This window comes from Halictus rubicundus, chromosome 15 (genome assembly GCF_050948215.1).
Source record: "Halictus rubicundus isolate RS-2024b chromosome 15, iyHalRubi1_principal, whole genome shotgun sequence".
NCBI lineage: Eukaryota > Metazoa > Arthropoda > Insecta > Hymenoptera > Halictidae > Halictus > Halictus rubicundus.
The window spans coordinates 756,144-825,343 of record NC_135163.1 but is presented as its reverse complement, the minus strand read 5'-3'; the positions used below and the strand labels follow the sequence as shown (position 1 = coordinate 825,343).

Here is a 69,200-nt window from a genome sequence, read left to right as displayed (position 1 = left end):
TATAAATTATTCAAACTCTGTATCATATTAGATAGGAAACTGCCAATTGTCATTTGGGTATGATCATATCATCGATTTATATTGTTAATTAATTAATTATTATTATTATGGTTAGAATTATGATTCTGAAATTATGGCTTACACGACGAAGAAACCAAAATAAATGTACAGAATTATAGTATGCGCAGTAAGTATTATTATTACGATTCTTCTTCTGTTTAGTTTCTTCCGTGATGGACGGCGGGTTCGTCGGCAACTCCGTCAGATACTATATATTATTTGTAAGCGATGTTTGTTAATTTTACAGTCTCGACAATAACGTAGCTACCACGAAAATGGATTCCGTCGGCGAATAAAAGCATGAGAACTCTCATTCGTGTTTTCATTCTTCGATCGTTACGTCGCACAATAGTGCCAAATGGCCAAAAAGCGACAAAAAATCCGTAAAAACAAAACTATCCAACGCATTTGTTTGAAGATTTGTGGGAAGATTGCCACAGGTACAACGCTTTTTTGGCAGAAATAATTTTTTAAAAAAGCTGTTAAACATTAAGTAATATGGGCTAATCGATTTCCCTCTGTTTTCTGCCCATTTTTTATTTATAGAAGCATACAACAAATCCTTTAATAGATTTTGGTCTGGCTCTGATCGTTTTGGCAAGCTATACAATTAAACTAACTTTATGTAAAGAATCTCGACACCCTTCGACATCCCTTGACTGCAATTTAAATTTAAATAACAAGTTTCAGAATTTCCAAGAATGAATCGTACGGAAGTTACGGTGTATCTGACGTTTTAGGTGAATTTTTTTAGGAATACATATTTATCTTTAAAAAAGAAAGTAAAATTGATTTTTTTATAAAAAAAAATTATTTTTGTATAGCCTAATAGTACAAATTTTTTACGGAGATATACGCATGGTAAATAACCTTTTCTTCTCTCCTGGGAATTCATCAGTTTTCAGTGCGATAGTTATGTAATTACTCCGTCTATAATTGAATACTTAGGGGTCTACAAATCATATGGGTTATTGTAAATGGTTTCAACTATTAACTGGCAAAAAAAAAGTTGTTTAACATTAAGTAATATGGACTAACCTGAAGCCCCTTTGCGTTACGCTCAGTTTTTATTTATGGAGGAATACAAAAAATCCTTTGAATAGCTTCGATCTGGAACTAATCGTTTTGGCAAGTTATAATATTGATCTAGCTTTGTGGAAAATTTTAAGAGATACTTCGAGATGCTTTCGCCGCAATTTAAGATTAAATATCAACTTTCGGAATTTCCAAGAATGAATTGCGCGGATGTCACGATTATTTGATGTTTCAGGTGAAATTTGTTAGGGATATTTCTAAATAATAAAGAAAAATGTGAAGTGCATCTGATTTATTAATTTTTTATGTATAAAAAAATATTTAATAACAATTTTTTTATCTTACATAAATTATTTTTATAGCGTTCATTGCAGCACTACCAAAAAATACCTTTTGCATTTTTGCGACAATGGTCCAGTGAACGAAATCTTTGTTATTGAATATTTTTTTATACGTATGGATGTCACATTTTTTTATTATCTGATTTGTATCCCTTAAAAATTTCACCTGAAACATCAAATAATCGTGACATCCGCGCGATTCATTCTCGGAAATTCCGAAAGTTGATATTTAAACTTAAATTGCGACGAAACATCTCGAAGCATGCACGAAAACATAAGCACCATTCTTACCATTTTTAAAAATTCACTTGCGTAGTATGTGTAACGTTAGATTTAACCTATTTTTATCTCTAACTCTGATGGACTAATATTCTCAATCAGTTTATTTACGTTTAGAACATAAAAATTAAGAATTTACAACATCATTTTAGTGCCCGTTAGCTATTATATCATAGAATTTGCTTTTTTTGTGAAAATATTTTCATTCTTCGGGTGATTACGTCGATAACATTTTCGAAATATAAAATGCAAAATATGTGATTAAAGAAATTTGTGTTTATAATCTTTGTAGAAGTCTTATGCGTGCTACCGGATTATGCAATGCAAATAGGCAATGCGGTGACCATTCTTTTCTGAGCTCAACATACACAAACATACTACATATACGATGTAGTAAGTTGCTTAATATATCAGCATTATATTAAAACGTGTAGTGTAAATTAAACATATTCGACAGTATTTGCTAACGAAGATCATAAGATCGATATGACCTTTCTTTAAAAATAATTATGCTTCGTTTATTTAAGATGAGTTAACAGAGATGGAACATACATCGTTTATTAAAATGTGACGAAATAATGACTGCTGCGTCTCTGGGAACTTTTCCCAGTAATTATGATAATTATGAACTAGGGTAAGGGACCCAATTACTGTGGGGGTGCCAATTACTCTGCCTATATTAATTATACTTATATCTAAAGCAAAATGAATATTAAAAAAGTGATATTAAATTTTTTTCATTAATAATCAGTTAATATATGTGCTATATATCTCTATTTAAATATTCATTATGCTTTAAAAATAAGTATAATTAATCCTGGCACAGTAGTTGGCACCCCCACAGTAATTGGGTCCTTTACACTACCTTCCGAGTTTGCTAGGGTAAAATTGTGAATGTGTCGTTGAAAGGTAATAAATCAATCTCCTTTAACGTTTTATTATTCGTAGACAAAAAGGATATCCAAATGGTATTTCTAAGACGATTTGAATCATTTATTCGTAATATATGCGCTCGAAGAAATAATGCGTCGTGGTATACAAGGGCGATCTATATTCAGTTGGTCATCGCAATAGATGTGTGTTTAGTATCGCACCACGCCTCGGAATTGATAAATCTCTTATCGTACATAAAACAGCTGCTATTTTCAATAGAAATACCTATTCGAGTTAATCACTAAGCGGCCCGAATCACGAGCACATTTGCACAACATCGATTAATCAAATCGTCTAAAATCTGTCGGATCGCGACGAGATCTCGATCAATCGTAGAAAAAACATCATACATTTTCACAGTTCACAGTGCACAATGTGACAAACGCCCGCGAGGAACAGCACATCTCGTTTTATCGCATAAGCCTCCTGGCGACTTTATTCGAACTCGAAACTCAACAAATTTCAATCCATTCCATAACCATATTTTTGACAAAGATCCTTTACTATAAAAGTTCCGATTTATTTTGGCACATTCGACGGCAACACCAACTTTTCAGACCGATTTACTCGTCGAATAATATTTTACTTCTAATCATCAATGGCAGATATTTGGAAATCAATTTACTTATTAAATAATATATTTTGGCTAAACTTCATCTTCTGAGACCAAAAATTTTGCATTTCTTTTTACACAAGCCTGTAGATTTTAACGACAAAATTCCAAAAGTGCAAAATTTAAAGCACGGAGTTTATCTGTTCAAAAGTTATACGCGTGTAAAGTTGAGCGATATGAAGCGTTTTTGACGGATAGGGGCGCCGCCATATTGGTATCAAGGAATTGGCCAATGGAGGGTTGGCGTAGATTAGGTTCGTGAGGGGGTGGCGGGGGCCGGCCATCGGGCCGCCCCGGTTACGCTTGCAAATCTATGTTATCCACATCACTTACGTGATTGTGGTGTCATCCAGCGGCTCTGCTCATAAGACGACGCGCAGCGCTGATTACATACCCATACGGCGGCGCCCTTACCTGTCAAAAACGCTTGAAATCGCTGAACTTTACACGCATACGACATTTGAACGAGTGAACTCCGCGCTTTAAAACTTGCATTTTTGGAGTTTTCTCGTGAAAATCTACGGGACTGTATAAAAAAAGTGCAAAATTTTCGGACCCAGAAAGATGAAGTTTAACCTATATTTTATTTCTCACTGTCGATGTCAGATATTCGTAAACCACTTTTATCCGAATGTCCAACTGTCGTTTCACATTGGTCGTCGGTAGGTTCATGTAAAAAACAAAGTGACTTACATTCCGTTACAACGTCGCACATCACTTATATAACAGATTTTATCCACACCTCAACAATGTATAATTCTCTAACAATAAGTATTACACGTTAGTCTACTATACTCGTTTCTATACAGTCTACAGGCTCGTAGTAATCAGATCGAGACCCTGATACAATCTCAGTTCAGAAATATATTCTAAAGTTTTTGGTCAGAATCCTTACGATGTACAGAATTAATTAATTACATTGAGACCCTTTTGTACACTTAACTGCCGACAATCGTTTCGCATTGTCTCGTCCCGATGGTGGTTTTAAAACTCGTGTCTGTAGGAAACCTGTTTGGCGGACGATTTCCACAATGTCGAGCGCAGCTTGCGGTTGGACTGGAAACAGTTCAGGAATGTTTAAAACTCTTTTGTGACACGAACGAAGTTGGCACGGCCGTGTTAGAGAGAGGAAGCTTCGTTTTCGAGTCCGTGTCTTTGTTTTTATCCCTCCTTATAGAATTACATTCCGCAATTGTTGCTCTCATTTTGCGTAAAATTTGCGTGCCCGCTATCTATTTTATTTTACTTGTGATGAATTTTCAAATATTCGATCAACAGTACAAAGTCGCTACTACAGGCTAAATTTATGAAAGGTGTGCATATAGATTAATTAACGAAGCTTCCCACGCTTGTTTCAACCTTTCGCGGATGAACTTCGCCATATTGGCTACGAAGTCACTACATCGTTTCCTTTTCTCCAGTATTTTAAACTGTGATCGACAATTTACGTCTTTGAGGAAACCTATTTTTAATATTTCAAAAAGTCCTCGTCTTCAAAGGGTTGAACGACGACGTATTCGATCGAACACGCGTTACTTAATTCCATATTTACAATAAATGGTTATTAGTTCATAGATTTAGTTTATGAATATTTTAACCCACCGCCGGTAATATTCTTTTTCACTATAGCGGTCGGCGAACTGGCTCTTTCATGTCCGGGCTTCGTATTGTTATAATGTCCAAAAAAATCTGAAAAAATTCCGAGATACTTATTATAGTCTCTAATTTAACGTGCAACCGTTATTTTAGCTGCACATTTGAACCTGTTAGCAATATAAATAAGAATTCGTCTGGAACTCGGCGACCCAGTATACCGGCGAAGGGTTGATAGAAGAAACATTGATTTCATCGATTTGAAGGTTTTTTAACGTAAAGATAAAATATAAACGACTGTAATGCTTGACAATCAACGTGGCAAATTCTGCTGGATACACATCTCCCCTAATTATATTTTCAAGATGGATTCTCATATAGGTGCAGTACGAAACGAACACCGGGTACCCGTATCACATAAAACGGTCCAGTCGGGCGAACTCGACGCGCATTTGAAGCGAAAGCCTCGAAAAGGACGCTGCGGAGAATATTGCTGTTTGGCAGAGAGGCTCAGTCATAAATTCGACTGTCGCACGGCTTGCCAGAAGGTTTGTTTAAAAATTGACTGCGACTTAGAGAACAGCGATCGCGTAAGAATCTTTCGTTTTTCGTCTTACGTCCTGCATTTTTCACGCGTCCGAAACATTTTTCTTGGTCTTCGCTGAACGATATTTACATCGGACGCACCTCCATATTTTGTCACGTTATTCTCTTCCAATGTGCGTTCCATCTAGACAAGCAAACTGTCTTGTCTTATCTCAGCGTTATTCTCCCGATTATTGAACGCATTTTCGTGCGAGAAAGTTGGCTCAACCCCTAATCGCCCACGTCAATTTTAGCTGGTGTTTTTAATATGAAAAATTGTTTATATTTAGGCCGTGATGATTCTGTACAAAATTATCGTACAGAAAATAAAAGAAAAGAGCCAAAAATAAATTTGGACTCATTTCAAAGCCAGAAGCCTTTAGTTTCTTACATACTGCTTTGGAGAAGTAGAGGCTTCAAGCTTTAACTTGAGTCCGGGATTACGGTTGTAACATCTATTTTTTACGAAATTGTCACAATTTAAATATGGACAATTTTTCGAGAATCGGTTAAATACTTTTTATATCTGCTTTTTAATAATAACAAGAGCAAATTCATTAAATTTTCACACGATTTTTATTTTCACACTGGGCTTACGGGACCCGTCAAAATGACGGGTTCTAATATTTTTGATTTACGATTGTTGAGATTGAAAAGATGCTTTCATGAAGAATTATTCAACAAATATATTTCTTTGGGTATATATTATAAAAAAATGACTAAAAATTTGCATAGACACGTGCTTGTTATTTTTATAAAGCAATGTATACGTCACTTTTACTGCTCTGTTAATACGTGTTTGATCAAAGAAATTTGTTGAAAAATTTCTCATGAAAATATTTTTGTAATTTCAATAATTGCGAAGAGAAAAATTAGAAGCCCATTTGTGCACCACTGTTTAAGACGGATGAAGGAACAAAATTCTTGCAATATTTCTTGTAATTTAAAAGTAAATTCTTTTCTGTTAATATATCAGTGGTTAAAAATTGTTCACAGAATTTGAAGCAAATGCACGAATAATTCCAGAGACGACGCGTAATTAAGGGTTAAGCCTGGTTCTGAAATATCCGGGTGTGTTCTCGACGTGTCAAGAAAATATGCGGACTCTGTTTGTTCACAAACACAACGAGGTCAAAGTATTTTTTAATTTAGAATATTTAGTGAATAGGGTGAGTCACGAGGAATGGAACACGCGACGATTTTTCTTGGATTGGGAGGAAACTATTGATCTAATAAATAATTTGCCATGAAAACAGTATATTTATAACTTCGAGTAAATGTTCGAATCTGTAAATTCTTTTCACATTTTATAGTTTTCGAGAAAATTAATTTAAACGTGAATCATCAATTTTGAAGATATTGTGTGCTTTAACAACAATGGTTATACAGTTCTAGCTTTCGTTGTAGTATTCTGTGAACTCCATTAAACAAAGCGGTATAGTTTAATATTATATCAAAGTGAAATTGGCAGTTCAAATGTGTCAATTTTTGTATCCAGTTCATGAAAACCACTGGAAATGTTGTATTTCGAATATTCTATACTCAAAGTTACAAGTTTGAAAACAGTAAAAATTTGTTTAAACAGTGTTACTAAATCATGAGCGTCTCGGGATTCTGGAGCCATACTGTTTTACATCTCCGTCCCGAGAAAGACATTAATCATTTCACCCCCGTAATGCATGCCGTAGAAAAACGCTCGAGTAATTCCTCCCTCGAACAAGATTATCCTGCGCAGCCCTGGAGGATTCTTCGCGAATCGAAAACATTCGATTTGCAATAACTAGACTGCGGATTTTATGCATTCATGAGATTAGCGAGTAAAATTTAAAACAGTAGAAAGAATTTAAGTGCATCAATATATTATTTTCAACGTAGTAAAATTATTAATGAAGGAAAGAAATTTTTATTTAGCTCCTGTGCTTTTCAGTTGACGTACAAAATTTTTATTTTGCATAAAGATCCGTAGTCTACCAATATTTGTCAAATTTTTCCGGAGGACGACGTTCCTGATGTTTTTCAAAGAATTATTCGTAAATTATAAAACAAAGCACGTATAGTCTAAATAGCATTTAAAGAGAATGTACATTATATTTGATGAAATTGTTCAATATTGATTTTTATTTGAAGATAAAGCTGTATAAAACGTGATTATGAAAGTGGTCTAACTGAAAGTTCCAAAAAATCAATCCTTTTGCTTATTATTAGATGGGAACCAAATAAACATTTGTTCCTTTCTTAAATTCAAAAGAATTAAAAAATCTTTCTCCTGTTTTAAATTGCACTTACTAAGTTTTGTCATAAATGCATAAAATCCGTAGTCATGCTACTATTGGTGACATGAATTGTGCTCTGTTTTATCTACAGTCACTCATAGTCGCCCGATCAAGACTTGTTCCCCTACTCTAATTTCCCCTTCTACCGCGCTATTTCGTCTGTATCGTGTCTGTGTCACAATGTCACGTGACTAACCCGGTACTGGCAGAGAGAGGGTAACTTTTTCTCCTCGATTCGTGTTCCCGCCCCTCATCTGGCGACACTACAGTTACTCGCATTGACATTTGGATAGTATTGAAAAAACGATAACTTTCTTAAGATTGGACCAAACGACTTTAATTTTTTCGAGATGTTAGACGGATTAGTTTACTAGCTGACCTGAAACAAATTTTTTGACAAAAATTGCAAGTGGTCACAATCGTGGAGAAAATGTAAATGTTGCTTTTTACGTTTTTTCAACTTTTTTATCTGGGCCTGTATTGAAAATTTGAAAACTGCATTCGGTAAGTAAATATATGTCAGTTATATATGTTAGTCTACAAATTTCATCGAAATTGGATGATGCGGATACAAACGACAGGCATCGACACATGTAAGAATCTTGAAATTTATTACTAGACTGCGGGTTTTATGCATTTGTGACGAAAATGAGTAAATACAATTTCATGCAGTGGACAGATGAAAAGAATTTGAAAATATTAATGCGCTAAACCCGTAATGCGCTAGTCCTGTTTTGTAGAATTTGTAGAATTTTTATTTTGCATAAAGATCCGCAGTCTACTTGTTACAGTTACAGACCGAGAAGCTTAAGGATCTACGAATTTCAGAATTTTTAAACGTTTGTACAGACCTACTTATTGTAGCTCGTACAGACCTACAAAATGACATTTTTAAAAATCTTCAATATAAGTCAATCAATTCAGACCAATTTCTTCAAAATATCTTTTTCACTTCATGCATTAAAATAATTGTTCTAACTCCTGAGAAAATTCCATGTTGTATGTTCCAATCTTCAAAAAGCTATTGTTCTTTCAAAAGCGTTCGAATATTACTGTGAGTGGCTGTATAGAATATATCGTAGAAGAGAAACACTTGCGGTGTTATCAGTGCAGTGGTGCTAATTGACTATGATTTGTGAATTAGGTTCAGCCAAGATACGACGATAAATCAAATTCGTTCGGTGCGTTTATCTCGAAACGGAAACGATCGATCTTTCGAATTCCTTTGCGAAATCATGTTCGAGGACAAACGAGAGGGGAAGACAAGAGCGAGGGGAAATAGAGCTCGTGGCAGGAAGGACGAATGGTTTCGGTCGATTTTTCGTTCGGCATGGAACGTCGAGTCCGGTCGAGTTGAAACGTAGTCATTAGTCACCGGATGCCATCGTTAGACGGTGATGTAGTAGGCCCTCGGCCTGCCTCTCGATGTCGTCGGGCTGAAGAAGACGCCGGGCGTCGTGGGCGTGAAGGACCAGGTGGCCCACGAGGGCGGAGGTAGCGTGCGTCAGGGGATGTAATAACCCTCGTGGCGTTTTCGCCATTTTTCCCGGGCGATATAGCACAGAGCGATGGTGATCAATACGGCGATCGTGATCCCCATCCCGATGCTGATCCATATGATCTCCTCGTTGATACCACTGTACCCTTTTCCTGAAAGCGTGCTGGATTTATCTTGTAATCGTCACCTTGCACTGGGCGGGCCCCATCGCGACGTTTCGAATCGATTCTCTGCGGAACAGATGCTACAAATAGTGTTGTATCTCTTGTTAGTTGCGTACTCTCCATTCGCCAGACGATAACAACGCAAAAAGTGTTTACGTTCTCGCTCTACCGTGTGTCCTAAAAATATTGTACTGTGTATTGTCATTTGAAGTCACTTTTTCCTTTGCGAAAATATTCTCCGCGGTTTCGTTAAGGAGTTATTAAAGAAAAACACGCACCAATCAGAGCGCAGCTATGACGAACGAATTCCGGCTTGACCAATGGCAACGCCAACGTTCGTTGTAGCGGCCCTCTGATCGGTCCGTGTTTTTCGTTAATAACTCCTTAACGAAGCAGCGGCGAATATTTCCCTACAGAGAAAAAATTATATCAAATGGTTTCAGGAATCACCCCTTTCTAGTACAACATTTTTGGGACACCATGTATACTGATTCCCCTACCGTCACACGAACTTTCGCCATTGGCCGAAGACGATAACGAAGAACGGTAGTGAGTCATACCGAGACCCATATGTGGGCAATATTTGGCGAAGTAAATATTTCAAATACTATTTAATATTTTAGATTTCGTTTGGCTTAAAAAGAATGGTATCTTAAATAGAATATGCAGGGTGTGGCCGGACGGGTGGTACAACCGGGTAAGGGATGCTTGTACGTGGAAAAGCAAGTCTAAAAAAAGGAATAACACTTTTTTGTTTCATGCTTCGTTTTCGAGAAAATTGAGTTTGGGAATGTAGCGAATACGCGTGCTATTACATGGGAACCGTCTGATGCGTCTGACCATGGCCAACCAATTCTACTTGTAGCGTGTACTAAAGCACGCGAACCCGACGGATCTTCAAACTCAATTTCCCCGAAAACGAACCTTCAAACGAAAAAAATGTATTCTGTATTTTCGACTTATTTTTACATGCAGAATCGCCCGCACATACCCTGCCCGGTTATACCACCCGTCCGGCCACACCCTGTGTAATCCTAAAAATAAAATATTTTTATTTTCACAATATAAATCGCAAAATAAAATATTTTACTTTGACAATCTAAACCACGGTTAAAATATTTTATTTCAATAATCTGACATAAAATATTTTAATCTACTAATTACCTAGCTCTGCCTAAACCGAGTGCAACAGTATGATTTCACAGCATCGGCGTAACTCCCAAGCCTGTGAAGTCATCGTTTCGTTCGTTCGTTCAGACCGTTGTCGTTCTTCGTCAACGTTTTCGGCCAAAGCCAGAATGCGTGCGATGGTGAAGGAGCTTGGATAGAGCGAGACTCTATTCTTTGCCTAGCCATCATCTGACGGATGAATAGTACACTCGCGTTGGTATTCAAGTAGACGCGCTCCTATCTCGCGAACATACTATGTTATTCCGTAGTTCTTCCATACATATATTGTTATAGAACGTGCCGAGAAAGCGTTGGGTCGAGACGAGTCGGGTTCTCGACCCGATGACTTCTCGGTCCGACCCGACCCGTCCCGACTATCGGTACCCGTCATTTTCGGGTTCTCTCACGCCATCTACCAACGATGCATGCTTAGCTTAAGGGCCAAGAGTAGTCACGTGACTTTTGCAGAGTCAGCAGGTCGGTAACTGCTGTTCAATTTCCGTTCACAGACTTAAGATCGGTCTTGGTCTTGATCTGACGGGACGTGACTAAACTTGTCAGATTTTTTACTCTATATCATCGATGTCATGAATTCTGACGCCAGGTTTTGCGTCAAGTTTTTAGCTTTATCTCGCGGAGAATCAAGACAAAATACAGCTCAGCTTGTAGCTCGAGATATTTTCTAGCGCGCGCTACCCTTGATTTCATCCAGAAAACTGATCCAATGGCATACAAATGTTTGTATTCCGTGGCATGCACATCATCAATTTTTAACCTACTTCTAACACTTATATTACAAAATATCTGCATAATCTCGTCAGATCATGACCTTCCTCTTTCGAATGAGTCCTTTCCTAGCGAAAAATAGTCTCATATAAAGACAAAAAGTTGACGCACGTGAAACCATTTTTCGCCTAATTTTGTCGGTAACGTGGTCACTTTACCTTATCGCGGGTCTACAGCGACTTGGCCCTTAAGTAATAATATAAGAACTACGGAATAACATAGTTTGGTCGCGAGATAGAGGTGCGTTAACTTAAACATTGACGCGAGTGTACTTTATTTGTAAGATACAACGAGACTTAACGGAAAACACGTTGACAATGGTACAGTTAGAATAGGAGGTGGTTCTGAGATAGTACACACCGCAACAAAACTATAAGACGTATGATGAAATTAATAAAAAGTGTATTCTAATAAGCATTTTTTCTTCCTTTATTATGATTGCTCTATGCCTTTCTTAGTACTACGGTACAAAGAGCTTCAATAGTAAGTCAAAATACGTCCTTGTAGCTGCGACAAAAAAATAGAAAATATGACACTTTTTAGAAAGAATCAATATCAATAATGTGTTTTATTTAGCTTCTTCCCAAACATTTTTAATGTCTTAACTTCACCTTGGCAACCCAGAAATTTTTACCTTTTTTAAACATAATCCTGTAGATCTTGACGAGAAAATACCGGAAATCCAAGTTTTAATGTTAGTAATTTACTGTTTCAAAAGTTATGCGTGTTTAAAGTTGAGCGATTTTAAGCGTTTTTGATCGGTAAGGGCGCCGCTATGTTGGTATTAACCTTTTTAACTATTTATAATAGTACACTAATTCACTAACTAATTACGTAGCTCGTAAGCTATTTAACACCGAAAATTTATCACAAATTATTCGCTTCGCTTATTTAATAGAGACTGTCTTATAGTTTCGTCGCAGCGACAAGAGCATATTTACATTTCTTATTGAAACTCTCAAGAGTTGAACAGTAGTTTCAGGTAAGGCGTAGAACTGTATACAGGGTGTTCCAAAAATGTTGTACTTTCGTGAAAAAGGTGGGGATGGAGGTTCTGTTTTAAGTAGGGATTTTCGTGTAACATTTACAAAAATAAGTGATTTTTCTTAATATAAATATATTATTGGGATAAAACTTTCTGACATACAAGTATGCAACTTCAAACCATCAAAAAAGATTTTTGCTGTATCAATTTTTGTAAACCTTATTAATAAAGTAGCTAATTTTGGCAAGTGTCACAGTTATCTGAAAGCAAAAAACGAAGAATTATCGTAAGAAAAATTTTTCGATATTTTGAGTCTGTTACACGAAAATTCCCCCTTAAGTGGAGAAATTACTTTAACTGAACGAATCGTAAAAAGTCGAGAAGAAAGTGAACAGTGTCTACAGTGCCGAACAAAAGTATTGGCACAGGCCACCTCTTCGTATAAAATCCTCTGCGTATTTGTATAGAATGCGATAACCTATTAAATGTTTTTGCGAAATATACCTCTCAACTCTAAAGTTGAATTATACCATCTATTGGCATACTTTTGATCCGCTGAAAACGGAACTTTATGTGTATTTTATTATTTTCCTCTGTTATAGCCATCTTTAAAGTCCATGGTATACGTAAACTTTAAGGTCAAAGGTAATATTTTACAAAAAAATTTAATGGAGGATCACATTCCGTACACAATGAATTTCGTACGAACCCCCGAGCTATGTCAATACTTGTGTTTGACAGTGTATGTCTCCTTTCAGATATAGAGTATCTGACTGGTGTACAACAAGGTACCGGAAGCTGTCAGGTTCTACCATCAACGGGAAACATGGCGGAGCGGAATCGCTGCTAAAGAGGCGGCAATAGATGAAATTTTGCGGCGTGGTGTGTTCCTTTCAGCTAGCTCGCTCTGCGGGCTGCTTTGAAGTTCTCTTGACTTCTCCCGCCGCAAGCAAGTTTTCTCTTGGCTATCTCTTTGGTAAGTAGATTATGAGAACCCATCAACTTGACCGTGGAGGTAACGATATAGCGGGGAGACGGTTTGCTAAGCACAGCTGATATCGGGAACGAGGAGTCCTATGGGAAAGACGGAGACGGGTAAGTTCCGCTGATGGTTTCAGATAATCCATTTAGCTGAGAATCGCTCGGCAGAGAAGTTTCTTCCTTCCGGGGAGTCGAGTTTTTCGTTTTTCAAGCACCCGACTACAAGCAGGGATCGGACGACTTGCGTGGATCTATGATAGGATCTATTCGAGACATGCCATGGAACTTTTTGGAAATTTCAATGTAAATATATCAATTTTTCAAAATTTTTTAAAGCAGTGTAGTTTTAATTCGAAATATATCAATTTTTCATATTTTAAATGTCGACTTTTCTGTTACATGGTGAGATATTTTACTCGTCTACAGCAGGCCTGGACAGGTTTGTCTGAATTGAGGCAAAACCGTCCCCACCGTAGCGTCCACTGTCCCTTTCCAGCAATTGCCGTTAGCATGGAAAAAGGACGCGCTTCGAAATTGAGAGGAATAAAGTTACCCTCCCTCTATCATTACCGCCCTAGTCACGACGCAGGCGAAGACGCAACGCGAATCGGGTGCGCGCACACGTAACGTGACGTGGGGATGCTCGCGGCTGAAAAATAGGAGAAAAACGTCATGGAAGGGGAAGGGTACAGTGGGAGACAAGTCTTGATCTGGTGACACTGCGGACAGGATCGCTTTTCTCGGTCTGTGTATTGCTGATGCAGAATCACCAGATTAAGACTTCTCCCCCACTCTACCTTCCCCTTCTTCGACGCTCTTCCCTCACGTTTCCGCCACGGCCCTTCAGTGTCGCGAATGACCATTCTAGGTGGAAAAACAATCATTGATCGTTTCATGCTTCTTCAAACCGATTGAAATTTTCTGTTAGGTCGTGAAATGAGATTCAACATATGTAGAACCTTTAAAAATAATATTTATATTGAAAAATATTATATAAATTATAGAAACAAATATAAAAATAAATAAAAAATATAATATTAATAAGTATGACAATAATATCTAAATACAACAATATAAAAATAATTCTTCGCTAATATTATTAGATGGAAGTTCTTGTTAAAAGTAGATCTAATACACCTTTGGTAGCGAATCTGTATTTTTTTCTGGTATCACCCTATAATAATTTATGATGGGATCAGAAATAACTAACAGCATTGCTATTAAGTCGTAGTTTGTAGATACACGCGAATTCTTCCTTGTGTGGCCAATCCTAAACCTTCTTATGTCTTTTTTGCGAGCCTTTTGAGCCTCTTCAGACATCATGCTAATTGGCAATAGGCATGATTTACTTATTTCTACACTATGAAATAATAATTTGTGTACTGCAACGGGCATATAAAGCCAAGGATATAAATTTAAATATAAATCTTTTGTTTTGCGAACAAATTTCTCGAAACTTAGAAAATTAATGTTGTGACCTGAAGAAAGAGCAGATAAGAAATAAAAAAATCGTTCAAGAAGTTCCTTATTGATGCCTGATATTTTCGAAGTTTTTGTAAAGTTTTTGAAGAAACGTCTAGTTATTTGAAGAAACATCCTATTACCATCATTCGTGGTTTCCTCCTGCTTTCCTAGAATGCCCATTCGGTCCACCATACGGTGTTACAAAGATTTTAAAAAATTGTGACAGGCGGGTTAGCAGATATTTGCAGCCGATTTTTGTCAGAATCCCTTCTGTATAGTTCGAACGTAATGCAATAAACATTTCAAGATGGGATCTTTTGAGACTTTCTAGTTCTACTCTATTAAAGTCAACTAACCGGCATAGAAAACTGGTGCTTAAAAACTCTCTAAAAATTATTGTAAAGGACTTTATTAACGAACTTTGTGAACATTAATGTAAATATTTATTTATGTTAATATAGAATATCGTGCATAGAAGATTAAAGATTCATATTTATTGTTCTGACATAATTTTCTTTAGAACAAATATAAACGTACGATTGTATCGCTATCAAATGAATTATTATGGGTATAATTAGGCTCGGTAAACATTCTGAAAGAAGAATATATAAATGTTATACCTATTTTCTGACATGACTTTTTTTCAGCTAAAATGGCCATTCACGACACTGTGGGCCCGGTCACGCGACGCGTTTCGTCTCTGTCGTGCATATATCACAATGTCAAGTGACTCATCCTAAACTCGCAGAGAGAGGGTAAATTTTTCCCCTCAACTCGAGTCAATTCCCCTAATTTGGTGACTCGATTGAACAACCTGTTCAGAATGCAACTAGATATGTTTGAACAACGAAAGTTGACGTGAAATTGAAGAAGAAATTATTATAGAAGACATATTGTGCAAATATTTATTACTTTATTCCGAATAAAATAATTAGCAAAGTTAGTTTATCGTCTCATTTCATTTGATGTCAATGTGATACACGAGGGACACGTTAAGCTGCGAAAATGAGGAACGGTTGAGGGTCAAAGTGTAGAGCGAGAAAGGGTGAAGCACTACTTTGGTATCTTTACTATTTCCGTGGAGCGTACAAAGCTAAGAATTGATCACAATGATTACTTTTTTTATCCCTTTCGGATTAATTTGGTCCAATCATCTGTATTGCAGTAAATATAGATTTCTAAAGATGTACAGAGAATCGTGTCATCGACACACGATTGACAACGTGTTAAGAAGTTATTGTACTTGGAGGTGTGCTTTTCTTAAGGTAGAACTGTCTCTGTTTATTTTTACTGCGTCCCACGTGGAAAGCCGTAGGACGCTAAGTGTGCAAACTGTTTGTACAGGCTGGCAGTACCGATTGAATGGAACAAAAACAGTCTTGACAATTATACACTTGGGTGTTCATCGTTTCAGAAGTATCGGAAAAGAGACGTAAAAACAATGTTTAGCCAGAGCACTATTACTTGAAGAGAAGAAAATTTTCAAAGACTACATTCCGCGTTCTAAATTCAATTTTATTATCGGTGGTTCTGCAATCTTGTACAACAGTTTTTCAGTTTCAAATATTAACACGTCGAATGGGGATCGCCGATGACAGATAACTATAGCACCGCGTCGTTGGATTCAATTAAACGACAAAGTTCGTAAAAATTTTAATATCGCTAATGGCGCCAGAAAAAATGCCGGCATTCCACTAAATGAATGAGCAAAGTTTAATACCGCGACTCGATTAAAACATTGGAAAACTGTCCGGCGTTCAACGCGCTAACATTTTTTCAGGGGATAATGATTACCCGATAGCTATGCGAAAGTTGCTGAAAGAATTATTTAGCAATTCCATCTGTTCCGCAGAGAATATTGACCGTTTCCGGTCCCTCAGTGTTATAGTTAATCTAGTACGTAATACATGCATATAAACCAATAAATATTTCCGTTCGAAACGGAATGAAAGGCTAAAATGTCTGTTCGGAAGAAAACAATCACGAAATTGCTCATCAATATGATGAAGATTTACTGAAACGATATACAGGGAGTCCCAAAAATTATGTGCTTCCTTGAAAGGACTGATTGCTGATGTCATTTGAAATAGCTTTTTCCTTTGAGAAAATCTTCTTCGCGGATTTGCTAAGGAGTTATTACCGAAAAAACATTAACCAACTGGAACACGGCTAGAGCGGACGAATTCCAACTCGACCAATGCCAACGCCATGCTCAGCTGGAGCCGTTCTAACCGCGTTCTTATTGGTCCGTGTTTTTCGTTAGCAACTCTTTAACAAAGTCACGGAGAACATTTCCGCAAAGGAAAAAATTACTTCAAATGACCTTGGGAATCACTGCTTTCAAGGAAGCAGAACATTTTTACGAGCTATTAACTATTAGCGATTAGCTTCAACAATTTAGAGCCTAGTGACAATGTACAACTACTACATAACAAACTGCAGAATTTAATAATTTATTTAGTTTACTTCGAATTTGATAGAACATTTCACTGGCTTTTATCAAATGTCAGTCTTTGCAAATTGGTCAGCAGAAATTGCGATTTGCATGAAAATCCACAGTCCGACTTTCAAGATAGAATATGTATGAATATTGTTGCTCGACTGTCACGGTCATTGTGCAAAATCATTTCATCGCGACGCGTGTTCGCCTATTGAAATTTCGCCGCGACGCTGACGTTGCTATCGCGAATATGCACATATTGATATAATTTCGCCGGATGGTCTTTACCGAATTGCGATCTACAGAACGGACATTTTCAGTTGCAGTCGCGGAGATCGTGTAACGATATCAACCTGTCTACATTACCATTATAATGGGAGCTGTAGATCCCGACTTTTCCAGCGACCCGTCCGCCTCCCGGCATTTGTTGTCTCTCCCGTTTTGTTACCTGAAAAGATCCAGTATTTCGATTTAATTGGCGACAGGCAAAAGGAATGTTATAAATTGAACGCAGCCGTGGCCGATTTTTCATCGAGATATACGGCATGTTCTAGTAAAATGGACCACCTTGAATGTTTCCGTTGTTTGTAGAAGTAGTGACCCCCAGTTTCATGTTTTCCTAAAATCTTATGTGTAACTTACATTAATTATTATTAATACGTAACCTAATAGGGTTACACCTGATAAAAGGCGGGAGTAAAAGAAAAATAATTCCATTTAATTTAACATGAAAACAAGTCATTTTTAGACGTCTTGAAAAGATGATGGTAATATACATAATAATATAATAACTAATAGTTTTTGGTAATATTTTAACATCAAAAGGAAATAAACAAAACAAATTCTTTTCTTTAAATGCAAAAATCGCACGCGAAATCTTCTTTCTCCTATGATATGCACTCACTATGTGTCCATTATTTACATACATACGAGGTACAGAAAATAGAATTTATTTTCGCAGGATTCATATGAGTGAAGTAGAAAATATGGAAGACAAACAATGACTGGAACTTTGATATTAAAATTTCAAATGAAGAGTCACGGACAGCGTTGGCGTGTTGACTCTGATTTATATTGCTTTTCAACAATGACAATAATTCAGGAGACAGAGTAAAGAAACGTATTCGACAATTTCAGTCTGACTCCAATGTAAATTAAAGAATAGTCAAAAATACCCTGTGCACGAATCTTCTCAAACGTAGGGTAAAGGACCCAATTACTGAGGGGATACCAATTACTCTGCCTACATTAATTATACTTATTTGTAAAGCATGATAACTATTAACACAGACATATTAAATTTTTTTCATTAAAATCAGTTAATATATATGTTATATATCTGTTTTTTAATATTCATCATGCCTCAAAAATAAGTGTTATTAATATAGGCATAGTAATTGGTATCTCCACAGTAATTGGGTCCCTTACCCTACCGGTATATTTTATAAAGAGACTACGAATCATTATGCAAAATGAACATTTTCTGCGTCGATTACAAAAAAACAGAAACGAAATGGAAATTTGGCAAAATAATAATTCTTATAATGTCATATTTTTACTGTTTCAAATTTCATCTAGTAATATTTCTCACAAATGCATGAAATACACAGTCCAGTCATACATTTCCTTAAAAAAATGGAAACACGATGCATTCGCGTTAAACAATTGTAAAAAAGAGAATATAGTTTGAATGAGAAAATCTAATGGCGTTCATGTAGGTGGGGTATGTATTATATTTATGAGGACCGAAGGTTATGTTACGTATATGCGATACCACGATTGCAACGCTCCAGAAAATAGTAGTTAATGACTGTTACGTAAAGGTCCTGATGGAAATAGATATGAAGAACTGAAACGATGCGATAACCGTTACGGATGGAAAAGGTTCTGGCTTGTATCGGTTCTGGTTATGTTTCCACGACCTGTTCTGTATCCATTTTCCGTATCGGTTCTTTATCAGTTAGAAACAATCTAGTTGCCTATAGGTTTTAAATACGTTTCATACGTTTTATTATTAAATATTTTAATATTTTAATAATAATATCACTAAGTTTTTTATTGTGAATTAATATTCTACATGTAAAACAGGAATGCAATTACTGTAATGAATAACGCGCAAACGAGCGAGGTCGGTAATTATTATTTTAATGGCATCCCTAGATTTAATTATTCACTATCTATATTGATATTTACCAGTCGCTCGCGTAATAGAATATTATGCTGGGAACGTTTAATATTATTATATTGACTATTTGTACGAGCTATTCGTTACATGTTAATATATGCTAAGTAATATTATTTTATACATGCATATGCGAGAAGTGCAATATTCATTTAACTAATACGCTGCGTTCTTCAATCAGTTCACTCTTTTCTTTTCTCTCCTTCCGTATAATATCCTCCTCTAAAGTATAGTTCCCTTTTTCCAGACCATAACAGATACTTCAACGTACCACTACCATTGAGGTAAACGTAGGAGAGACGCCACATTTGTTATATTTTCTGAATGGGGAAGGGGAATCGCTTCAATCCTGTTTTATGTTCATGTTACTTGAGTGCCTATAAAATCAAAATACGTGTAAGCTTCTCGCCAGGCCTGCCAAAAATGCTTGAAATCGGTCAACTTTAAACACGCATAATTTTTGAACCAGTGAACTGTGCGTACTGAAACTTGGATTCCGTTCACTAGAATTTAAAGTTCTATCATTTTTTTTTGTCGAATTGCATAATATTACATTCAGTAAAGTTGAAAATTTTTGGTCCCCTGAGTGGAAGTTTAACTCAGTCGTATTTAGTGCTCGACAGTTCCGGTGCGATCCATTAATTTATCGCATCTGTTTTATCGTGTACTCCGGGCGAAATCTGTGTTGGCAAGCCAGGTAAAATGAGTCCATCTAAATTCTCACGTTATCAGAACACGTATACGGTATTGCATTAGAGATAAGGCGTCGCGCCTTTCGAATCCCGCAGCCTCCGCGCCTAATGCCTCCCCTGATTTTATTCCAGCGGCAGACACCGGCCGTGCAACGCGTTCCAGCGACGGGAATTTATTCCGTGACTAAGCTCTTTAATTCAAAGTTTAATTCGGAGCGTTAACAGGAACCAATTTTGCAGACAGAGCGGAGATAAAGCGAACGTATGCCGAGCACGAGTCGATCCAACGAAATACACTCTCGCCGAGGATTTACCTGTTTAATGCCCGGGGCTCTCTAAATTCTCATTGTGCAGTGACAAATTATTGAGCCAGTGCTAGGGCAAGGGACCCGATTACTGTGGGCGTACCAATTACTGTGCCTATACATATTATACCTATTTTTAAAGCATAATGAATATTAAAAAAGAGATATATTTTAATATTCATTATGCTCTAAAAATATGTATAATTAATATAGACACAGTAATTTGGTCCCTCACCCTACTTCAGTATCCTTTGCCGACTATCGCGTGCCCCGAAAAAAATAATCGCACGAAAGATTTTCCCGCAATTATTCTATCTATTTTAACACGTTGACGGCCATTTTCGTAGAAGCGATCAGCGCTACTAATAGCAATTGTTAGTTACTTGATAATGCAGTTCTCACCTTGCACTATAGTCTAGTCAACTTCAGCATTACTAGATAGATAGTGGCATTAATTTTCTGACAATCATTTTTAAGTATCAGATTGTTGCATATGAAATGTCCGATTTTAGAATGAAAATCTTCTGAAATGTTGTAAACAAATTCGGGAAATCTGCGATACTGGAGTGTTGAAATTGAGCACCTCTCATTATGTGCTTAATAACAGTACCTGAAACTTTAAACGCGTTTTCCTCGGAACGAGGTTTTTCAAACTGAGTACACGTATAACTTGATTAATCTCCGAGCAATTAACTTGACATTTTTTGCGAGCACTACTAATTACATTATCTTTAGTTGGATGCGCGGAATTTTCGATGGAATAATTTCTGGTCTTTTAACGTTGAAAAAGACGTTGTTTTCTCACTGATTAATGGACTTTATTTTTCCAAGTCTGCTATTTTGTAAAAATCTTTCTTTTTTATTTTTGTGACACAGCTTTAAAAATCTCGTACGTCCTACTCTGGCTCCAAATATAATTTTATTAATCTTGATGAGAATGATTCAAGATCTTCTTTGCATTAGTGAACAATTTATTAATGAAGAGCGCCTTGAAAATATGCCACTTTTCGTTCGTTAGACCAATTGCAGTCGTTTAAATTCAAGTATCAAAAAGCAAAACTAAAAATCAATGCTAAATTATTAATTTTTACATAAAAATTTATTTGGCAGCGGATTAAATGTCACGAAGTTCCCAATATACAGTAACACTTAAATTAATATTCGTATCGTCAGTACATCATCATTTATCATCAGTATATAAATTAATAGAGTAACATTTAAATAAAACTATTTCAAGTGTTCGTACTAAGTGTATTAGTAATATGAAAAAGTAATTGGATCGCAGATAATTCCTTTTGATTTATTGATGAATGATATTTGCATTGTCCCAGGGGGTCGGCTGTCCGATACACTAAACGAATAATGGATTTAAAGGTCTGTGCATTTTTATTGGCAGGTTTACGTATACAATCAATACGCGTCTCGAGATTTATTGGCATTGCATGGTATATTTCCGATCGTACGTCACTATCAAGGATCGGTTATTCTTATGAGTAATGTCGCAATCGAGACTCTATTTTCCGGTGACGTATTTTCGTATCTTCTTTAAGAATATGTTACGACATTTATCGAGATTCGTTTCACATAAACCATATGCATGTCCCGTTATTGTAGATCAATAATACTTTTTATTGATTGAAGAGAAAAAACAAATTTGACTGTGAACGCAGTCATTGCATACATAAAGTTTTTTTGGTTGGACTATAAAAAATCGGCCTAATCGGATTCAGCTTAAATTTTGTAGATAGCTTCATTTTCTACCTTACCGACAAATTTTGGTTAGGTCTGGGTTAGATTTGGGGTGGAGACGAGAGCCGTGGGAGTGGCTCCGTCCTAAAACACATTCCGTCAATTAAGAAGGGCAGAATTCGCTGTAACAAGTGTCCATTAAGGTAGGAAATGATAATAGTATGATAAACAAATTTTTTCGAATTGCCAAAAATCATTTTGGGATACATGTTCCTAATGCAAAATGAACCTATTTACTAAATTTCAGCTCAATCGGATTTGACCGATTTTCGGAACTTTTGCTGTCTTTTTGTATATAATGGATCCAAATGGTATTGGAACGTTACATTTCCGACTCTTGAAAAATTGTGGTCATTTCGCAGAAGAAAAATAGTACATCCAAAAGCCTGGATTCGTGTTGAAGCTGGCAACCTCTACTTTCGCAAAGCAATGTTCATTTTCCTCCAAGATATTTTTACATGATGTAGAAGGTGGGAAACTGAAGACCCATTTTTCGGAGAAAATGCAGCGATTTCAAACGTCTCTGAGAACTTTGAAAAATTTTTCTTGTAAATAAATCTTTCACAGATTTGAAGATTGAAGTCTTCCCTTCACAACGAGTCCTTAGAAATTTACGTACGATTTGTTCACACTGTTTTATGGAACCAAAACCAGGAACAAGCTCTCATTCGAAGCCCGATAAAACGACTAGAAAAAATCGTACATCAACTTCTAAGGTGGCGTTGGAAAGAGAAAGCTTCCATCTGTAAATCTGCAGTGGTTTCAGTAACGAGAAAAATTTTTCAAAGTTTTCACAGACGTTTCAATGTACAGTTTCCACGAAATAATAAATACTTTCAAAATAATAATCGTTCGAATGTAATTGAAACTGTACCGATTAATTAAATCGTTGAAACGTACTTCTTTTGTACTTCCGTTTGTACTTCTTTCTGTTCATTCTTCTCGAACGAATGACTCGCGCTGCCGACTTGGTTCTCTTGATTGTACGAAGTTATAATGAACTAGGTTATTTCACAGGGAAACTCGGTTATTTATGCCACACTTTGACAAATTTTTGTTTCCTTTACAAGTTTCGGGGAAGGTCTTTCTTTTCAGAGAACTTTGCGGGCAGCTGCAAGCTGCGGGAAGTAAAGCATTCTCTGCGTTCGCCGAATAAAAGTTTTTATTTTTCGGTCGGCTCGTTCCATTTTAGGAACACGCTAAGACAGAGAGCCGGTGTTTATTGCGAACTGTAAATTATTTTCCGGAGCATCGGCATTCTCTTTCCATTTTTCAGTCCCGATGGTAGAGTCAACGTTGTTTTTCTTGGTTGCAATCGTCGGCGGCAATGGGTCGCTTTTATGTTTCTCGTCGTCCCTATACCTCCCGAATTTTATTCTTTTTCACTAAAGTCAGTGCCACAGAGAACATAAATGCCTTGGGAGAGAATTACCTCACGATCGAACAATACCGGCACATCATTATCCGTTTTATTGCTTGTTCTTGCAGTCGTGCTGGGAATAGTGCTCGATGGCCATGGTCGAATGGTGTACGTGTCTTCTTCGTTGATATCCCTTTAGCAACACAGACTTCGAAAATCGGTTAATAATGAACCATGTACAGGGCAATGTAGAATGCATTAGGCGATCTTGTTGTGGATACATAGGACGATTTTAAATAGCACTGCAATTTGTGGACCATTTATTTTCAGCATACTGTAACTGTACAAAAAGGAAGAAACTCACCATGCGAAAATTGCTCTCTCAGAAGCTGCGAAGTTAACAAAATATGCTTTAAGTCGCAAAGTTGTAGCGTCTTACGTGGAAATATCGTTATTCATTAGAAACTTAATAAAAAGTGTATTCATTAAAGTGTACTCCTTTGAAGACGTTTACAATGAACTGCTTCAGACTGTATCTCCATACATAATTAAAAGAGACACTGTTATGAGAAAAGGAATAACACCCCATAAATCTCTCAGTAAAACTCACCTCATTGTCAGTATACCGAATGAAATATATACAGGGTGTTCATTTGAAAACTTTCCAGCCAAATATCTCGAAAAGTATGAAAGATATTAAAAAAAGTGCAAAACACGTGTCCGAGGATTTCGAGGAGGAAAGAGGAGGACAGTATCAGTTTTTTATTTGGTTGGTGTTTTCAAGGTCATTTGAAGGTCAACTTTGTTTTTTCAAATGGAAACCTATATTTTTGATTATGGGATCTTATTTTACGTAAAAAGACCGGCAATTTTCGTACGATACTTTTTTTTATCTATGTACTAGTTTCGAAGATATTTAAAGAGAAGTACTGCGAGAAAGCTTGTAATTTTTTTATAACTACAACAAATTTTCAGAATGTTCTCCATTGTTTTCTAAACAATAATACAGATGATTCTCGAATTCTGAACGAACATTTTTGAAGGTACCTAAAAAGTATCACTTTCTATAATAAGATGTGGATTTTCGTCACTCCAATAACGACAGTTATGACGATTTACAGCATCGTTTAAGAAAATAGTGCATTTGTCACTAAAACAAATGTTTTTAATTAGATTAGGAATGACGTTGATCATATTTGTTAATTCTTCACAAAACTCAATCCGCCTGTCAAAGTCATCTTCCAATAACTTTTTATGCAACTGCATTTTATAAGGATGAAACTTGTTATGTTTAAGTAAGTGCACAGATCCCACTGATACACCAGTTACCATTGAAACTTGTCGAATTGAACTAGTAGGACTAACAGTAAACTGTCCTATAATTTCGATTTGATCAGCTTCTTTTATGAATTTTGGCTGGTTTCTTTTTTTTGTCACCGATCCTGTTTCCTTAAGCTTTGCAACTAATTGTAACACGTACGTATGGGAAACATGTGTATCAGGATGTCTCTCGTTAAGCGTAGCAGCAGTTCGACGAGCACACTCATCAGCCCCATAAATAACAATTATTTCTACTCGTTCTTCTAGAGAATACACCATTTTGTACAATTAATTGTACTACGATATAGTATCTCTTATTACGATGATTTGCACTTGACTAAATAGTACAATCTTACATTGAAAGATAGACAACATAAACAAGAGATTAATAAAGGACAATTTTGTTTTCAAACGGTACATGCTAGTACAACTGGAAAACATCAACGATTTGAGTCAAAGAATTTTACACAATAATAATAAATTGCGAAAATTAAGAAATGTAAGAAAACTAAGAAAATTAAGAAAACTACGAAAATTGCTGGTCTTTTTACGTACAATATGATCCCCTAGTAAAAAATATAGGTTCTCATTTGAACAAACAAAGTTGACCTTCAAATGACTGAAAACGCCACCCAAATTAAAAATTGATCACTGCCCCCCTCTTTCCCCCTCGAAATCCTTGGACACGTGTTTTATACTATTTAATATCTTTCATACTTTTCGAGATATTCGGCTGGAAAGTTTTCAAATGAACACCCTGTATATATTACACTTCACCGAGCTTATCCATTTTTTAAGCTACTTTCGTAAGCATGTTCTTAAAGAATTAATTTTCTTTATAACCGCTTCTTTATGTCTGTATAAACGTAGGATAGGGTTTTCAGTGGATTGACTCCGGACGAAGAATAATACTAACGCAACTTTATTAATTTAGGTAAAGATGTAAACGAGGTATGATACCAACAAAAGACGGTATATTCTCTAGCGACGACCGGACACGACTGCCGACGTTCTAGATTTTCACTCCGCTTGTCGCTGTGCGTTTTTCATTTCTTTCAAACGCCGATCATTGTTTGTTTCGACGCTCGCCGTGGCCCAACCTGCAGCTGTGTACATATTTGTACCTTGCTTGCGCGGGGCTTCTTTCATAAATTCCCACCGGAATTCCCGGCGTTTCGCCTGCACATTTTTGCCATAAATGCATGAAATCCGCAATCTACTTATAACAGTTAAACGAAAAACGGTTCGTCACCACCGCAGCATTTGCAAGAACGGAACGCGAAGGGAACGTGAAATATATTGATACTTTCCTTAACAAAGAGCTCGATCATAAAGGAGACAATAGATTTCCTGGCGGGAATACCGTCCTCGAGGATCAGTAATTATTTCGACAAGGGTCGGTGGCAAAAGTTCATACTGCGGGACCGCCGGTGTAATAACGAGGGAGCATGAGCCGCCCACACCTAACCGAGACCTCCCGCCGTAAATTACGATCACAATTCTGGGGCGCACGGAAAGTATGCGATGAAAATTCCTGAAATCAAAGGCGAATGGCGTGCAGAATGCGTCCCCGATGACATCCGCCGAAACCGCTCCAATTCCGTTCGTCGTTTTAAGCCGGCACAATTACACAAGGTAGATGACGATCGACAAAGGGAAGGAGAATGGGGTGAGAAGGAGAGAAATAGAAAGAGAGAGAGAGAGAGAGAGAGAAAGAGAGAGAGAGAGAGAGAGAGAGAGAGAGACAGCGCCTTACATCATATGGAGTCGAGTGTTCGGTTAACACGTCCGTTATCGATTTCCATTCGTCTAAACAGATGTCAAGTGACGACATCGAGTGCAGGGGGGCAAGCGTCCGTCGTCGCATTAACAGCAACAATATCGATTACTCCTTGCCACTGTAAGGGGGGGGGGGGAATAACAAAAGCCTTTCACGCTACGAACCAGTTCGTGTACACCCCCGCTTTCGTAATTGCGACGAACAAAAGAGTAGCTGAACGCGTGTACAAAACGCGAGGTAGTGGAACGAGGCGATGCTAACTTGTTGCGTTCCGCGTTCGTTCCACAAAGACAGTCCTCGATGACGGACCATTGTGTGTTTGCGGCTATCCAGGGATCTTAGACCGATTCGATCTGACCAGCAGCGCGCATCGGCTCGAAAAAGAAAACAGGTACGATGAAGACACGATTGGATTGTCAATTTGTGAGGCCATTGATTGCAGCGAATCGACCGGCAAAGAAGCTTCGTGTTCTCTTTTAGCTCTCGAGCCCGGAACTCACGGACTGGAAGACAGGTTCGACGGTTCTCGTACTAATCCAATTCGCAACCAGTCGTTGAACGAGTTAACCGGCCGCTGCGGATCGTGCTCGTAAATGTTTTGCAGGGATTTTTTTTAAGGGAACGGCCTCCCAGATTTCTCACTGTGAATATCTCATTAACCCCTTGCACTTTTTTTTGACTTAAGGTATGGGAGTGCTCCTTATGGATCCTCCTCCCCCCCCCCCCCCGTCTTCGCCGAAGAGGAGGTAAGGGTATGTTGGGCTCCAGCAGCAGAAGGTCAAGGTGTACCAGCTGAACCCACACCGAACCGTCCCTGGGCACCCATTAACCCCATGCACTGCAATTTATCTTGCGGTTACCGTGATTAGAACTTCTTCGCCGTTCTGTATTTCCTAGGGGAAAATGAAAATGGCTGAATTAATAATAAATCGAATTTATGAAAGCGCCAATTCGGACTTGCACTAGAAGAATAGCTAACTAAAAAATATCAGTTTTCACCGTGATAATGCTGGCGTTCATATTGCAAGAGTTATAAAAAAGATTTGTTTAGCACAGAAAATGTATCAATATTAAATGTACCAATGATTTCGATGTGCAAGTAACGCTGGCACATAAAGTTTGTGCAGTAGAAGTAATTAATTCCTGAACATCTCTTCCACACAGAGGTTCAGCATAAACATTATAAACTTTGCGAAGAAGTTTTAGTAAATTCATCCTTTCATCCCTCAGCTCTTGTTTCGTGTAGGGTTTGAGAAAAAGTTTTAAAACTGGTAAATCTATTCCGCCATCTTTTATCTCTCAGAATGCAGACTGCTCGCCCGCCATTACACAGCGTGGCCGCCATATTTAATATATTCCAGTCGGGCTTTTCGAACAGTTTGGATAATATAAAGGGTACTGCCAAGTGACTTCTGATTATTTAATTCAGGTATAATTAGCCAATGTCAATTTATTGTTAATCGTATATTTTATATGTTAATCTAACTAGAGTGTGCTGTTAACTTCCGATTATTTTCAGTTGATTTGAATTTATGCTTGCGTCTATTAACAGACAGATATCAATTTTTAGTGTAATAGGCAAACGCAATAGTTGAAGTCACCGTCGCAGATTTCACAGACGTTGTTTTGATCGTTGAGAATTCGCGAATCGGTTTGAGCTCAAACTTTGCATTAAAAATATGTTTTCCAAAAGTATTTTTGGCGAATCGAAAAAAATTTTTTTATCATATTGGTATCATTTTCTATCTTACCGACCAATTTTGTCAGGTCTGGTTTAGGTTTGGAGTGGTGGCGGGTGCAGGAGAAAAGGCTCCATCCTGAAACACGTGTTCCGTCAATTAAGAATGGCAGAATTTAAATAGACAGTAAAGTACGAGAATTTTTTGAGTCGTCAAAAATCCTTTTGGGAAACATGTTATTAATGCAAAATGAACCTATTTACCGAATTTCAGCTCAATGGGATTTGACCGATTTTCGGAACTTTAGCCCAGTATTGATCAATGCTAACTTCGGGAGACGTAGGTACGTACACGTGCAGATCCGTCGACTTGTTTTGCACCAGCATCGTTAATCCCATAATAAATTATCGACTGTTGCCTTTCTCTGGCTCGCTCGCTTCTGAATGGATTACACGAGCTGCAGTGAAAAACACAGACAAAGGAGAACATCGAATTGTCCTCCTCCATTCTGATGAAACATTGAAGTTTTGTAACACAGTATTGAAAATAGGATATGCGCATTGTTAAATGCGTAGGTAATTAAATCGATCGATATGTGAATTAAAATATCTCCTAAACTAATCATTTTTAAACATACATGGGTTAATACATTTTCTTATAGAGAATAAAAAGCTGCTTCGGTTGATGCACAACAAAACGTACGGTTTCATTTAGAAATCAAGGTTGACCTTCATAAGTCCTTGACGCGTCCAACAAATTATTTTTGCACTTCGAGACTTTATCTTTATATCTCAAGAAGGTACAGTGTCGTATAACAAATGTTCTAGTTACAATATTAGTTTTGAAATATGTTAAAATAAAGGAGCTCAAAGAACATAATTAAAAGAGAAACAAGCAAGGCATAAGGCAGATTATGGGTCAAGCATTATCGAATCATATGCATTTCCCGATTTAAAAGAATTGATTTTTTTGCACACCCTGATATGAAATATTTTACAGCGAGAGCGCGCTGGAAATTCGAATTATTGATAAAGTCGTTCGAATGAAACGATTCGTTCCAAAGGTCAGATTGCCAGCGTGCCAACGTTTTTCTGGAAATACCATTGTTCAAAGTGCTGGCCAGCATAACTATCGTACCGTCCATCCAACTGACTTTATCTTTTCGAATAAATTGCACCATTTTTTATTCACTGAAACAACTGTTCGATTCTATCACGAAAACCGTGACAATTTCTTGAAATTGTTACCGTTCCGAATTTCTCTCTAAAAAACCACCCCCGTGAACTGTGACCTAACAGTAAAATGTTGAAATACGAAATGTTTTTGCTCCGGATTAAGCTTTCGGGCGTTTGATGTCACTGCGCATCGAATCGATATTTTAAAAAATTTTTAACTTTTCAATAAAACGGAGTATTTTATTAACTACCAAGCACTTTATAAACAAATCTGAACAAATTGGGAACATTGTTTTCAACAATCGCTCACTACTGAATTTATGTGTATGCAACTGATATCTCGAAATAAAAAATATGCAGTTTTTCGAATTTTTTCAAATACGTTTGCCGAGTCCGAAGAATACACGTTACTAACCATAATAAGACACACCTACCATAACACGGTCAACTGATAACTTCAAACTAAAATCTGCAATTTTAAGTTTTTGGAATTTGTCAAAAATCGATTTTGTGGTCAAAAAATTCAGAAAAAATTTACAGTTGTGTGCTATCCGGTAGAATTTTCATGAATTTTTTCGTAATTGTTTGTTAATCAGAACAGAAGGAATAGGGTATTATTCATTAAACCGTGCCCACGCTATAACTACCCTTGTGGTGGGATTAAAACTGGGACTTGAAACTTGCCACAGAGTGTTTTCTTTGGGGGCGGTATCGAATGGTATGAAAAAAGATTAATTTGGTGGGTCGGGGGAGGGGGGTATATTTGACCTCCTTATCCAACTATACCTTTTGCCACAGATATTTTTAAGGCAATGAAAATGCATAATTCCACTGTATTTAATGAGATTTCAGTAGCAAATTATATTAACCTACTTAAAACACGATGGGCTATTTAAATAAATAGATTCCGCCAGTTTAATGCGAACATTCGAGGGTACTTCAATAAATGTAAATTCGCCTTTGTTATCGACTCGTTCGAATGCAATGTGATCGCTCGTCTTCGTATGCCACGGCAGATAAACCGAAACGAGTGGCTGTGACATTTATTTTTTTAGAACACAATGAACCGTGAACACGCGCGACAAAAATATCAACGATTTCGTTTTCCTTGACATGGTTCCTTCGATCAAAATTCTAGCGCTAGCTAGATTCGACTGATTGTGGCATAACGATATTCACCTAGTTGCAATTACTTCATCGGCAAGTTCGATCGGTGGTAACGCGGCACAAGCAGTCGTGAAAGTAGGGTCTATTTAATTAGCCGGAATTGTTTGAATATCATATTGCGCCGTGCATAACCGTGGTTACCCACCCTACGGCGATACTCCAATTACTCTCAATGAGAGTTAATTGTTTAGTTATTGATAACGTGCAAATAACGCCATCATTCGAATCTGGTAGGATCAATCGATCAAAAATTTTAGAGGAATTATCTACACTCCGTTCTCCACCTTTAACAAGTTACACACATTACACATTTTCCATTGTTTACTGTTTAACGTATTTATTCTTTTAATGGTGAAATTTTATCTTAAAAGAAATAGATTTTCCATTTTTACAACATTGGAATCCGGTATGTGCAAATTGATAAAAAATACTAAAGGAATTGTGTACATTCCGATCTCTACATTTAACAAATTCAATACATCATATTTTTTCGCATTTTTTGCAGTTTTGATTTATTTATCCTGTTAACGATGGAATTGGTTTTGCAAATCTGGTGGAGCGTCTATTTATTTGCGTCGAATGCAATACTTTCACAAAAATGCAACAAATGTTATGCCTGTTTGATTCCTTGATTCTGATACAGGAAATGGATTTACCATCTTTTACGAAAATTTCGATTTTCATCGTTATTTTATCGCGAGTAAACATCGCTGAAGAGTTATGTAAATAAGAAAACAGTGAGTTTAAAGCACAAGGAAGTTGCGCAACAAGAATTTCGTCTTCTTCGACTGTACAACGGAACAAGGAGTTAGATCGTCATCTCACAATACCATCATTTTTGCGAATTCCTATGCAAATAGAACGTTGGGGATATTAACTCTCGGGGTTCGGACGGTCTGAGACGAAAACGGCAGACGAATGCAGAGTCACTCTGACCTAGAGCAAAATTTCCATTATATGCAGATTCTAGGATGGTGCTCTGCATAAAATATTCTGCACACCTGTAAGTGCACACATTGCATTTACAGCGGGTTCAAAAAGTATCTGAACACTAAATATCCCATCCTCAAGAAATTCTCGATATTTTAATCCTGATTATTTCGTTAAAAGAAATGGTACAACGATATAATTGAACTCATTTTGAAGTTTGTAGCCTCTATATACAGGGTGTCCCAAAAATGTTGTACTTCCTTGAAAAGGTTGATTCCTGAGGTCATTTAAAGTAATTTTAGCTTTGCAAAAATGTTTTCCGCGGATTTGTTAGGGAGTTATTAACGAAAAACAAGGACCAATCAGAGCACGGATACAGCGGAGGGATTCTAACTCGACCAATACCAACGCCATTCAGTAGGAGTCGCTGAATCCGCGTTGTGATTGGTCCGTGTTTTTCGTTAATAACTCTTTAACAAATCCGCGAATAACATTTTCGCAAAGGAAAAAGTTACTTCAAACGACCTCACTCTTTCCAAGGAAGTACAATATTTTTGAGACACCTTATATAATCCTATATTATTAGACAGCAGATCACTATGCGAAATAAACAATTTTCTGCATTATTTGCGACGTACTGGAATCGAATAAAAATGTATTTCTTCCTTCAATCATTTTTTAAGTTCATGACAATTAGATCTTTATGAAAAATAAAAATATTATACAGGAATCGTAACAAACTGGAGTAACATACGTATTTATTTTCTTTCTTAATAGGTTTAATAAATCGAAAATAATATAACAGTATTTTCAAATTGTTCTAATGAAAACATTGCTGTTTCAAATTCCATCTACTCATTTTTGACATGAACGCATACAATCCGTAGTCTATTTATTATTACCGGAAAAACAAACACCGAAAATAACCAAACGTATTTACGTTGTTACCCAATAAATAACAGCACTCGTCAAATTGATTTGGGTTTTTTAAACTGAAAACCAAACCACGGCCGATAACGCACGAACTACGATTGGTAGCGAACGCGTGAACGAAGTGTAATGAAAAAAAAATCGATTCCCGCCAAATTACTGGACCAGAATACCCCGTTGGCAGTGCGTTCATTAAAGGAGATTAATATTCAAAGTTTCTTCGACGCTGCAGCGGATAAACGCGTTCCGCCGGCGATTTAACTCGCAGAAAAGTTTCGCGAAACGAGACGCGACGATTTACGGATCCGCTATTTCTTTTTCTGGAGACTGGCAAGCTAACTTCTCGTTTTTTTTTCGTCACGTGTCAACGCAATCACGAACCTTTGGAGTCGCAAACACGACTGCTAGACTGTGTGTGTGTGTGTGTGTGTGTGTGTGTGTGTGTGTGTGTGTGTGTGTGTGTGTGTGTGTGTGTGTGTGTGTGTGTGTGTGTGCAGGGAGGCTGCAGCGGGTGGCAAAAATACCGCCATCATGGATAACGCTTGAATCGCTTCAACCCCCTAACCCCCGTGGTATTTCGTATAGGTATACGCCAATTAAAAGTTTTTCCAATACCACTGCGCATCGAATGATTCTGAGGGGAAAGTCAGGATTGTCGCTGAACAACTACAGACGATACTCGAATTACGAGAGTTGACGCGACGTCATAATCATTATAAGACAAAATTTAAAACTTGTGGCGTAAGTGCTAATACATTTGATTAAAGAAAAGGGTATAGCCGGTTAAAAATTCGAACTTAAATTTGAAGCTAGAAATTCTGAAAAAATTCATAGATGTGCATTCTAATAGCTGAAATATGCTTGATTTTTTTCAGAATTTTCAATTGAAGAGGATAAGAGAAATTACGGAAAAACCTGATTTTCTTTGTCATCCCATTACTACCCCCCATGTCGACATATAGGGTTGGAAACTGGTACAAAGTATTTTCTTTGGCCTACTGCAAATTCAATTTGATTTAGGGGCACTTTTGACCTCCTTATCCGGCCATACCCTTTTCGTTATGATTTATTGTTACGAATCACTAAGATTATTCTGGCTAACCATTATATTTTTTTTTGCTAACCGATAATTATTATCGTGTTTCAATCCTAACAATTGGACATTCAAAAATTTTAAAATCGATTATTTTGCGTTGTCAGTTTGTCCCTCTAACATCGATTTCGGCATAAAATTTTGTGCAAAGAAATTCCACGTCGGTTATTGCAACATAAATTTACCAGGACGTTACATCTTCCGCTTCGAGCATGCCATCGCTCTTTTCAAATTCTAGATGGGCCATTTTATCACTGTTCTCAACAACTTCTGCAGCCGCGAGACGGTCGCGTCGTAAAGGGGGCAATACGTGTCAGTCTTAAGTCGGTCCTGGGAACGAGATCGCGAAAACGAGTTCGTGCAAAACCTAGGAATCCTTGCTGTTTCGATCACCCGTTGTACCCGCTGGTACGTCGCGCAATAACTTAGCGAACACACGACGATTCCATGTCACGAGAATCGTCAAGTTCTGCGCTACTGGGAAATATTTATTGCGCTACACATTTTGTCCCCTTATTGTTTGCATCCACCGGTTTCCTTTTATTCGCTTGTAGGGTCGGTATCCAGCTCGTTTTGGCCCAGATTCAGATGCGAACATTGCCTGCATAAATAAGTAGTTCCATTGATCCGCACTCCTATAATTAACCCGTCTTGCAAATTTCTATAATTAACCTGGATTTATTTAGTTTCTTTATATAGTCAGCCCATCGATTTTCTGTTTACAAATAGTCATACACTTCCCTCCCGTAATTAAACGGGCTCATTAATTTCCCTACGATAATTAACAGGTTTTATCGATTTTCTTTTGATGGGTATAACCGGCTTCATTAATTAATCTTCTGTTCGTTGCGTTGCATCAGATGGCTCGAGAATTTTCGGCGTTCGAATTGGTTTTTAGTCTTTTTTTTATAGAGGATTTCAGGGAAAAGAGGGAACGGCCTCAAAAGTGGGATTCGAACTCGCGACCTGTGTCGCTAGATGAGAGGAGGGAGCACGAATCGAGGGGAAAAAGTTACCCTCTCTCTGCCAGTACCGGGTTAGTCACGTGACGTTGTGACAGAGACGGAACGCGTCACGTGACCTGGCCGTACCGGAAGCGTGGGGGAAATAGCGCGGTAGAAGGGGAAATTAGAGCGGGGGAGCAAGTTTTGATCTGACGACTCTGCGTGGAATGTGGTTCGAACTACTAAATAAATTAATGTGGGGGCGAATAGGTTATAAAAAAGCTAGACCAAAAACAAATTATTCTCCTTAAGCGAGACATCTGCGAATTTACAATACAATTACTGTATAAATTTCAGCACGAAGAGGGCGTCGTAAATGTTATTTTTTCGTTTAATACGAATTATGTTTATTCACCGGGAGTTGTTCATTCCCTGGAAAGGTCACCTTATCTGGTGTTTACGATGGATCCTGTTAAATGATTTTCCACGATCAACGCGGCGGTTGCACTTTTTGTCGGTCACCGATTCAACACGCATGACCTAATTACATAAATTACTTAATTTCACGCAGCTAAACGATCGATACGCGAGATACTGTATTACAAAATGGTGTATCGATGTTATCCCTCGTGTTGGCCACGGATAAATGCTGGGCATATACATATTTCATTATCGGACTGCAGTATCTGTGTAAACTCGTGTTTTCATTAATCATTTTACGAAATCGCGAAACGTTCAATAAACACGTATCATAATAAACGTTGTTTGTCCGGGACATCATAGTTCAATTAACGCGGTGTTTACTTTACAATTATTTAAAATCTACAATTCACTGCTGACCAAGCAATTGTAACAATTTATTTTGTTGCTATTGGCTAAAAGGACAATTTTTAATTTTTCTCTGATATAACAAGATCATGGAAAATTCTATTAATTATTATTAATTGAAAATTATTATTGACGATGTGTTTTAATAAAATAAGAAATACTTGGTATACTTCTCTGGCGATGAACTCGTCTGGTCATAAAAACAGCGCCACTGGATATCAATTTAATTAATAATAAATAAATTAACAGAAATTGACTAAATTGTGATATAAAGTGAGAACTTGATTATCAAGTAACTAACAATTAGTAACGCAGATCGCTTCTACAAATGAAGTAGATTAAACTTGTTTTGAAGCGCATAAAATTAGCATGGCGGCCAACGTATTGAAGCATTGTGAACACGGTCGATGAGGGTATAGCATTCAAGGTGTGAATTTTACAACGGCCTGCAGGAAACAGTCTGCTAACAAAACAAACCTGAACTGAAATTCGATCGCTCGACTGTCCGTCCAGTGGCCAGAGAGTACGCAGTGTTCACAATTTCCATTGATCGTAACAACACGGATCCATATATTTCCAGTCGCCTAATTGCTCCCAAAATGTCCTCGTTGCGGAGAACCTCTCCCCCCCCCCAGAAATGTAGTCCAATGGTTTTTGGCTCGGTCACGGAGAATAAAACATCCGGGACCGGATCGCGCAGATCGTAAGAGAACGCGGGGGAGGCCAAAAGGGCGTGGCAAACGCTAATGCGGTGATTTTCGAAAAACATCCGACGGCAGTCCCGTGACAAACGCTTCGAACATTATCTACTTAAGGGGGGAACCTTATGTAAAATGAATTTTTTTTTGTTTAAATCGATGGGAAATTTCGTCAGAAATACGATCAAAAAGGTTAGAAAGTGATCAGAGATGTTCTTGTACGTTATTTTCAAAATAAAGTGAACGGTTGTATTGGGCGGGGCGGCTCAGGTAGTCAGGCTCTCGTCGGAAAGGCTCGTGTTTCTCGAAAAGAAAAAAGAACGGCTGAAGTACAACTTTTTGAGGAAGAGGAAGATCTGTTCTATGCCCCTGGAATCGCAGATTAGCAAAAGACCGCGGTAATCTAAAATTAATTAAGATTTTTTCACGATTTTTTTGTAACTCAACTTTAAACGCATTTTTCTCGAAACGCAAAATTTCGTACAGCGTGCAACGTAGCTCAAAAACTGATTACTCGATCTTCATCAAACTTGGTATATATATACCAAGAATATATCTTCTATAAATAATTGGCCACAACATGACGACCTCCGATTTTCTAATTTTTTACTTAAAACATTGTTATTAACAGAAAATCCGTTTTTTTCAAAACTTTGTCATTTTTGTAATTTTGCAAATTTTAATAAAAGAAGAATGTCATGTTGTGCGTATTTGCATAAAGTAACGATTCCACTTTGATTTTTTTGTTTCAGATCATTTTTGTGCACTGTACGCTGCACGGCGCATTTCCAGGATGCCATTTCAAGCCGCCATTGCACCATTAATATTTACAATTAAAGTTTATAAAAAATAATTTTGTTTACATTATAACGTTAATAAATGATGCCTCAAAATTGATATCAATCTACGCATTACATTTTTCAAAAAAAAATTCTTGAAAAACAGGCCATTTATATAAGGTTCCTCCATTAAGAGGACAGTCTATAGGGTCACTAGGATTCGCATAACCGCTGGATTTGATTTGTAAAGGAGTGAATTTGGTCTGGGTTAGGGTGAACTCGAATGACAGAAGGGTGAGTTTGACTTTCAAACTCGCTGTATTTGACTTTCCGCGACACTGGACGTCTTTCATTTTCAGCGAGGTCAGGGCTGTTCCGTAACGAGTTTAAAATTTGAAAATCATCGATCGGATCTAAGCCTACGAGGTTATGAATATCGCGATAATCCTCTGTTTGTTTGTCCCTTTACCTTTATCTCCGCTGTCACGTGGCATAATCCAGTGGTGCGCTTTGGTCAGATTGCAGAGCCCGCGATACGCGGAATATCAATCGTAATGGCTCTAGCAACGGCGAGAGTCACTCGTCAGGATGGAAATACGCCGGAAATGCGATTAGACCCGATTAATCATTCGGTGCGCCGATTCATTACGGCGATGCGCGGTCGGCGGGTTGCGAAAATGTGGCCGGGGGCAGGTTCGGTCTGCCTGGAAACTCGATGAAAAATGTTTCCGCGAGAGACGTCCGAAATCTCTTCATTTGACCGCCATTTCTCGCGTAACTATTTCAATCAATCATCTTCGTCGACTTCCTGCTTATAAATCCACGTCGCAAGTTTTAATCAATTCCTTATTCGAATGTTGGCGACCAATTCAATTTTATATCATTTTCGAGCACATTATCGAATCAGAAAATTAGAGTGAATTAACTTCGAGTGAATTTTTACGAAATGTCCGGAAAAAGGATATAAATTTTTTCACTTAATTCCTCGTTATCCAATGATTAACTATTTTGACTTGCACCATTATTTGTGTTAAACGGCTCGATTAGCATTTGCAAAAAGACACTGGTTGAAAGTACTATTTATCGCGTCGATCGTTTCGTATTTTATTTACATCGGGGTAGATTCGATGCGAAGGGGAAAGAGCCATTCAACGGACTGTAAAATTGTGAAAATAATGGAGGTGGACACACAGAGAGCTCGGGTGGAAGATTTTCACATGATACGAACGAAGATGACAGGAGGCTGGGAGAAGGAGCAGAAATAATCGTGTGTACGTAAACATTCACGAAAAATATCACGTTCGACATCAAAATACTTTGATGTGAATACAAAATACTGTATGCACGTCCCCATTTTCATACTTCAGTTTGCTAAAACTGAAATGGTGAAACGATTTCTTTCGTTCGACACAAGATTCCTCGAGGTAAAAATAAAATATTATTAATTTCCATGAATATTCACGCTTCCTAGAAATTTGCATATCGCATAAATGTGTAACGATCCGCAGTCAGCCAACATTAAAATTTGCATAGTATACCAAAGTTAGTTCATTTATTTCGCGCATATTCTGTTGCATAAGATCTACAATTGACTTGAACTTTGTTTCGTTTCCAGGACGTTTTTTTTTAATAAAACTCGCAATAATGGTTTCCAAGATGAGATCTGGAAAAATTGGTCGCATTCAAACCTGTGGGGACACCTTAGAAGAATTGATCGACGTTGTAATATTGCTATCGACTTATTAAAATTATTAGAAGAGTAAAAGCGGTCTTATTTGACTTCTGTTTCCTACGATTGACTTGGACAATTACTATTTTACATAAAGATCCGCAGTCTGCACTATTGTTTTAGAGTGGAATCTGTTGTCTCTACTTGCGTCGGCGTTGACAGGAGAAACGGAGAGGATATTTACACTTGCGAGCAAATAACAGGATTAGAAAAGTTCCCGGGGAACGTGTTGTCCCGTTACTTTTGAAAGGGTTGAAGCTGTTTGTGTAGACACGTACACCGCTATACCTTGCCTTCGCCGGTCTGCTGAATCCTCAGCAGTGACACAGTCGTATTGGCTGTTTGTTTGTATGATACACATAACTTTGCACGATCGAATAGTTGTCGGAACTTTATTAACAGTTCTCTCGCGAACCGATTGTTCGCGGCACATGGCTACTTTCGAACTGATCTTTTCTCGTCGACCGGAACACGAGCGACAGAAAATTATATTCTGTACAGTAATTAACACTAGAACTACTTGTAATTACACTGCGGATCTCCCGACGGGTCAGGTCGGGAAATTTGCGCGAGATCAGTTCGGGATCCTGAAAGTTTATAAAGTTCGGGTACCTGAAATTGTAGTCCGGTCAGGATCCCGAAGTACTCGAACCATCGATTGGTGTCAAATTCCCAAAAATTCATAATCTTCTAATCAAATTTTGTATTCTAACTTTTCGGGTACTCGAACATTGCTAACTTTCGGGATCCCGACCCGACCCGACCCGACCCGATCCGAGACTCGGGACCCGCACATCCCTGGTCTACATAGATTGCAAGGAACTGATACCAAGCAGAAATTTCTTTCCTTCTTTAATAACTAGACTGCGGATCTTTATGCAAAATAAAAAATATTTGTATCGATTGCAAAACGAAGGAGCAAAATAAAAATTTATTTCTTCTTTTAATGAAACCAATACGCTGATATCCTTAAATATTTTTAATATGTCCACTGATTTAAATTGTGGTTATCCATTTTTGCCGTCAATGCATAAAATCCGCAGTCTATTAATAACTTTAAAAAGCTGAAAACATTATTTTGATACTCTAAAATTCTTTCAATCTTTGTTCTCTTTCGAATTGCACCTACCCACTTTTACCATAAACGCATAAAATCCGTTGTCTATTTATAATAATAACAGGATTGAATTTACTTAGATTTCATAGGATTTTTATGGTAACTTGAATAAAGAAGTACTTCACTTTATTAAACCATATGGCATTTACGTTAACTGTGGCAAAATTTCCGTTATGCCAATTTTATTTATCTTAAGTTACGTCCCGAAGTGTTCATGATTTAAGAGTCGCTCAGTTAAAAGGTTAAAAGAAGGAATGTGTTGTATCTGCTATTCGTAGTAATGGACGCAGAACGTTTGTATTTCGCATAAGGATCCGCAGTTTAGGAGTTGCAAGAACAGTAGCGCAAATAATAACTGGAAAATATCCTTCTCTCGGTCTTAATGTCTTAACTTCTACTGGCTCACGATCGTCTGTTATTATACTCTCCATGAAATTCGAGAAATTGGATTCTCGAAGTTGCGGCGGCTATCACGTTTCGCGCAACCCCTAAATTCAGGGACGCGAGACAATGGGAGTAAGTAGATTTGCTCGGTCTTTGATCAGACTCGAGGCGAATTGGTCCACGCTGGGCGAAAAGTGTTTGACCCGTGGCGATCGGACAAAGACAGTCTCGCTCTCACCCCCCCCCCTCTTTCACTCTCTCACTCTCGCCCTTCAACCCTTCCTCTCTCGCGGGTTAGAATTGGATCCAGTTTACTCTGTTTAACGAATCGTGTGACGGATTCCGTAGTGTTTCGTCGAAAAATCGTGCGCCGCTCACCGCCGTCGAACGCGGTCAACGATTTATGCTGCCCTTTTGAACTTGCACCGAAAATCGCCGGCTATGAAATACCTCCAAGCAGGATTGTTATCGAACACGTAAGAGGATATTTACAATCAGACCGCAGATTTAGCCCGTTCACATATAGCGAAAATCCAAATGGTAAATCAGCATACCGCTTCTTCAAATAATCTTCTTAATCTGACAATCTAGTAAACTTGAATTAATACTTGACAATTTGCACTTTTGACAAAAGATCGAGTTAAACGTCATCTCCTGGGACCAAGAATTTTTAACTTTTTTTATATAATCCTGTAGATTTTGACGAGAAAATATAAAAAATTGAAGTTTTAATGCGAGGAACTCATTGGCTTAAAAGTTATGCGTGTTTAAAGTTAAGCAGAGTCAACATTTAGTGCATGAATTTATTATTGAACATTTATATGGATATTTATAACTACACCGTGGATTTTTCCCGTTCATGGCGAAAATCTAACTGGTAAATCAGCATACCACTTCTTAAAATCATTTTCTCAATCTGGTAACCTAGTAAAGTTGAATTAACAAATTTGAGAATCAATTCTTATTATAATACAGTAAGTACATGAAACTTTGTTAGGATTTGCAGGGCACAAGAAGGTCACGAAAGTAATTGTAGCAATAAATCTTGTCTTTGTCTGTGTTGAAATAAATAATGTCTTTGCCGTGTTAAAAAGTTTAAAGACATTGTTCTATTATTTTCAAATCATTGATATTGTTAAGAAAATAAATCCATGTTTATGATATTTAATAAACGTGCGGTCGGTTTAATAAAATGATTAAAATGATTTTATTGTATAAATACAAAAATAAAAGTTTGTATAGAAACAAGAAAAACACAAAAACGACCCATTCAAATTTTGCGGTTTTACAATTATTGAGGAGAGCTTTTATGGAAAATTATTCGATAGAATGCATTTACGCGTATTCGACAAATTTGTCAGTGTTCCTGTAGAAGTTGCACGTCCTTCTATCCGATTTATTATTTGTAAACGGTGCGAATAGTTTTGCGTTAATTTTATTTTATTTTACGACAGTTCTTCATTTTCAGAGGATTTTGCGTGCACTATGGAATTTACAAAATTAATTATGTATCTTTTCATTATATTGATTTTTCGATTCGATACCAAGAGAAAAATTAAATTGCAAATATGTGGGAGGTGCGAATCTTAATTTCTGTTGCTGTTAAGTATACTGATTGTGAGATAAAAATAGCAGTGGCCATGATAAATCTTGACTATCTGGTTTACGTTTCATAAAATAAATTACTCTGATTTCGCGGTATTTTTATGGTTGTTAGTACGGCAGATAACGCGTTGTTAATGGTCAAGGAATGAAAAATTTACAGAGCGTCGAGACAATTACTAATTAACGTCTTCCTTCTACTTGGCGAGTATACGGATAAGATGAAAGAGGAACAAGTTTCATTGCGTGTTTTTTTTTTGCAGACATTGCAACGTGAACGTAGATAATATCTCTGTTCGTAATATTTCTTAATGAGAAATGAGAGAAATGTTTAATTTTCCACTGAAATGGTACACATTTTTCTGCAAAATAAAAATGAACTATATTCGAGAACGTAATATTTCACGAATGAACAAAATACTTCGAATATTTTGTTTCTTCCCAAGTATCGTAAAAATTTCATGCTGGTGGATTATAAAAAGCGATCCAATCATTCTCTCTCTCGTCCATTGCTAACTGTGTTGACACTGTGCAAGTGGATCAGCATATTTTCGTTTTCCACTGAATATTTTATCTGCGAAACAGTATTATGCCTAGAATCAAAAGGAAATTCCTCCAAATGAACGCTCATTGCGAATCTAATCTAATCTATTGGTTTTCGAACATTGTGCTTGTCTTATTTCGTGTTTGAACTTTCAGTGATCCGTGTTATACCGCCTGTGTCACATCCTGATCTGTCGGTAAAAATATTTCGAAGAATACGCTGGACCGAAATAAATGCTTTCACGGATATTTACGGGGGAGGAAAATGGTCACTTTGTAGACAGTATATTGTTCGGTGCATGGAGGATATAGTAAGTATAAAAATGTATAGTTGTTAGTCTTCCGGTAATTCTTACTGTCGATTAAAGTAGCGTATTTTGTGGTTTTTGTAATTTAATGGTAGACCTTTTTGTAATTTAATTGCGGAGCTGTATAATCTTTTTGTAATTTAGTAGTGGAGCTGTATCATCTTTTTGTAATTTTATTGCGGAGCTGTATAATCTTTTTGTAATTTAATTGTGGAGCTGTATAATCGTTTTGTAATTTAATTGCGGAGATGTATAATCTTTTTGTAATGTAATTGTGACCCTGTGTAATCTTTTTGTAATTTAATTGTTGTGCTGTATATTCTTTTTGTAATGTAATTGTGACGCTGTATAATCATTTTGTAATTTAATCGTGGAGCTGTATAATCATTTTGTAATTTAGTTGTGGAGTTGTATAATCTTTTTGTAATGTAATTGTGGAGCTGTGTAATCTTTTTGTAATTTAATTGTGGAGCTGTATGATCTTTTCGCAATTTGATTATGCACAATTTTTGTGAAACATGAACGTAGTTCAATTCTATTGGTAACATACAGAGCACGCAATGTTTTTAGTAGTAGATTGAAGATGAATCGACGATGGAATCGCGAACGGAAGACCGACGAACACGAAGTACAAAAGTACGGGATTGAATCTCCGGGAATAGCAAAACAATGCTGCAGTTTGTACTGCACAAAACTACACAAAGCAGCCCTGTGTATTCACACAATGTTCCTCGTTGTGTGCATGTTTCTGACAGAACTGCGAGCCATTCTCATGTAATCTCGAAATTGCAGATATCGATAAGAATATTCCAGCACACTTTTTGTCAATTCGTGTTCAATCGTTCAAGTCAACGAAAAATTTATTCTGGGCAGTTTAAGGTTGCAGAAAATCTAAAAATCTTACAAACCTCACGAAACGTTTTCACATTTCGTGTTGCATTAATTTTCAGATTGTGGAAAAAAAATTGATTCTGGGAAGTTCAATGTTGAAGAAAACATAAAAATCTTACAAACGTTATGAATCGTTTTCGCATTTCGTGTTGTACCAATTTTCAGATTGCGGATTTTGATGAAAATAATTCTACGAATTGATTGTGCGATGCAATCTTAGACATTAAAGTAAAGTTAAGAAACTCAGTAAAGCAATGAAAATTTGATTTACGTTGTTACAGGTGAAGCAATGCTGCGAAGAGAGTGGAAATTTGATGAAACGTCTTACTATTTCGGCAGTAATTGTTTACGTGAAGCCAATCGACAATTTTATCCACCTCTCAACATACCTCGCCCTCAAAGATAGCAGTTTCTCGACTAAGCTATTCCGCTGGTAGCCTCGGGTCACTACGTCTACAGCACTTTAGACACACCTCAAGCTGTCCCGATATCTTCATTGGGTTTATGTTTCTATTTCGGCTAGAGTTACCGATCCATCATAAATCGTCACGGCGAAATAAAACGCGCGAGAACATCTTTTGAATTTTTATCATCGATCGAACTTTTCACCTCCCCCGCTCTCAGACCGTTCGACAAATATTAATTACCAAATGTAAATCTTCTCCGCATACTATCAAGGAAACTAATGGTTAATAAAACCGTTTACCTCTTGACCGTTCTATTTAATCAGTCCATATTACGCTCTCCGTGTTTAAGAATCCTCCAACGATATTACTACCCTGATACAACGTCTCCGAGTACACACCGAGGTTCGTTCGAGTAATACGTTTGAATTAGAGTCGCGTCTAATTAAAAATCTCCGGTTGAAAATTTAAGAAAGCTCCGGGAGAGTATCATAAATAATGGTATGAGATCGTCGCTTTTTCTCTTTGTGCAATTAGCTTAATTCATATGGAACTCGAGCCACATTCGCGAATTCACACAATTCTCCATGTCCGCCCTCGAGGAATCCAACGGCAAAAAAGTTATTCACTTCTCCGCTATTGTAGGTATTCGCGTAGTGTTCTTATACTTAGACCAAACTTATCCCATAATACAGAAACTACTTTATCCGTCGAAATGGCTGCAGTGTGTCAGAATTCTTTCTTTGGCAATTGTTGAGATGCTTTTATAAAAAATTGTCAATTTATTTGGACGCATATCGTAATGAAAATTCCGTTAAAACTAAATAAACGAAGCTCTGTTATTTTTGTAATGTATTACGAATTAATTACTTTTTACTGTTCGGCGATTCTACTGTTACAAAGAAGTGGAAAGGGTATTTCATGAATAAATAATTAGTGGTACATGATGAACCTTTCAGCCGCGATCATTAATTTTGCACTTCTCTGTCGACAGTAATAAACACCCTGACAGAAGAACTCTTGATTTTTAGATTGCACTTGGTTGGTTATACATTTCATCTGGACTTTTGTAAACTGTGCCCAATTTACGATTCACAATTGTCGAAACCATCGGTAACGTTGCAAATATTTCTTTCTGAAGGTACATGGCCGAACTGGATCCTATATCTGACTCATAATGGATTCTCAACATTACAGATATTTCCCTTTATCAAAGTATACGGCTAAATTAAATTCAACACGCGATTCCTGATCAACTGATGTCACCGATAATACTATAAATACCTTTGTTTGTCAAGGTGCTACACTGGAACAGATTCACAACTATACAAACGCTTCTCGTTTCCGAGCTACATAACTAAAATATAATTCATGATTGAATAATACTATCAACAGCATTTTAAATATTTTTCTTCGCCAAGATGCGTATTTCCAAAGTATTACATTGGAATCGATTTATAATTCTGTAAATACTGCTCCTTTCCAAACTACACAGACAAATTCTACTAGAAATATAATTCTTGTTAGCACTAAACCTACCACCATAAAATGACCGGTTACAGATTTTCTATTTTGCAGTTATTGAAATTATAAAACTGCCTTCGTGGGAAATGATTAAACAAATGTATTTAGTTGAATACATATTAAGATACGAATCGCACAAAATCAAAATCAATTCAATCTTGTCATTTTCATAAGGCAACATATACCCGTTACATTTAAGGCTCGGTAGGTTTCGGTTCACTAATGCCACTAATAACATCGCAATTTCTTTTCTTTTCGAAAATACTAGATTTAATAACACTGCAATTATACTGACAACGTTATTCCTGATTAGCTAATACCACTAACAACGCGCAAATATTTCTCTTTTCTGAGATACTGGACCGAACTTGATTGACAGCTTTCCAAAGTTTCTCTCGCCCAAGCTAGAATTCCACTGAAAACACAATACCCAATCAATTATTTTCATTTTCCAAGATGCATATTCCCTTAAGATTATTCCCATAAGATTCGACTCGATTGTCAATTCCGCTAATCATTTCGCTTAGACTAAATATACAATTCCCAATCAACAAACACCAGCAAGAAAAGAAAACACCTCAAACATTCCTGTTCAAAAAACACAGACCGAACCATAGCCAATTGACAATTCTCTCTGTATGCTTTACTATATTTGCTGAAACAGCACCCCTAAATCCTCCCAGAGGACAATTCCATCCACCAAACAGCACCAATAACACGTCAAACACCCCCGGAGTGTAGCAATGGCGGTACAATTTAAAAGCCGGTCGAAATCCGCGATCCCTATCTATCGGACACCCGTGTTATCCACTTGTTCGCAAAGATCTTCGCGGGTTCGACCCACCCACGGCTCTTCCACCTTGCTAGGGTTCGGCACACATTTAGGTACGCACCTTAGCGTAATCAAACAAGGTTCCCCGGTGTCGACGTCTCTACCGTCCGCTGGGGGGTAGCCGCGAGAGCATTGGCTGGCTAAACGTCAGGTGCAAAAGGTCGCGCCTCGCTGTTCGGAGCCTAGCTCGGAATACTCTCGCCGGTGGTGGACGTCGGAGGGCGGCCGGGGGATGAGCAGGGTCAGACGTCGTGTACGGTTTCACGGTATCGTATTCGCCTGTAGAATAGCCACGACTTCCGCTCGGGAAATCTGTCCGGGTGAACGAGACGAACAGTGCGGATGGGGTACGCGGTCGCGACTGAACGTCCCCGGCGCGACGTCCGCCAGAATGTTGCCGCTCTCGTCTAATAACGAGAAGGAGAAGCGGTCTGCGCGGAGAGAGCGAACGGTTGCCACGGCTTCCCCGACAGAGAAACCGCGGGAAAGACAGGGAAAGACCGAGGAGAATGCACGCAGGACCGAGCGAGAACCGCCCGGGATGCCGGTGGAGGGACCGAGAACGAGAGTGTCGGAGAGTGCGTGGAGCTGTCGCGTCGGGAGCGAGAGAGAATGCTAGACTGCGAACCAGAGAGAAACAGAGATCCCTACAGGGAGGGTGGAAAAGGCAGAGAGAGAGAGAGAGAGAGAGAGACCTCTAGAGGGCGTGTGGAAAAGAGAAAGAGAGAGAGCAAGCGTGAGAGAGGGTGTATAGGAGGGCGAGTTCGGGAGAGTAGAAGCTGTGGGAGGGATGGACCGTAACGCCCAGTAGCGTGCGACCGACAGAAACGGGCTGCGATTCTTCGGCCGCCGAGAATCTTAAGGGCTGAGGTTGAAAGGAAAAATTGGGGTAGCTGGGGGATGCGGCGACGCCAGAGGGACACGCTAAGGCTGGAAGATTGCTTGGGGAAATTGGGGGATGAAGAGCGGGAGGACACGCCGGGGGTTTCGATGCTGTTTTGTCTTTTTTAGGATATTGGGATTGTTGTGAACGGTAGAGTTGCGTCGATTGGTGTCCCTGTAGGTGTGAAAGCTTGAGGAGCAGTTTGTAGGTGTAAGTGGAGGTTGATTACGGATTTCGACTTTTTGGGTGTTGGGATTGTCGTGCTTGGTGCGATTGCGTCGATTCGAGTCTGGCGGAGTGTGAAAGCCTTAGGAGGAATTCGGGGGTGGAGGATCGGTGGAGATTACTTAGTGGTTTACCTTTTTTGGGGGATTGGGATCAGTTGTGAACGGTAGAGTGCGTGGATTGGTGTCCTTGTCGGTGTGAAAGCCTCAGGAGGAATTCAGGGGAGGAGGATCGGTGAAGGTTACTCAGTGATTTGTCTTTTTTGGATATTCGGACTAGTTTTGAACGGTAGAGTCGCGTGGGTCGGTGTCCTTGTCGGTGTGCAAGACTGTGGAGGAGTTTGGCGCTGTAGGTGGAGGTCGATTGCTGTTTGGGATGTTTTGGGTTGTGTTTGGTGGGATTGCGTGGATTGGTGTCTGGGGCTGTGACATCCTGAAGAGAAATTCAGGAACATCCCAAAGACTCGAATTGTTTTGCTTTTTTGGGTATTGGAATTGTTGTGCTTCGTATAATCCCGTGCATTAGAGCCTGAGGGGGTGTGAAAGCCTGAGGAGGAATCCGGCGGTGTCGAATCGGTGAAAGTTACTTACTGTTTTGCATTTTTGGATATTCAGATTATTGCGAACGGCATAGTCGCGAGGATTGGTATCCTTGTTGGTGTGGAAGCCTGTCGAGCCGTTTGGCGGTATAGGTGGAGATTGAATAGTGGTTTGCCTTTTTTGGGGATTGGGATTGTTGTGAACGGTAGAGTTGCGTGGATTGCTATCCTTGTGGGTGTGAAAGCCTGAAGAGGAGTCTGGGGGCGTAGGTGGAGCTTGATTACTGTTTTCGGATTTTTGGGTGTTGGAATTGTTGTGCTTGGCAGGATTGTATGAACTGTATGTGGTTCTTGGGGATGTAAAGGCTCGAAATAGAATTTGGGGATGAAGACTACGACACTCTAGAGTTCCAACCTGTAACGATCGAAATTATTTACAAATTTTTGCGACACAGGGTAGGTGTGTGCGACGATATCAAAATCGGGCTACATCACGGAGAGATTAAAATATGAAATTCTAAATGAAGCAAGATTCGTCGGTTTCGAGTGCAGAGCGGAAATAGGACAAGTATTCTGGTATCTTTTATATTGTACTGCTATTTCTGGGGAACGTATGAAGGCTGAGATAAAGGCGCAAGGAAAGGGGGGAGGGTAAAACTGGAAAGTTAGTGAAGTTTGCGAACGTAGAATTGTGGAATTGAAGTATAATTTCGTTTCTGAAGTCTGCTTAAATTTAATTTTAAATATTTCTGCCTAGAGATTAATTTCTGCTTCGTAGTAGGTAAACTTTTTATCGTTTGCATACGACTCGACAGTTTAATAGTTAAGAGAATGATTAGTATTGAAATGAACGTTACGTTAAATTTGATTGATATTATTGGATTATCGTATTTCGTTCTGTCTAACTTACGGTAGAAATGCATAAAGGTCCGTCGTAAAGCGATTTTGTTCAAGCGGACAAGTGGAAGGATTTCATGGCAGCTTTGAGTCCTATGAAAATTGATCTTGCAGAGTTAGAATGTTGATGGCACTTCAAGAGACTGTTATAACTGTATTCTTGTTTTAGCGCTGCAGCTACCGGATGCTACCAAAATTAATCACCAGCGGCTGCCATTATCGTGCAGAATTAATGAACATGATTTGTACGCTCGTCTAAACAAACTTATTAATAGCTATTTCGTTAAATAAATCTATTTCCAAAGCGAATATTATTAAATATATTTCTTGTAAACCCATGGATTTTCATTCAGAGTTTATTTAAGGTATTGTGGCATTTGTTATCAAAAAGTAGTATAAAAACGTCATTTACTGTACGATTGCAAGTTCTACTTTTTAAACGACTATTTGCGGAACGAATTATGTCCTACTGACAAGGAATGATCCCGAACCCGGAAATTCAAAAAATTATTAAACTGTAGGGACATGAAGTGAATATGTAGGTATATATTACTTCTTTTTTTGCAGTACAAAAGCACTTTAAATTGTTCGACCCTTGAAAATTCGGCTATTTTAAAATTTTTTTTCTAATTATATCAACAATTGATAAATATTTTACCAGACTGTAGCCCTTACTGAAAAGAACCATTTTTGTCTGGATACATTTTCCCTATCCCTTACAATTTGCGAACTGTAAAACAAACAATAGCCGAATTTTCAGGGGTTGATTTTACCACCTTAAAGTGAATACAGGCAGCAAAAAAAAACGTATAATACATACCGACATATGCACAACGTGTCCCCAAAATTTCATAATTTTTTGAATTTCCGGAGTTCAGGATCATTCTTTGTGAATATAAACAGAGTATAAAGAAAGTGAGTATGAATTACTGGAGAAATCGAACGAGCACAGAACGTACAGCAAAATGAGAAAGATTGAAGAGGCTGAGGTCAGATGTAAGAACAATAGCAAAGAAAATAGACAAAAGTGAAACGAACGGAGAAATGTAGAGGGGAAAATGCTCCATGGTAACGACAGGGAGAGGTGAATAAAATTGGTGTAGTTTCGGTTACGAAACCAACGGAGTGCTGTGAAACAGGGAAGGTTGTTCCAGGAAACTGCAGGATTTTCAAAAGGAGAAACGGAATCAAAAATGCCGCAGGAGGTCGAGTTATTAACTTTAGACAGAGGAATTGGAACTTCGCAATTACAATCATAGCCTTCACGTAGGAATTCTCATTTCGAATACTACCATTTATACCGATGAAACATAAAAAGAAATTTTATGCATTCATGGCACTTGCAAATACGTAGAAGTTAACGATGTAAACAATTTTATAGAGTTCGTTTTAAAAATGGGTTCTACGATATCAATATGATAATACAAACCATAAAAAACGAAATAAGTTTCTTAAAAATTAGTATCTCTATCAAAATCCGCGATCCGAATTATGGTGAAGATATAGAGTAAAATTGGGGAAAAAAGAAAATCTGGAGCTAAACGATAGAAGTATAATACGAAAGTAGGTTAATCCTATGTAATCCAATTTTTTCCGTATCTAGAAAAAAAATTGTACGACGTGAAGTTAACAGGTATTGGCCTTCTGATGCAAACTAATAACTAGGTTAAGTTTTTTGTATTCTTTTACTCTATAAAAAACGGTTTGCTACTTTAAAGTTGAAATGAGATGCAATACAGTAGATCTCCGTAAACTTTGACATAAGTAAAAGACTGTGTATTATAGATAATGGAACGAAAGTTCGTGGCATTTTAAAATTAATATTCGAAGATAAAATTAAAATTCATGGGTTTGCTCAATAACACGATAAGTTACCTCAAAACTGGCAAAAAGTGATAGAGCAGAATGGAAAAAAAGTTATCAAATAAATCTGTGAATCTTAATTTTATTTTTTCTGAATTTTAATTTAAAATCGCCAAAAGCGTCCCAACCCCCATTATATTTAAGCAGTAAATGTTCCTCCGAAACGAAATAAGATTCTATTCTTTTCCAAACAATATTTAAGCATTAAATCTTTCCCGATCTGTTAGATTGTTTAAAATTATCGTAGCTGTCAAGAAAATCGTACGTCAAGGGGTTAATCTAATCGTTAACTGTTAACAAAAAAAAAAAAAAAAAAAAATACAATTATACTTCGACTGAAAGGAAACGAATAACATAAATATACTATGCGGACTGTGTTCGGAGTATTCGCGACGAGACTGACTCGACATCGTAAGCCAACGGGTTAAATACAATGCTTTCCTGACAATGAACACGAAGAATCCAGCGAACTGCTATCGCAAGATTCAGAAAGCATTCGCGGACATTAAATCCTTTAAAAAAGGCGACAAAGAGCCGGCGATAAGGAGTCAGCGGAGGAGTGAACGCTGCGTAAAAGTTGAATAACGAGCGATTCTATAGCGAGGGAAAGTGTTTGTGAGCGGCGAAGGGAGCATCGGAAGAAGACGGTCGATGAAACCTCGGAAAGAAAGAGGTCAACGGTTTAATTTTTTCGACGAGCGGGACCTTCGGTTCGAATAATGGAATGGAGAACTCGTGGGAAAACAGTGGGCGGAATCCGGGGTGGAAATAAAGGCGACATGGAAAAGAGGAATGACCAGGGGACCGCGTAACGCGCGATGGGAATAGAAAAGAAAAGGATCGAGAGAGGCGGACGGGGAAAGGTGGATCCCTTGAGCGGCGAAGACGCTTGACCTCTTTCATTCTAGTTTGCTTTTTGGGCTATCGAAATTGTTCTGCTCGATAGGACCATGCGGACCCGGGTTTTTAGGGGTGCTGAGACCTGAAGAGGAATTTAAGGGTGTAGATGGAGGTTGAACACTGTTTCGGGGTTTTCACGCAATTGTTCTGCTATATAGAACCGTGTAAGTTCCAATCTTCCGGGGGTGAAATCCTGCAGAGGAACTTGGGGACGAAGATTGAATACTATTTTGCCTTCCTCGGGAATTGAAATTCTGATACACGTTGGAACGACGCGGACCGACATCTTCGGGGTTCTGAAGTCCTGAGAAGTCGATGATGAGTCAGCGGAGGTGTGAACGCGGCATAAAAGTTGGATAATGAGCGGCTCCATAACGAGGAAAAGCGTTTATAAGTGGCAAAGACAGCACCGGAGGAAGAAAAAAGGGGTCGTTAGATTAATCTCTCCGAAGAGCAGTATACCTTCGGTTGAAATAAAGGAATGGTGAACTCGTGGGAAAACAGCGGGCGGAATTCGGGGAGGGAGTAAAGGCGAAATGGAAAAGAGGGATGACCAGGGAAACGCGTAACGCGCGATGGGAATAGAGAAGGATCGAGAGAAGAGGAGGAGGAGGAGGAGGAATGGTGAGTAACAGGGGAAGATGGATCCCTGGATCCCTGGAGCGGTGAAGTGGGAATAAGGCGTAAAGCGGAGTCGAATAAAAGGGGCGGTGAAAGAGAAACAGCGGATGGGAGGGCCGAAACGGAAAGCCGAGAGTAAAAGTAAGGGAGGAACCGGGGGATGGTGATACCGAGAGCTGTGCGTGGGTGGTAAAATGGTGCGGGGGGTGAAACGGGGGGCAGTTGGGGTGCAAGAAGGCTACCGACGGGCGGCAGAAACGCGGAGGGCGGACGAGGACGACGATCGAGAAACGAGAGACGCGCGAGGAGGGTGGATAAGGTGCGGAGATCGAGGGAGAGACCGAGATAGATCGATCCACTGACGAGAGGGTATCCGAGTGAGGGCCCGGAAAATTGCGAGACGGAGAACGAGCGAATGAGTAAATAAAGGATACCAGACGCGGACGAATTACAGAGGGAAACGAGCACGACGCGGCTAAAGATGTAGAGGGTGATCCTAATTCGGCGGATGGATGTCTGGCGACATGCGAGCAGCGCAGCTGTTGATCTAATAAACCTTGGCTTTTCGAATCGGGACTCTGTATTGACTCTGGTCGGACTTGCAAATAGAACTACTCAGGATTTGTGTTCTAGGTTTACGTCGCAAGGGGGAATATGGTAATCGGAGGCCATGTATTAAAAAGTGACATGTCTTAAGTTTTTCATTTTCCTTGCTTACTCAACTTACTGTACAAGCTCCATTTGATTTCCAGAATTACAGATGTAATCTTCTGTGCAGGATACAAGAGACTAGTACTAACAAGGGACATCACCCTCGAAAAAGATGAATTTTTTAAATATTGTTTGAACGAACAAATTTTCTAAAATCTTTTTATATGACTCGAAAACAGACTTGACTTGATCGAAAACACACTTTAAAAAAAAAGTCTAGTTCCCGAGATATTAGCAAAAATCGGATTTTCACACCCAACTTTGGGGCCTATTTTCACCCTCTAAATATGGATAAAAAATACATGTCAAATATTTTTCAGCAAACTATATCTTGTACAAATTTCATTAAAATCGGTGTGTTACACTTGAGCGATTTCCCTTGTAAGTTTGGAGTTTTTTTTTTACAATTTAATTTAGTATCGCTTGTGGGACGATCCGAGGAAATTGAGATAAGAACAATTCTATGAAATAAGTTCCTAAAAATTCGTGCAAAAACGTCCTCGAAAATCAGACTACTCCGTCGAAAGACGAATAGCTGTCGATGCAAACTCTGGATCGTTCCATCGAATTGAAAACTGTGCTTGCAGTTTTTTACGTTGGTTGAAAAATCGCGTTGCAAAATAGCCGGTGGTAGTACAAACTGCAAGGGAAAAACTGGAGAGACGCGTAGGAAGCGGAAGAAACGCGATGGCGGAATGGGAATAAACAGTGTTGCAGGTAAAAATTGTTAAAACCGACCGCTCGACTTCGGAGACACGTGCGACGAGGAAAAATAATACCGAAGGCGCACACGCGAGTATCGTGAAAAATTGGTACGGTGGGAATAGAAAGGGGCAATATGTAGGATAAACGGGAACGAATGTACGTGTGCTTGTGTGGGTGCGTGTACAGACCACACGACTTAGTTGGGATCAAGGGTCGCCATCCTCGCGCATTTATCTAACAACAAAAAGAATCGCTCGAGGATTAAACGGGGCAACTTTGAAAAAATCGTGGAAGAAACCAACCGTCCGTAACGGCCAGTTTTCTCTCTTCCGTGAAACCGTGATCGATACATGCTAAATCTTTTCATAAATATTCGCGAACAGACGAACGGCAGCTGGCATACGATGTAATAAATCATTGTACTGTATTGCGCGTAGCGTTCGGTGCACGTTTGAAACGACTGCTCTTCTAAAATATTTTTGAAAAGTTTTTACTTCGTAGTACAGTGATATTATTTCTAGTGAACATTATGGATTCTTTTACTAAATCCGTCGACTGAAAATTCTGACTATTTTTTGTTGAATATGTTCGTTTTACTTCGCTTCTTTACACGGTATATGTTTGCTTTGTGCTGCCAGAGAGACCGGTTTACTTAATTATTTCTAGACTGCGGAACTGTATTCGCTCGTAGGAAGCTGGTAAATTGCACAGCTTAATGTAATTAAATATTGCCGTATTTTATTTTTCGATTTCCCGAAACCAATCCCGAGAAAAACAATATTTTAATTTATTGTAGTTTTTCTGAATTTGCATCGAATTCTACGGTCGAACAATTATAAATTTTATCCGTATTCATAAAAATTCCTCGTGTAGTTTTACCATTTCTATTCCAGAGACGGAATATACCTCGGACGTCAAACTTAATTACTTTTTAACACGTTGAATGCCACGTCACCCATATGTGGGTGACGGAATTATTTGTGCAGGTTTTCAAATGAATTTTTACGTTAATATATTCATTGTACTAAACTTGATTAGGATCTGTAACATGCAAGAAAGTTGGAGGATTACTCAATATCATATATTTAATTTTTTGCAATTTTTATTTCATTAAATAACTTACTTTGATTTTATGGAATTTTTGGGGTTTCTAGTTTGGCGATCAAAGTGTTAACTTACATCGAGCTTGAGGCAATATCAATTATTTTATTTTCCATTGTTGCCTATTTAGAGACATCCTTAATCTGAAATCTTGGAATCAAATTGCGAGGCAAGGGGTTAAGAGGTAAAAACGTAATGTAAATTTTGTATTACGTTCAAATAATTTAAAAGTAGTTTTAAATTGGCATCGATAAAACGTGCCGTCTTCGCGAGCGATGCCTTGTCCAGCTATGTCAGACGTGGACGTTGCAGGAAATGGAACTTCAACCGTGGAATGCCGCGATCATTTTCGGATCGTGAAATTCGCACGAATTTTGTTCACAAAAGTTTCGCGGCTCGTCGAATTTTTTCATTCTCCACCTTTTCCCCGGTCTTCGTTTTTTCTCTGTTCCGCTAATTCTCGGGCCAGCGGCGAGCATTTGAAAAGCTCTCGACACTATTTTACATTTTTCCCGAGGAACGAGAGCATCGAAACTTTCCAGTTGGCGGATACTCATTATCGGAAATTGCCAGGTAACTTCTGCTACCGTCGAGCGAATTTTAATACTCATCTTTTGCCTCTTTTTCGGGACCGGGAACTGTTTCGAGTTCGCGTGCACCTGCCTCTACCATTTTCTTCCCCTTCGGAACGTGGAGGAATATGGAGCAGGTCCCGGCTTTTGAACCACGATTTCGGAAACCTTCGTTCTGCCGTTCGCAAACAACATTGTGGACCTTTGATCCCGGCTGTTTGAGTTAGGTTTGGCTCAGCTCTGACCCAAGTTGAGGTTGGATTCGGGTTAGCTACAATTTAGCGGCCACGCCAGTTTCTCGAAAACAAAATCGAGATCCAAAGCATTTTGTTGTGCGAAATGGAACACGGAAAATTCAGAAATATCATTTTCTTATCTCGAAATTTTATTTGTTGGTAACTTTATGCAAAGTTGAACTGGCTGTTATGTTTTATTAATTTTTGTTTCTCTATTACATTTTGTATCGTGCACACAGCTTTACGTAGACGAATGTAATAGCAACATAGAGAATTTAGAAGCACACTTTATGATAATAGTAAAGTCTTGATCTAAGCCCTATCCTCAGGTCCGTGCTGTGACATACATCGTGTAGTGCTTCTATTTTCTTGCGACCGCGCCTAACGTAGAACAGGACAGCGCGTGTCAACACGGACAGAAGGTGCACTACATACCGCCAGTTAAACCACTAAATACAGTTCAAATTATATCGTGTTTAATGCCATTTTAATGAGAAAAGGAAAGGAAAGTCCCATACAAAAATAATGAAAAATGAATAAGTTTTGTAATTGGATTAGTAGTGGTTCACCCGATATACCCGACCGGATATCGGATTATGCGACATGTTTCCACTTTACACCAGAGACCATAACTGTTATAACCAAAACGAGAAAGTCATGGAATAACAAGTATTTCATCCACTAAAATCGTATTAGTTACAAATAAGGATTATAAGTAACTGAACATTTTTTCTCTTGTTGGTAAATGTTATCGTTGAGAGAAATTCATTTCGATCACTTAACATTTATCAGTAACGTTTATAACATTTAACAGTTATCAATGAGAGAAGTTCATTTCGATCGCGCATAACAGTTATTGATGAAGGAAATTTGTAATAGCTATTATTAAATAGTACAACTTTCAAATGGTAGACAATTAATTATTTAATAAATTTTTTATTCATAAAATTAATTGCTACAATTAAAATTTAATGTGACAAACATGAGTTTTTCTAAATTTTCACCTAACAAATTACACCGCAAATCGTTTAACGTTAATTTTAGAGCAGAAAAGGTTCGTTCAACGCTAACCTGAGTTGCGGACACAGCGTGAATTATGCACGCTAATTTTGATAAATACGGGAGTCTATATTTCTGATTTTCTCAGTTGAAAAAATTTTGAAAAATTTTTTTTCAGATTTTGTGTTGTTCTTATGGTCTGTTGATTCGTCTTGTTGTGCGAAACCTTCTCAATGAATTTCACTGGTTGGCTCCATCCGAAAAAGAGTACACAACTCAGTAATAAAATAAGCAACTGAAATGAATTTTCACATCAATAATTATTATGAACAAATGAAAAGAAATTCGATCATCGATAACTGTTATGAGCGATCGAAATAAATTTCTCTCATTGATAACTGTGATGAGTGATCGAAATGAAATTCTCTCATTGATAACTGTTATGAGCAATCGAGTTCATTAACTTCTCTCTTCGATAACGGCTTTGAGCAATCGAAACAGTTTTTCTTGATCGATAACAGTTATCGAGGAGGATCCAACTTTTTGGACACCAATAACTGTTATTTGCAACCAAAATGTATAAAAATCGATATTTCATTTTGTTCTTCGAATTTGTTTCTTTATATTTTGTGTAGATTATCTTAAATTTCAATAACAATCAACATTTTATTAATGATCTTTATCGTGGAAAATTTTTGAATAACTGTTATTTTCGGTCTCTGCTTTACACTGCTTGGCGACCGGGGCAGTTCGAGCTTCTTGGCCCCTCGCGGAGTATGCCCGCCAGTGGAGGGAATAGGCGAAGTGACTAAGATCGTTCGGCTCCGTAAGGCTTAGATCAGGACTTTACTGTAGTCTCTAGACTTTTATGACAAATAGAAATTGTTCAATATATAATGTTTGATATTCTTTATTTTCATATGAAAATATAAGTGGTAAAGTTACGTAGATAATGCGGTTTAATATAGCTTAAGTGTCGATTTCGGAACAGAGCTGAGTAATTGTTTATGATTCGGAAAAATGGGTGGAGTCGATTATGGTGAGGCAACCTGCCATAAATTCCAAACGTTAAATTCACACGACAGTATATCGTTTATTATCGTACGATATCATCGTAAGAACATCGATCTCAATCGATTCGGAATTACGATCGATTGACGGAGCTGATTAAATTTTGATCCTGGCTAACAATAATAATTGGCCGAAATTTCTGCCGATGTGTTCTCCTTTATAGTAACGGAAATTCAATAGTTGTTTCAAAAGCGACGAAAATGAATTTACTGCGCCGGGGAAATTGAAATTGAGGAGGTATTATTTTATTTAAGTATTGTAGTTCACGTTCGCTGAATGAGCGGTAATAAAACACTTTGCATATTTGGCGACATTAATGAACACAAGCGACGCGTACAACGCCGTCAGTACCAGGTTCTATATATTATATATTCGGTATAAAATATCCTATATCACTTATGACTTTGTTACTGTTTCAATTTTCAAACAATGGGCTGGTTTATCAAAAGAGAATAGAATATCTTGTTCAACTTTTGATATTACGTTCAGGATAAAATAGTGAGAATAGTTCAAGGTCATTTCAAAGGCAAGACTCCAATCTCCAAACCTACGTTGGCTTCATTCGTTAAAAAGAAATTGTTTCATCGACTGTATGAAGGTTTTCTAACTCGATTTTCGATTGCAATAACAATTCGTTTCGTTCCGACGTGAAACCATACAGTCGCACACACTGTTGTGTATCATAGTTTACTCACATTGGAAAGTTATCAGTTTTTCGTGAATTCGCGATTTTTAGAGACTCCTGTAAGAACAATCACACGAACTGCCGCGTTTCATATTTTACCCATGGGGTAAAGCCATTCTAGTAGAACAAATCTCATTTCGAGAATCTTTTACGGGAATGTAATGAAAGAAACGAGTAGCGTATTGTCGGGTCTTTGGAGTGCGGAGAAAGATTTTTTTTGAAAAATTTGTTCATAAAATGACGGCGGTAATGCAACGGCAATCCCTTCTCATTCCGCGGCCGGTACAATAACTCCCACAAATTGGGACCTGGAACAATGAACCAAAAATTTTTTAAATCTACGTTCCGAACGCAAGTGAAATAATTACGAATTTTTTTATTTTGCATACTTTTTTGTTATGGATCATTTTTCACCTACTTTTTCCCTGAAAATATTCTTTTCAAACGTGAACCATTTTTGCAAAAAATGTATTTTCAAATTTCTGTACGTACTTCTCTGGCTTTTGAAGCGTAGATTTCAACAATTTTTCGTTTTGAGTTCCAGCCCAAAAATTGGGGGAGTTATCGTTCCGACCGCGGAGTGCTCGTAACAAAAGAGTCATTTCGTAATAACATTATTATGAACAAATTTTTTTCACACTCTAAACTTTGTACAATAAAGACCTGCAACTAGATTTTTCATTTCTTTCATTACACCCTTGTAAAAAATTCTGAAAGTTAGACTTGTCTATCGTGTTCTCGGGCGCCTTTAGCCCGCAAATGAAAAAGATTTTCTATTTCATACGAGCAAGAGTTAGAATCGATCGGTGTGCTTGAACAAAGAGGCGAAACATCCTTCGCGATATCGTATCGGAATCGCACCAGTTGATCCGCGATTGCAAATTCGACGGGGCTGTGAGCAACTTCGCGGAATTCGATCAGATTTTCTATTAGGGTATCTCTCGCAGGGATGGGAACGGAAACGAATATGATAAATCTCTCGCTTTGAGGCGGCGCGGTGCTGTGTCGCGGTGGAATCGCGAGAGAGAACTTTTCTGACGTCTGTATTCGATCTTCGCAAGCTTTCATCGTTCACATACGAGAAAATTTCCCCGGCGGCGTTAAGTTTCGATGGTTTTACACTTGGGAACTCGTTCCCCGACGCAACGTTATTGTTGCGTTGCTCCACGCCCGTTCATTGTCCCGATTAAAATATGTTCCTGATACCCAGACTTAAGATCCCTACAGACGTTGCGAGCTTTTCTGTCTAGACTGGGGAAAATTTGAAATAGATATTTCTCCTACGTTTACCCGAATTTCATCTAACCCGACTGGAACATAGCTTGTGGAAGAATTTAACATTTATTTCGATTATTGTCGCCGCATTTCTGTACTCTCGTCATCTGCAAACATTTGTCATTGTAAATAATGCCGTCCCGTGGTGCAGTTTCACCAAAAAGGTCAAGTAATCTCTGCAGAACAAACAGTACGCGTGGTTGACCTAAATGCGTTAGGCGTCATACTCGCAAGCATTCCTATTAAATTCCATTCCATTTTGTCTCATTGTTTCTAATAAAAATATACAACCTTGTAGCATGTATAGAAAATTCGAGACGGAAAAGTAAAACAAAACGCGGAACGACAAGCTTCTAGAAGTTTCGCGAAGGGAGTTTGTAGGCAATCACGCGGGGAAGCGACGCGAGGGGAGCGCTCGAAAAGTCGAATCACGCTTAACGACCGGGTGTTGATTTCACGTTCGCGGATAGCAACGAATTTATATAAATAGAGGGATCACGGAGGGACTCGGCCTATTTGCTATTCCGAGAGAGAGGACGAGGTAAGGACCACGGCCGCTCTTGGTTAGCATTAGCACCCCGGCAGGAGAGTACGGCGATAATACCTGGACGCCTGTCGGGAGAACGGGAGAGGACGGGAGTCTGTTCCTGGTCGCTCGTTCGACATGGAGAGTACGGCGATAATACCTGGACGCCTGTCGAACGAGAGAGAACGGGTCAACTCCTGGCCGCCCAGGGCTCGGCAGGAGAGTACGGCGACAATACCTGGACGCCTGCCGAGAGGGAACGGAAGAGTGTTCCTGGCCGCTCGTCTCGACAAGGAGAGTACGGCGATAATACCTGGACGCCTTGTCGAGCGAGAGAGGACAGAGCATCTTCGGATCGGTTGCGAAAATACCACGGAACCTAGCTAGAGTATACGTGTGATGAGAGAAAGTTTGCATGATTGTGATTTATAATGCGAGCAATTGAATGAATTTATACATATACCTCACTTTCCTGTACCCCTGTTCCTAACCCAAAAATAAATTCTTTTATCCAGCATATCCTGATTAAATCCTTACTCATGGCTACAACCTTAATATACGGTAAACATTAGAAAAAAATGAAAGCGTAAAAACTTATACTGTTTTCTGCAAGCAACGTAATGATGTCTGTAATTCTTTTTTATCTGCATTATTTTTTTAGAAATGAAGGTGACCTTCAATTTTTTAAACGGAAAACTGTGTATTTTTTTATATGACAGGAAAGCGTGTGCCAAAACGAATTCATTGGTATACGACACAGTGATCTTCAAGGTCATACAAGGTCAGAAATGGAAGAAACATTTTGAATATTTTCTGAAAATCTACATGAAAAAGTAAGAATAACATTTTTTCGTTTAAGGTAATGTAGAACCTCATCGAGTACAATCTTACTGAAAAATGGACACGTCTTCTGGGCGATGTATCGTAAACGATATCTTCACGAAATATTGAAAATGTATCTTCCATTTCTGACCTTGTATGACCTTGAATATCACTGTGTCGTATACGAATGAACATAGCATTCCATTTAAAAAATTGAAAGTCACTTTTATTTCTAAAAAAATAATGCAGGCAAAGTAATTTGTAGACATCATTACATTGCTAGCAAAAAACAGAGTAAACCCACCTATAAGTATCAGTATTTGTTAGGTTACCCATGTAACACCAAATAAAGTTCTACCGCTTGCATTAAATTCAGAATAAGGTACAAGTTGGTGGTGTTTTTTAAGATCATTTACCGTAATTTATTTTCAAAATGTACACAGCTAGTGGTAAACGTATGCTGAATGCACGGTGCAATGGAGAGGCCAATTTTCAATGCGGTATTTATCGTGACACGATGAACGTGTTCGTACGTCCGTTACAGAATCGTTGCATACTCCCAATACTTGAGCTATTCATCCCTCTATTGACGTTATTTTCACAAAAATACACGACTGCGTTATTGCACACACACGCACACACACACACATGGAGTACAAAACCTGTTTCTCGCATACTAGGGGCTTGAAAGCTTCGAGCATTAACTGACGCATACATCATTCATGTTTAACTTTGATCCCTTTAATCGTTAACTTCCAATAACAAACTTGAAAATTCCTCGGCGAATGTTGGCCGCGGCGAGCATTTACAATTTTTCTATATTTATTCTTCGAGCACACCGTTTTATGCAAAGCGTGACCAGAATTACATTCAATATATATTCATGCAGACGTTTGATGTAACATCTCGATGTGATGGCCAGTGCATCATTTTCTTTCATAAACATGCATGAGATTTGCAAACTCCTGTTGCACCGGAATGAAAAATAGAAATATTTGCGTTTTATACATGTACAGGCTGTATCGACGACTGCCCTACTGTTAAGAAGAGAAATATTCTGTACAATAAACAAACGAATAAAAGTAACGATTTATAGAAGCGTTGGGTACCGGAAACAGCCCCGAAAATTTATCGAGTTTCAATATTACATTGTACTGTTCCCATTTATAAAACAAAAGTTATTGATTTGGCGCAAAAACAACTGCGGTTTTATACCATCCGTTTTGGAGTAGTATATCTCAGTTTACAATGTATAATATTTCATTTATTGAAGCACTAGCTATGAGGCTGTACATCTCGGCGTGTTTTAATTGAAACGGATTTAAGCAACATATTTATAAAGTAGAAGCTTCAAGCTTCAACAGGAGTACAGGCTTTTGGTTCTACTGTTTGTTTCTACGAAATGATCACAATTTATCATACATGACTACAACTTTTCGAGAATCAAAAGTGTAATGTTTAAATACTTTTTGGATATACTGCATTTGTTTATTTTACAAGTAAATTTATAATTATTTATGCAAGAAGTACTCTACAGCAGTTTCGCTTTTTTTCAGTAAGAAGATGCAAAAAATTTTAAACACAAATTGAAAGCAATTAATTTGCCGATTCAGAACAGACGAACAATAAATAGACTAAAATTAAGTTACTGTATTTTCGAAATCCGCTTCGTTAGTCCACTTAAGGACGAAATGAAATTAGAGTTTAATCGCAAAACTGACCCGCTGACCCGCTTTCGAACTCCAAAATCCTGGTAATCAACAAGAATTTATTAATGGCGTTCCGTTCGAATGGTCTCGAGAGTCTGTGATAATCAAATTGTTTGAAAATGATTATTTCACGTAGTTAACTAGAATGCAGAAGAAAATGAAAATAGAGCTATTAACATTTACGTTGATCGTATAAGATTTACGTACGTGGTAAATTGTTAACATCTGATCATCTCTGTTAAGTTAAATTCATCCTTGGAATTTAAAATTCCTTTGGTCCAAGATCAGAAAGAAATGGAAGACATTCTTCAACACGGTTTAAACAAGATGCAGGCTCGTGGAATGATACACTATGTTGAATAATGAAGCCGAAGTTTGAACAGCATGCAGGAAGCTACATGTACAGGATAGACAGGTTATTATCGTAGTACGTGGAACTTGTCCACGATTTAACAAGTCTGCCCCTCTGTTCGTAAATATTCAAAATGCTTTCAACAATTATTAGCTATTCCTTTGTTAACGGAGTGGCCCTTTCACCGGCGCGACGACAGAAGAAGAAAATTAAAACGCCATAATTTCGAATAAATTGTTACGAATATTTAAATATGCGTGTTCAATGTCCCATTTTCGAGTAAAAAATTTGCTCTATTAATTCAAGCAAATATTTCAAGAATTATTGTCTCGCCTTGTTCGTTTAAAGTTGTCGAAACAGATACCGGAAAATGACAAATTCGAGCGATTTCATTTTACTCGTTTAAAATGGAAAATTCATTCGCAACCATTTGTGTAAAAAAATTATTAATTACAATGTCGGTGAAAATGTCGGCTAAAAAGGAAGAAAAAAAATGTTATTCAAAAGAGAGACATGCTCCGTGCAAGAACATTCGCCGCACGTTTTATAAATGGCTCTGCAAAAATTGAATGAACTGGTCTGCGAGACTCTGACTCGCTTAACTTATTCCCCAGACCTTTCTCCAGTGGACGACTACCTCTTCATACATTTTGACAAGTTCCTACGAGAGAGATAGTCGATAACTCGAGCAACAGCTAAAAGTGTCTTCGTATGTTTGGGTTCGCTGCAGAATTCTCGAATTCTATGCTATCGTACTAAATACCCATGAGTCTTGATGGGAAAACACACGGAAACTAATGGTCCTTGTTTCAATCGATAAAATGTAACGCCCTATGAGACCCTTATACAGGGTGAGTCAAATATTTGCCGCGAACTTCAAATATCTTTGTTGTTTTTAAAGATACGTCAAATGTCTTAAGGACAAAGATGAATGACTCAATGGGACTCACACGATGCCAAAAAATATCTGTTTTTGTTATTTTTTCTAGAAATTTCAAGGTGCCTTAATTTTTTTTTAAACGGGACTATCCCCTTTTAAACACCTACGATGATGGTCCCTTGCGTTAGGAATTTAGTGACTATAATTACTCAAGGTCATTCGAGGTCACAGACAGAGGAAACGTATAAGATTTGAAATATAAGAGCAGACTATCTGTATTTTATAAATGTTCGAACTGACGGTCGTCTACATCGATACGTTTTTATAAACGGACTCTGAAGGAATGTCGAACTCTGACAAGTACATCCGAGGTGATATTCGTACATGCTGTGATAATACGCTGATGCATATCTTGAACTGTTATTGGAACACTCATCTGTACGCTATTTTTCAGCAAAAATAATCTTTTTAAATTTTATACATTTCCTGAATCTGTGACCTCGAATGACCTTGAGCAATTATAGTCGCTGTATTCCTAACGAAATAGACTATCATCGTACGTGTTTAAAAAGGAGGTGGTCCCGTTTTAAGAAATGAAGGTGACCTTGAAGTGTCTAAAAACGAAAATAACGAAAACAAATATCTTTGTGGTATCATGTGAACCTCACTGAACCATTCACCTTGCCTTTAAAACACTTGACGTATCTTTAAAAACAACAAAGATATTGGAAGTGCAAACGATAGGTGACTCACCCTGTATACATTTCAAACGAAGAATTAAGTCGACGTTTTCGTAGATCTTTCTGCGGATATAAATTTGAATAAATCCGTGGAACTCGAAAAGTCCATTTAAGGGTTAATAAGCACAGATTTCGATTCCGAAATCTTTATGTTCCAATCTGATGTACGCTTGAAACGCGCAATTGGGTCGTACCGTTGACGGATCCACTAAGAAGTTTCGTTGATCGAGCAACAGTTTTACGAACAGTTTCAATATTCCGGGATTGTTTAACCATTTTATAGTGATCAGATTCAAAACTGGAGAGTTTAATCTTGTCGGCGGGTTGTTTTACGAGACCCGTTTTCAGCTGGCACGCTGACAGCAGGAAACGGTAGGATAGATGTAACAAGACCTTCATTGCTCGTATTCCACGTAGTTTTCGAAATGTTCGACCACTCGAAACGTAGAGTGGAAACGATTGCCAAAGAGAATATTTTCTATCTTGCCATTTATCACTCGCAGTTTCGCGTTTGATTAATGGTCTCGCGCAACGTACATAAAGTGCTCAATAAAAGTGGTAAATATCCATTTTCAATTAAAATAGAACCCACGCGTCGAAACAATTCAAGTACAGTCGAGCAATTGAAAATAACTTGTTGTTTTTACACTGGTGTTTCGTTTACACACTTCAGCGATTCAAATGAATTCGCTTTTTAATAATTTCTTATTCAGTTCAATCAACTGATAACATTTTCTTCTTAAAATCATGAAAATATAATGGTGTATTCTAGTGTCTTCTTGAAACACTCCAATAGTTGAAATTAAATTGCATTTTTATAATTTCATATTCAATTCAATCAATCGATAACATTTTCTACTTGAAATCATGAAAATATAATGGTGTATTCAAATGGTGTGTTTTGTTTAAATATTCCAGTTATTCAAATTAATTTGCATTTTTATAATTTACTATTCAATTCAATCAATTGATAACATATTTTGTAGATAGGAATAATGAATTCTGGAAGCTTTTTCGCAATATTTCAAGAGCTTCTGTGATTCATTATTTCAGAAAGAATAATTTGTATCTTTTTGGGAGCGGTTATGGTTTCAATATATTTTTTGATAAATATGGAAGGAATTTTAAGTAACAAATTTTTAAAAATTTTCATGTAATTTAAGGAATTCTACATATTGGAGCAGAGACTGATAGCAACAGCCATCTAGTGATGAGTTCGCGAAGTTTTTGCACGTTGCTATTGTAGCGCGGGTGGGCAACTTGCTCAAAGATAAATATCGTCGGAATGTTACATCTTCTTTAAATAAACGATAGTTTATTACAAAAACAGTTCAAGAAAGATTTCCAAAAGACGGTTAAAACGTAATTCTATTGTAAATGTCATGTAGGGACCCAAGCAAATCGTAACAAACAAAAAAAAAATTATCCGAATAAATAAATTGTAGTTGAAACTTTTATGTCTTGATGTCCAACCCTGCACATTTTTAAGTTCTCCTATATCTTAAAGAATAGCATATGCTTATTATGCGTTCAATTCTGTTTTATTACCAACTGGCACAAATTTGAAAACTTGACAGGCCAGATTTCAGAAAATTATACCAACAAAAACAAAAATTGATGCGCCGGGGGCTTTTATTAAACTGAACTGAGTTTACTATATGCAAAGTTTTTCATTTAAAACTGAACTTTACGAAGATCATTATGATCTTATGCTCTTTACGACTTCTTTGGTTAAAAAAAAAAACCTAAAAAATTATATCCATCTTTATTATCAAATTCAGATTGTTCTGCGAATTGCAAGGCTCAGAGAACAGATTTCACTAGTTATCAGTTCGCAAGCTCTAAGCTCCTTATCTAAATAATTCGACCCCGCAATTGTTTTATTGCTCTCTCCCGAAACTCGAAAACTAGTTGCGCGAATTCGTGAACTATACATAATCGGGTGTCGCGTTTGATTTTCAGGCAAATGGAGTCGTCGAGTCTTGTTTGGGAAATGCCGAGCAAGATGAACGACCGAGACAGCTGTTCCTTATACTGGAGAGGGGAGAACGAGTCATAATACCGTATCGAATGTATTATTCAGACCGTACATCGATTTATGAGAGTGCATATTTCGAGACTGTGCTAAATATAGAAACCCGGAATCTCTCAAGTATGGCTGTTGCGCTGAGAATATTGCCACCAAGTTTGCCGATTATTATCAGCTTCCCAGTGATTAACACGAGGTCGTGGATATACAGGACCGTCGAGGTCGATCTAGAAAAGACATTGGAGAATTATTCGGAATAGGGGAGTCCTCAACGATTCAATGACCTTGAATATGTTGTTAAGGTCATCATTCGGAACAACTTTTTCGGACGGCCTTGGTTTGGGAGATATTTGTAGAAAAATATAGCGAAGACTACAGAAGTACTAACGTCAATAATATTATTCTTATACATGTCAGTTTAGAGTGAATTCGATGATTCCTTCATTGCCTAAAAGCTCCACATTTGGAGATAGTAAAAAGATTTTTCGTAAATACAAAAGCTTTTACATTGAGGGGTATCGCGACGAAACCCAGAGATCTTCCTTCGAGGGTCTCGGGGAGCAGAAAAGAACCTAATTGTTACTCTAGGGACCGAGTAGTCTATTTTCTAATTACATTACAGGTCGGAGCTCGCCAGTTATGAGATTCTCGTAACCCGCCACCCCTTATCTCACAAATTTACAAAAGGAAGAGACTGTGGTAAAAAACGCAAAAATCGTTTCCTCTATGTTTACTATTTTTACAAAAAATTCAAATACCCTATTACCTAACAAACACGTTTATTACAGTTTCAAGTTTCCAGTTTGGATTTTCATCAGTTATTAAAAACGTGAATGTTTGCAATGATTCTGTCTGGTTAATTGTAATCTTGCAATTACTTTTATCGATGTTAATGTTTCGTAGGACTGAATTAAATTTTATAACACATTGCTTTCTGTGCACTATTCTGATTCGTGAAGAAAGAATATAATAATTTTTTCCTTGCATTCGTGGTTATTAGCGTCGTCTTATTTCCCATCTGAAATTGTTACTTCTCATACGAAACTAAAGGAATAAAGAATTTAACGAAGAACAGAGAGCTAAATGAAGAGTAAATAGTGCAAAGCATGTTTACATAAATAAATAGATGTCTTATCGTGGCACGGGCAATTGCAGCAGCCAATTGTTCCACGCAACCCCAAACTGTACGTCTAGGACTATCAAATACGAAACATCGACATTAGTACCATGTCAGATTTAATCTCATTATAATACATTAACTATCCCAGGCAGAGGCTTTCCCGTGCATTTAACTCACTAATTAGCCGTCACAATTTGATTACATGGACGGTGGACCGCGTGCACAGGCTATTCGCGTGTACACGTGTAAATATATTATTGTGCGCCGTTGATGCACCTCGTTTTCTAATTTCATAAAATGTATCACTGTCACGTGATCGGCGCAATAAACCTGCGAACGTGGACACGAGATGTCCGTTGGAACTAATGTATGATGATAATAAACATTACCTTTCTGGATGAACAAGTCAATTATAAAATCCCCTGTTAAATTTAAACAACCCCTGCTAAAATAGAAATATTTTATTTCGTGGTTCAGATTGTTAAAATAAAAATATTTTATTTTTGAAATTGTATCTTACTTAAAGTACTACTATTTCCTTTAAGCGAAATAAAATCTAAAATAGTATATAGTATATGAAATAATTATTTCGTCAAATAATGCCCACCTCTGAAACAACAGTTCTTTCAAACCCCTTTGCAGTTGCTTAATATAGAAAATAGATAATCATCGTAATCGTACTAGAACATGAAAAATCACCGGAATAAAGTTGTAGTTTACTCTGTTGACGGAGAGCATAACTGATTGGCATTGTTACGAAATGTTATTAAAATGACAATTTTCTCGCAATGGACAGAATGTTCTGTTAGTTTTTATTACAATCAAATTATTATCTATAATCTAGCCTATTTATGAATATATAGTTTATTAAAAATTATGCTCAGCATGATCAGATATTTCTCGAATAATTCTGCTATTTCTCATCCCTAGTTCTTGTCAGGAAATAGTGGTTCACTGTGCTGGGAATCTTTTTTTGTCGGCGATAATTCGGTTCAAACTAGCCACTTGTACTCCAAAACTGAACTTTATACTTCACTTTCCTACCCACACTCTACCTAACATCCTACTTATCACCATTCACCACCTCGTGCACAACGAAACTGTTCTGACAACTTTTTCTCTGTCAAAAGAACGATCTCACTGAGAGAGCAATTTTCCTGAAAATTGGTATTACTTTAATCAGAGTTGTGCTAATACAGTTACGTTGTAATTCAATTGCACAATTGAATTACATTGTATTTCAATTATATAGTAATTCAACTACGTCGTAACCGAATTACATAATTCAAACCTTTCGATTATTTAATTCAATTACTAATTATTTTAATCACATGTATAATTGAAATACAATATAATTAAAATACAGCTCTCCAAATTATGTATAGCCCAGAACTTTGAAGAATTTCCTCGTCCTTGTCCGTAATACGTCAAAGTGATCCTATTATTGGTTAGTGGTAATGTAATTCAATTACTTTGTAATTATAATTCCTGGAGTAATTGAATTGTAAATCTGCACAAGTCTGATCGTAATTCATAATTAATGTAATTTAATTACAAAGTATTTTGTAATTGTACTCGATTGAAATTACGAATTA

General features: G+C 37.7%; 1 protein-coding gene across 1 annotated transcript; it reads right to left on the bottom strand.

Moving 5' to 3' along the window:
- Nucleotides 1–8,485: 8,485 nt before the first annotated feature.
- On the bottom strand, nucleotides 8,486–46,493 carry LOC143361404 (uncharacterized). Its single transcript, XM_076800770.1, has 3 exons — nucleotides 46,207–46,493; nucleotides 17,567–17,648; nucleotides 8,486–9,362 (listed from the first exon to the last, which is right to left on the bottom strand). The coding sequence occupies exons 2-3, from the start codon at nucleotides 17,622–17,624 to the stop codon at nucleotides 9,217–9,219; spliced, it is 204 nt and encodes a 67-aa protein (XP_076656885.1). The 5' UTR covers nucleotides 17,625–17,648; nucleotides 46,207–46,493; the 3' UTR covers nucleotides 8,486–9,216.
- Between the last annotated feature and the right edge of the window lie 22,707 nt (nucleotides 46,494–69,200).

What these genes read in the sequence shown, in the direction of transcription:
- LOC143361404 (XM_076800770.1), bottom strand. Translation starts at nt 17,624, where the DNA reads ATGCCGGGAGGCGGACGGGTCGCTGGAAAAGTCGGGATCTACAGCTCC. An exon ending in CTACAGCTCCCATTATAATG is followed by an intron (nt 9,363 to 17,566) that starts GTAATGTAGACA and finishes GCACGCTTTCAG; the next exon opens with GAAAAGGGTACAGTGGTATC.